This window comes from Dama dama, chromosome 22, assembly GCF_033118175.1.
Source record: "Dama dama isolate Ldn47 chromosome 22, ASM3311817v1, whole genome shotgun sequence".
Lineage (NCBI taxonomy): Eukaryota > Metazoa > Chordata > Mammalia > Artiodactyla > Cervidae > Dama > Dama dama.
The window spans coordinates 4966263-5018285 of record NC_083702.1 but is presented as its reverse complement, the minus strand read 5'-3'; the positions used below and the strand labels follow the sequence as shown (position 1 = coordinate 5018285).

Sequence of the window (52023 nt, the reverse complement as noted above, 5' to 3'; positions counted from 1 at the left end):
AATGGGACCTGCTCAGTTGTAAATCCAAAGGGTTTCGAGAATTAGGTGCAGACAATGGCAGCAGACACAAGGGGCGTGTACTCAGCGTGCAGTCAATGCCAACAACCAAACGCATTTGCTTAAAGTTTGGACCAGGGCACGTGATAGGAGGGTAGGCGGTCGGGAAAGCTTGCTCGGGTTCCTGGCTGGACTGCACAGCAGCAAATAAAGCCCCTCACCTCGCCCGGTCTGTGCCCACAAAGGGGAGGGTTGGGACACTAACCCCTGGATGCCTTTTGGCTCAACTTGGATATCATGCCCAAGCTCACACTTAGTGGGGAAACTTTGGTTTCATGGTTTTAGTAGGATTCAAAGCAGACCACATCTTGGCTCAAGCAGCTGGCAGGGAGAGTTAAATTTGAGAAAAAAACAAACGAGAAGCGCAAGACCACAGACGAGGGGTCTTTCTTTCCTCCTTCCTTTCAAGCTCCCATCCCCCCGCACTTATTAATGTGGAATTTGCAGCTCAGGGGAAAAGCAACTCTCCGACTTCATAAACATTTGTACAGAGCAAATTTAATAAAGCTGGGAATAATACCGTTCAGATGTAATTCCTTCATTTTGCATTATTATTCATTCTTTTCTATCGCAAAGCATTTGAAATGCAAGGAGACATTGTTACGGCTACAAAAGGGAATGACTAACTGGTGGGTGACTGATTAGACGTGCTGGGGGGAAAAAAAAACGAAGAAAGAACCAAAAAGGGAGGCACTGTGGGTCTCACAGTTTCTTTCTATTTCTTTTGCCTTTTATTATGAATGGCGGGATACACCTGCATTCTTTCCCCAGAATCATTCTGTATGATTGCTTTGTTGTATATGTTTTAATGTCACTAAGCTGTGGTTGTGGAATTTGTATGAGATTTTCACAAAACACAGAAGCGAGGAGGGCAGCATTCCCCCCGACACATCTTAATACCATGAAATTACATTGCTAGTCATAGACCAGCTGGGGAGGGGAGGGGGGTGTTTTCTCTTACTTCTGTCCAAAGGCGCTTTTTGAACCAGAAAATTGTCCCCGTTTCTTGAGACTGATCTTACCTTGATAATAAAATATGCTTATATTCCATAAAAGGAAAAGAGAAGGCAGCATAAACACTAGCTGAAACCCATCAAGCATGTAAGTCATGGGGCATCTCCTCCATTTCCTTTCATGTGTTGAGAGGGAGGAAGAGTTTTGATCTAGAAATAGACCCCCTTCCCAATCCATCCAGGGGCTCAGATGTGCACGTGACTTAGAGGTCAGGCAGCACCATGGACCCCTCCATCTTCTCACCACCAAAGTCCTTCTGGAGCAAGGAAGTTACAAATAATAACATGCAAGTGTTTCCCTGGTGGCTCAAACGGGAAAGATTCCACCAGCAATGCAGGAGACCCAGTTTCAATCCCCAGGTCGGGAAGATCCCCTGGAGAAGGGAGAGGCTATCCACTTCAGTATTCTCGCCTGGAGGATCCCCACAGACAGAGGAGCCTGGCTGGCTACAGTCCGTGGGGTCGCAAAAAGCCAGATACGCCCTAGCCACTAACATTTTCACTTTCACTTTTTGGTCTGTATGAGGTGAGCAAGCCCACATGCCAGGATGGCCACAGGTTCTTTGCACAGAAAAAGGAAGCTGCTTGGGGGACAATAGAGAGAAACTGTTGTCATTCGTTCATTCATATTGACTGAGAACAGTGACTACCATGTGTTGGACGCCGGACTGGACACTTGGACTGTCAGCAAACAGCCTCCTAGTGCTGGCCTGCCTCAGAAAGGTAACAGCTAATGTTTAGAGCCAAGTACTGGTTCCCATTAAAGTTAACCCGTATTCACTTATTTCATGCTTACCATTAGCACAACTGGCACGAAGTTGTGTTTTGCTTTATATTAATTTCTATTTATTTGTCTGTGCTGGTTCTTAATTGCAGCACATGGGGTCTTCGTTGCCCCACGCAGGGTCTTTTAGCTGTGGCATGCAAACTCTTAGTTGTGGCATGTGGGATCTAGTTCCCTGATCAGGGATGGAACCTGGGCCCCCTGCATTGGGAGCTTCTTAGCCACTGGACCCCCAGGGAATTCCCTAAGCTGTCTTGACCTTGGGGAGGATAAAGTTTTGGTCTGTTTAACCCCCTTCCTATCTCTGGAATGGTCATGTATCTCAGGCTCAGCCACCCAGGTCTTCCCTGGGTTTTGTTCTGCTATCGCTGTAAGGAGAGAAACTCTTTGCAATTTGGCTAAAAAGCATAACGATGTTTTATCAGAGGATACTTTTGGTCATAAGAAATAGAAAGTCCAAGCTGGTTTGAACAGTAAGAAAATCTCTTGGTGCCCAAGGAAGTGTGGGCCTCAGCCAGGTTTGATCCAGGGGCTCTACAGGGTCGCCAAGAACCCAGTTCCCCGCCATCTCTGCTTTATCCCAAGCCTAGATCTCTTTGTGGCCCCAGGATGGCTGCTTGCTATCCCAGGAGCACCATGCTTCTTCATCTAGGGTGGGGGAGAGGAAAGGACAGAGCAGGATTCTTTTCTTCCCCAAACTTCCAGGCAAAGTCCAGCTCATCCCAACTGGAGTGTCCTAAACTGCTCGCTGAGCCCTGGGGAAGGCCCGCGTGATTGGACCCCGCGCCAGCCTGTGGCAGAAGGTGATACCACAGTGGGGCCTCTGCAGCCAGACCCCCCCGCCCCCTAGAATGGGGAGGATCAATACACCCGATCGTCTTGGCAGCTGTACCCTGGCCACTGGGGACCACAGAGCCCCTACCTGCAACCCCAGAGCTGCCAGCAGCCACGCCACCTTCCATGCATGGCAGTCTGGGACTGTGCCCGCCCCCTCCCCTGAGAGGAGGAGGGGAGGAGGAGGCAGGACAGCATCTCAGGAAGGACCACCCCCCACTCCCCCACCCCCCGCCCCGAGCTGCTGTGTTGATACAGAGGGAAGGGGGCAAGGACAGAACCAGGACATGGGTCAGGAGCCTGCTGCCCTGGGCCACGTGAGAGATGCTGGCGGCCTGGGCCACTTGGACCAGTGTGGGTGGAGAGAAGTGGTGGCATTGTGACACGTCCTCGAGGGAGAGCTATGGGGGCTCACCCTAGGACCGCTTGTGGAGGGTGAGGGAGCAAGGGGAGCCAAGGATGCGCCCTCGGTTTGGAAGGTGCTGGTGGAGAAGGAGGTGGGACTCCTGGGAGAGGAGTCCAGATGGACATGTGGAGCTTGAGCTGCCTTCGAAGGCCTGCACGTGCAGACGTCAAGTGGGCGTCCGGAAACAGGAGTCTGGATTCAGGAGATCTAGCTGATCATCCGGTATTGGCTGTTTTGAAAACAGGAGGCTGGGGAGTGGGTAGGGATGAAAAGAAATGCAGACTCAACCCTGAGGCGGTGCTGACCTTCGGAAACCAGGGAGACTGTGGGGGAGGCGATGGAGACAGAGCTGCAGCCAGAAAGGTGGGCGACAGGCACCGGCCTGATAGAAAGATCCACCTTCAGAATGCCGCTCCTGAACTGCTCTCTGGATGAGAGTTGAAAGCGTTAGTCGCTCAGTCGTGTCCGACTCTTTGCAACCCCATGGACTGGAACCCACCAGGCTCCTCTGTCCACAGAATTCTCCAGACAAGAATACTGGAGTGAGTTGCCATGCCCTTCTACAGGAATCTTTCCCACCCGGGATCGGAACTCGGGTCTCCAGCATTCCAGGCAGATTCTTGACTGCCTGAGCCACCTCTGGATTCAAATGCAATCCTATCGGAAGACCAGTCCTCCCCTTGCCTGGGGCCCCTGACTCTTCAATGGCACCTCCAGGGATTTGGGGGTTTTCCTTGAGTATGTGACACCTGCCTAAGGGGGTCAGTAGGGCTTCCCTGGTGGCTCAGACGGTAAAGCGTCTGCCTGCGATGCGGCAGACCTAGGTTCCATCCCTGGGTCAAGAAGATCCCCTGAAGAAAGAAATGGCAACCCACTCCAGTACTCTTGCCTGGAAAATCCCATGGACGGAGGAACCTGGTAGGGTACAGTCTATGGGGTCGCAAAGAGTCAGACACGACTGAGCGACTTCACTTTCACTTTAAGGGGGTCATGGCATCATCGACACGATGGACATGGGTTTGAGCAGACTCCGGGAGTTGGTGATGGACAGGGAAGCCTGGCGAGTTTGCAGTGCACGGGGTCGCAGAGTCGGACGCGACTGAGCGACCCAACACCGGCAAAGGGCTGGGGCAGAGGCTCTGCCCATGCGCAGAAATGCAGCCCTGGCTCGCGGTGACCCTGGGTCACTCCAGTCCGGAGCTCCAGGGAGACGGCGCCGGAGGGGCGGCGCGAGGGGCGCGGCCTCGCGGGAGCCACGTCCGGGGCGGGGCCAGGTGAGTCGCCGGGCCTCGCGGAGCCCAGGTGAGGCGCCCGTGGGGCTGCGTCAGGTAAGGCGGCGGGCTGCCCGCGGGAGGGAGCCCGCTTGGGCCCGGGCGGGCAGGCGGCGAGGCTGAGGCCCGGCCCATTGCTCCGACGGGCACGCCGAGGTGGGGCGCGGTACCCGGGGGGCCGCGATCGCCCCAACCCGGCCCGGCTCCCGGCCCCTCGCCCACACCCGCACACCCCACCTCCAGTTTTCCACGCGCGCGCGCTTCCCCCGCGCCCGCCCTTCTCCCCTCCCGACCCCGCCTCTCCTCCCAGCCCCCTCCTTCACCCCCCTCCCTCCCTGCTCCGTCGCTTCTCCCGCCCTTTCTTGTTTGGGTTTGTTCTGGTTGCTTGTTTGGGTTTGATCTGGTTGGGCCGTCTCAGCCCAAACTTTCGCCGACCTCCCCGGGGTCCCCGATCGCCCACACAGCAGCTCCCTCATCCCGAACTTGGGAGGCATCGACCTGCTTCACAGATGAGAAGACTGAGGCAGAACATGTGGAGTCTCTTCAAACTCAGGGGCTCCAGCTGGGGGTTACAGCCGCTGGTCACAGGGGAGGGACCCTCCCCAAGACTTAATACGACCCGAAGTTAAATCAGCCTCCCAGTTTCGGAGAGAGCCCCGGGCTACCTTTCCTTTTCGCAAACCCTGGTCCAGGGCCACTGTCCACGGCGCTGGCCTGGGGGTTCCCCAGGGCCTGGCCAGTTGTGTGGAGAGCTCCCAGGGAGAAGGCAGCAGGGTGGGCGGGGAGGAATTCCTGAGTCTCGGGCTGGGTGGGGACCTGGCTTTGACTGCCTGGAGCTCCCAGACTGGAGGTTTTGTGGCAGAGGGCTGTGTGGATTCCAAGGAGTAAGGTGCCGCTTGTCCATGAAATGCAGTGTTGACGTTTGTCCTGGTGAGAACTCGAAATCTAAGACTCACCACCAGGTATCTTTTGGTCGGTCTCTGTCGGCGGTTTTAGCCTCTTGTTTGTGAGTTTCTGCTTTAACTCAGTGACTTTAAGCCATTTCTCAAGCCAGCGGCAGAGCAGGGGCTGAGGGCCTGAACCCATCTAGTCTTTGTGGACGGCCGCCTCCCCAGCCCCCGCCCAAGGGGAACTCAGAGTCAAGCCTCTGTGTGACATAGGGAAGCCAGAGGCTTGTGGGAGGTCTGGGAGGTCTTCCTGGAGGAGGTGACCATCGAGCTGGGAAATGGGTGAGAGGTAGGCAGGAAAGAATGCAGCACACGAAGGTCACACAGAAGCTGGGGGGCTGCGGCTGCCTGGGGATAAGTCACGTGCGAGGTGGGCTAGACATACCTGGGCAGCGTCTGACGGGTGCTCAGGTGCAGGCGGTAGGAATGCATTTATTTGGATGATATCACTGAGTCACTGAACTGCAGCCTCCGTGAGATGCTTGTTCATTTGGTGTACTCCTTTGCTATTGAGGTTCCACAAGTAAGTGAAAACAAAGTATTTGTCTTTTGTTCTGAGGTACTTCGCAAAGCAGAATGCCCTCCTGGTCCATCCGTATTGTGGCAAATGGCATTATTTCATTCTTTATGGCTGAGTGGTATTACATTGTGTATCTACGCCACATCTTTAGCCAATGAGCACTCTAGTGAGATGTTTTGAGGTCTGGAAACTTGACTAAACATCCCTTGGATCTTGGCATCTCTCTGACAAGCCAGTGCCATGTGAGGCTGTCCTGGGCACACCATGGATGGTGGCTTTCAGAAAGGCTTTCATGGTTGGTTACAGAGAGGACAGCAAGAGCTCCGCCACCCTGGAGGTGCCTGACGGGCACAGCCGCCTCCTGATCTGACCCTCTTTCACCAATGGGGACGCCGAGGCACGGAAGCGGCTGGATGGGGACAGGGAGCCCCAGGAGGAATCAGGGACCTGGTTTTTGACCTGTAAAGTGACGCCCTTGACCATCCTTCCCGCAGAAGGTCACACTCACCTTTGCTGAGGCTCTCAGGCCTCCCTGCATGCTTTTCCTTTTTTTGGCTGCCTTGGGTCACGCGGGACCTCACTGCGGAGCACGGACTCTGCAGTTGTGGTGTGTGGACTTGGTTGCTTCACGACTTGCAGGATCTTAGGCTGTCAACCAGGGATCGAATCCACATCCCCTGAACTACAAGGCGGATTCTTAACCCCTGGACCACCAGGGAAGTGCCCTAACTGCGCACTTAATTGCCTTATTCTTCACTCACACATGCCTCACAGGGGCTGTTACAGATGAGGAAACTGAGGCAGGGAGGTTCAGGTGACATTCTGAGGTCACATGGCCAGCCAGAAAGTGGAGAGCCAGGCCTACCATGCTGTGACAGAAGCATCCACGCCCTCCCCAGCGGCAAGGGGGTGGGAAGGGAGAGGAGGGGCACGTCCCAGGGCCCTGAGGTCTGCCTCCTGGGGGAAGACATTCCAAGCCTTCCAGTGACTTCTCTTCTAGTCCGCGTGAGAGTAGCTTGGAAAAGAAATGCTTTCAGTTTCCTTTCAGGTACATTAACTTTTCCTTCAATTCTTTTGGTTGAAACTGATGCTCAAGGAAGTTGTGACGGGTGTATCCAGGGGCTTCCCCGGCCGCCCGGGGCACATCGGCGGGTCCCCTTCTGGGCCCGGCACTGTGGGCGGGGGTGCCCTCAGACACACCCTGGGAGCCTCAGGCTGCTGGCAGCTGGATCGGGCCTCTGTCCACTTTCCCAGGTCCCCGCCAGGCAGGAGACCTGGCTGAGTCAGGTTCCCATTTTCTCCCCTCCCAGGAGGGCGGGGTGTCCTAAGGCTTGGAGCAGGCGGGCTGCGCTCTGGCCAACAGCTGCCGCTGGCGCCTGCCTCCCTGAGTCCTCATCCCAGCCGAGTGACCGAGAGTTGCCTGCCAGGAGCTGGTCACCCTGCGCCCTGGTTTCCCCATAAAACACGGGCAGTGCTGTCACCTACTCCTGGGGTTCCTGGGAGGAAGAAACAAATGTAAAACAGAGCGTGGCAGCTTTATCCGTGTTTACCCCTCTTAGGACTAGTCGCCTCCCTCCCCCCACACCCAGGGAAGACTGTAAGGACCGAGCTTGGTTGGAACCTGTTCCCCAGCCGTTCTTTCTGCAGTGACCCTGGTCAGAGCAGGGCGCAAGAAGTTGGACGGTTGGAGCCAGTGGCTGTTCCATAGAAGGAACTGGTTTGGCAGGTCAGGAGTCCAGAGCCTTCTGGGAACCTGCCCACTCCCTCCCCCTACCTGGTTATAAAATGAAAACAAAGGAAGCCTCCTGGGGACTGGGTCAGGCTTTTACCATCCACAGAAAGGCTGCGGGTGGTTGAAGCCAGACGGCAGAGGATTTGAACCTGCGGGGCATGTGTGGGGCTTCCGGAAAGCACCTCCTCAGGGGCCATGACCCCTTGGGTTCAAGTTCTAGGGGCCTCTGCGGGCCTTGGCTGCTGTGAGAGGCTCTGCATCCACCTTTGTCCCTAGAGCTCCCAGGTCTGTGTTATTGTAACAGCTTGCATTGTAGGTGGGAGGGCTGATGGATTTACTGAAGAATTTGAGATGGTCCAAGGGCTTCCCTGATAGCTCAGTTGTAAAGAATCCGCCTGCAATACAGGAGACCCTGGTCTGATTCCTAGATCGGGAAGATCTGCTGGAGAAGGGAAAGACTACCCACTCCTTTATTCTTGGGCTTCCCTTGTGGCTCAGCTGGTAAAGAATCCACCCGCAATGCAGGAGACCTGTGTTCTGTCCCTGGGTTGGGAAGATCCCCTGGAGAAGGGGAAGACTACCCACTCCAGTATTCTGGCCTGGAGGATTCCATGGACTGAATAGCCCGTGGGGTAACAAAGAGTCGGACATGACTGAGTGACTCTCACTTTCACTTTCCTGAAATAGCAAGGAGAGATAAGAAAGCCTTCCTCAGTGATCAGTGCAAAGAAATAGAGGAAAACAGGAGAATGGGAAAGATTCGAGATCTTTTCAAAAATTACCAAGGGAACATTTCATGCAAAGATGGGCACAATAAAGCACAGAAATGATAAGGACCTAACAGAAGCAGAAGATATTAAGAAGAGGTGGCAAGAATACACAGAAGAACTGTACAAAAAAGATCTTCACGACCCAGATAATCACGATGGTGTGATCACTCACCTAGAGCCAGACATCCTGGAATGTGAAGTCAAGTGGGCCTTAGGAAGCATCACTATGAACAAAGCTAGTGGAAGTGATGGAATTCCAGTTGAGCTATTTCAAGTCCTGAAAGATGATGCTGTGAAAGTGCTGCACTCAATATGCCAGCAAATTTGGAAAACTCAGCAGTGGCCACAGGACTGGAAAAGGTCAGTTTTCATTTCAATCCCAAAGAAAGGCAATGCCAAAGAATGTTCAAGCTACCACACAATTGCACTCATCTCAGACGCTAGCAAAGTAACGCTCAAAATTCTCCAAGCCAGGCTTCAATAGTACGTGAACTGAGAACTTCCAGATGTTCAAGCTGGATTTAGGAAAGGCAGAGGAATCAGAGATCAAATTGCCAACATCTGCTGGATCATTGAAAAAGGATGAGAGTTCCAGAAAAATATCTACTTCTGCTTTATTGACTATGCCAAAGCCTTTGACTGTGTGGATAACAACAAACTGTGAAAAATTCTTCAAGAGATGGGAATACCAGACCACCTGACCTGCCTCTTGAGAAATTTGTATGCAGGTCAAGAAGCAATAGTTAGAACCAGACGTGGAACAATGGACTGGTTCCAAATTGGGAAAGGAGTCCATTAAGGCTGTATATTGTCACCCTGCCTATTTAACTTATATGCAGAATACATCATGCAAAATGCCAGGCTAGATGAAGCACAGGCTAGAATCAAGACTGTCAAGAGAAATATCAATAACCTCAGATATGCAGATGACACCACTCTTACATCAGAAAGCAAAGAGAAACTGAAGAGCCTCTTAATGAAAGTGAAAGAGGAGAAGAGAAAAGCTGGCTTAAAACTCAACATTCAAAAAGCTAAAATCATTGCATCTGATCCCATCACTTCATGGCAAATAGATGGGGAAACAATGGAAACAGTGAGAGACTTTATTTTTGGGGGGCTCCAAAATCACTGAAGATGGTGACTGCAGCCATGAAATTAAAAGATGCTTGTTCCTTGGAAGAAAAGCTATGACCAACCTAGACAGCATATTAAAAAAGCAGACATTACTTTGCTGACAAAGGTCCCTAGTCGTGGACCATATTCATAGTCAAAGGTCCAGAGTCAAAGCTATGGTTTTTCCAGTAGTCATGTATGGATGGGAGAGTTGGACCGTAAATAAGTTCTTTTATTTTTTGTCAGGATCTCAATAAGGTTAATCTTGTCTTCTGATCACCACCTGGCTTGCACAGCCCTGGTGACCATTACCGAGGACCTGTCTCGAGTGCCCAGCCTCTCAGAGTGATGGCTCATGTGGACTTCATTTGCTCCTCACTGTGGCACTGGTGGGGGGCAGGGTTTGTGCCCATTTCACAGGTGGGGAAGTAGGCTCTGCGGGGGCCCCCTGATTGGGGTGAACCCATTCCCCTGACTCTTCCTCTGTGCTGCTTGCTCATAGTGCCAGCACAGGGGCTGGGGGTCAACACTGCAGGGCACACAGGGGTCTCTGGATGGGACAAAGAGAGGGCAGAACCAGGTCCCTGGCTCCAGAAAGCACGGGTGGCCTGATCGTCCACCAGGACGTGGGGAGCTTTTCTCTCTGGCTTCACTGTTCTTGTCATTCAGTTGCTCAGTCGTGTCCAATTCTTTGCGACCCCTTGGACTGCAGCACTCCAGGCTTCCCTGTAATTTACCAGCTCCCAGAGTTTGTTCACACTCATGTCCATTGAGCCGGTGATGCCATCCAACCATCTCATCCTCTGTCAGCCCCTTCTTCTCCTGCCTTCAAACTTTTCCAGCATCAGGATCTTTTCCAGTGAGGCGGCTCTTTGCAAGAGATGGCCAAAGTATTGGAGCTTCAGCTTCAGCATCAGCCCTTGCAGTGAATATTCAGAGTTGATTTCCTTTAGGATTGACTGGTTTGATCTCCTTGCTGTCCAAGGGACTCTCAACAGTCTTCTCCAGCACCATAATTTGAAAGCATCAGTTCTTCAACACTCATCCTTTTTGGTCCAACTGTCACATCCGTACATAACTACTGGAAAAACCATAGACTTGACTATATGGACCTTTGTCAGCAAAGTGATGTCTCTGCTTTTTAATACACTGTCTACATTTGTCATAGCTTCTCTTCCAAAAGGAAAGTCTTTATTTGACCTGGCTAAACTATAACCCAATTTTTCTATACGGAAGGATCTGAAGGTGGAGGGGAGGTTTATCCCTGTGGCTCCCACCTCCAAGGGGACCAGTGAGGAGGCAGATTTGAATTCAGCCTGAATTATTGACTTGGACTTGAACCAGTGGTCATAACAGGAATCATATGGATCGCTGACTCCCTGCAGTTGCCGTGTGTTTCAGGGAGAGGGGACAGCACGTGCAAAGGTCCTGAGGCAGGAACAGCCTGGCCTGTTTGAGGCTCAAGCCTGAGGCCTGCGTGGCTGGAGCAGAGACGGCGGGGGTGGAGTGCAGAGGTATGAGCTGCGCTCCTGAGGGTCGTGCAGGTGAGAGGCGCACAGCTGAGCGAGCCCCTGGGTACCAAGGGCAGGGCCGCAGGGGTGCTGGGGAGGGGAGCGGCCCCCAGTCTTGAGGTTGGTGTCTGCAAGAACCACAGGAGGGGGTGGGCGGCCCCAGCAGCGCTCAGCAGAACTCCACCGCCACCCCCACCTTGTCTTTTCAGCCCAGCACCCCTGGGACTTGTGGGCAGGCCTCTGACCACGTCGTGCAACAGGTCACAGCTCATGTGGACTTTGCTGTTGCCACCTGTGGATGTCTCACCCAGCTGTCGGGCCGGGTCCCAGTGGCTTCAGGCCCCGCCGCCTGCGAGAATCGTCTACACCTGCCTTCTCCCCAACCTCTGGGACCCAGTGGTGTTTGTGATGAGCAGTGGGTCGTGGGGATCTGTATCCGTAAATCTGTGACATTGCTGAGACAAAAGGGTGAAAACTGCTCTTGATGGGGTGTACCCCGAGACCCTGGGGTCCCAGCTTAGTGGTCGCCCCCTTCTCAGCCCCTCCCCTCACGCCTGGACTTGCACCCCTGCCTCGATGGGACCCTGCGCTAGCCCGTTTCTCTCTGGGTGCCCTCCCTGCAGATACGGGGTTAGAGCTGGATGGCCTCGAGCCCACCCCCGCCCTCCCCCACAGAGCCTTTCATCAGCCCCCCACCATCCTGAGCAGAGAGCAGGGTTGTGCAAACATGGGGTGTCGGCTGTCACTCCGTGCACCCCACACATTTCCTGCGCCACTCAAATTAAATCTGGTGCTAATTTGCCCGAGGTGAGTAGGTGATAATTTGTAACTACGGCATTAGGATAATTGCTGCGAGGGTCTATTTGTGTGATGTGCAAATACATTTTTATAGCAACGAGCCATTTTGCGTGAATTATGGTCAGAGCCGTCAGGTGCTCAGAAGCCTCTTTGGCATGCTGGTGCCCCTGGTCTGCAGCTCCGGCTGGCACAGCCTCGCGATGCTGGCGGGACCTTGGCACCCATGTCCCCCAACCTCGGGCTGCGATGCCCGGCTCGGAGGGAAAGGGCTTGGCAGCGAGAGGCCCAGGGAGGAGATGAGGCATGTGTGGACTCAGGTGCAGGGTGAGGGGGCCGGGGGTGATGGAGCTGGTGCTCTGGAGCCTGCTACCGAGCAGAAAGGGTCCGTTTGTGAGGTTTGCTGTTCGGTCACCAAATCACGTCCGACTCTTTGTGACCCTTTGAACTGCAGCACGCTCGGCTCCCCTGTCCTTCACCATCTCCCAGAGTTTGCTTAAACTCATGTCTGTTGAGTCACTGTTGCCATCCAACCATGTCATCCTCTGTCACCCCCGTCTCCTCCTGCCCTCAATCTTTCCCAGCATCAGGGGCTTTTCCAGTGAGTCCACTCTTCGCATCAGGTGGCCGAAGTATTGGAGCTTCAGCTTCAGCATCAGTCCTTCCAATGAACACCCAGGACTGATCTCCTTTAGGATGGACTGGTTGGATCTCCTTGCAGTCCAAGGGACTCTCAAGAGTCTTCTCCAGCACCGCAGTTCAAAAACGTCAATTCTTTGGTGCTCAGCCTTCCTTATGGTCCAACTCTCACATCTGTACTTGACTACTGGAAAAACTATTGCTTTGACTAGATGGACCTTTGTCAGCAAAGTGATGTCTCTGCTTTTTATTAAGCTGTCTAGGTTTGTCACAGCTTTTCTTCCAAGGAGCAAGGGTCTTTTAATTTCGTGGCTGCATTCACCATCTGTAGTGATTTTGGAGCCCAAGAAAATAAAATCTGTCACTGTTTCTACTTTTTCCCCATCTATTTGCCATGGAGTGATGGGACTGGATGCTGTGATCCTAGTTTTTTGAGTGCTGAGTTTTAAGCCAGCTTTTTCACTCTCCTGTGTCCCCTTCATCAAGAGACTCTTTAGCTCCTCCTCACTTTCTGCCATTACCGGTATCATCTGCATATCTGAGGCTGTCAATATTTCTCCCGGCAGTCTTGATTCAAGCTTGTGATTCATCCAGCCTGGCATTTCGCATGACATACTCTACATAGAAGTTAAATAAGCAGGGTGATAGAAGTTAAATAAGCAGGGTGACAGTATACAGGCTCCTTTCCCGATTCTGGTTGTAAATGTTAATCATATCCACAAACACCTTCACAGCAACATCTAGGCTGGAGTTTGACCAAACAGCTGGGCACCGTAGCCCGGCCAAGTTGACGTATAAAGCCAACCATCACAAGGCTGGCGCAGAACCCTCAGCTCCAGGGGCCTTCCCGACCCATCAGAGCCAGCTGGGGCTCCTGGGCCTGGAGAGAAGCTGTGCGGGGCCTGGTGGGAGGAGGACGCTGGCCTCCCTGAGGATCGCCTGGGCAGCCTGGGGCGGGGTTGGGGGGGGTCTTCCTCCCCTGCCCTGGCCGTGTGTCTGACCCACACAGGGTGGGGTCCCCCTGAGCACATGCAGCAGGCGGCCGAGGCAGGCCCCCGGGCCCTGATCCAAGCCCAGGGAGCAGCCCACAGCAGTAGGTGAGCCTTCTATTTCCCTCAACTACGGGCCTGCGGGGCCAGCTCACCCCGACTGTTACCCTCCCCCAGCCCTCCGTCACCACAACAAAGCACGGATTGTGTGTGACACGCTCAGGCCCCGGTGCACAGACTTCAAAACGGATAACGCTGCCTGTGCTGTTTGAGATAGGCGGCCGGGTGAAGGTTTTGAGCTTGCAAAGGGAAAAACAGGAGTGACGAGCACTCTGGGTGTTGCAACAGAGTCTGGAGGAAAAACAAAGCCTTCTTGGCCTCGGAGGGTCGGGGGCTTCAGGCTGCGCTCCCGGCTTGGCCGGAGCTCCCCCCACCCCACCGCGCGGGGGGCCGAGGGGGCGGCCTGGGACCCCTTGGTGGCTCACCCTGGTGTCAGCGCCTCCCGCGAGGCTTTGAAGCTAGAATGTTCTGGATGTGTTTCCTCCCCTGGTGGGCGGGCCCCCAGGAAGTGGCCTGTGTGTTTCCAGTCAGGCGCCCCCATCCCCGGCTCCCGCCCAGTGCCCTCAGCTGGTTGGTCTCAAGCTGTTGGTGACAGGCTGGCCTGCCGAGGCGGACACGCAGGGCTGGGAGCTCGGGCGCTCAGGGTGGGGTGCGGACAGGGTGCCCCCCTCCCATCTTCAAACCTCGGGAGGTGTCAGTGGAGTGAGAGGGTGGCCCCGAGACCCCGCAGGGCCGGCTGCAGCCCCCCATGCCCCTGTGCTGGGGATCAGGTTTGTAGTTCTCCAGGCTCCCGCCAGGGCTCCCGGCACACTGCCCGCCTGGGGGGGGTCCAGGGCTGTGGGTCTAGACGATTGAATTTCTTTTCTCACTTTCACTGCAGCTGGTGTGTGTGTGGGGGGTGCCTGCCCGGCCTGAGTGCAGGGGCTCAGGCCTAGGGTCACGCCCACTGCCCTCGCAGGGCCCCCAGCCTGGGGAAGGCAGGATTTGGAAGGTGGCCCCGTGCTCCCGACGTGGAGAAGGAGGGCGGGGGGCCCAGGTGGGGGCCTCCTCTGCCTGGTGCTCCATGCCCTGCATGATGCCAGGAGAAAACCCAATCCTGCGGGCACACTGCACCCGCAGCCCACCCCGCCTCCGGAGCCGTGGCCTCTGAAGAAGGCATGCAAGGCAGGCCCCGGGCAGGGGTGCAGTGGGGGGCTACAGGCAGAGGTGGTGGCAGGCCCCATCGCTGGTGTAAGTGTGGGCTCTTGGTGGGGCTGGTCTAGCATCTGGACTGCTGGTGTTAAAAGAGGCATCACAGTGAGGGCCCCCCTCCCCAGAACTGCAGGCACAGAGGCGCCAGGAGGTGTCGGGGGACAGGGCTTGTAGAAGGGTGTGCCAGTGACCCGTGAGCCCTCACCCCTGTTCCTGGGGTCTCTGCCCCTCTTTCCCTCCCCTCCCCCTCTCACGGGCTCTCCGCCTGTGCCCTGCCCAGGGTCTTCCATCCGCAGGCAGCCGGGCTCTTGCAACACCTCGGCCCAGAGAGGGCGCCACCCTTGGCAAAGCCACACAGCCATCTGTGCCGGCAGAGCGCCCCCCGGGGAGCAGCGGCAGGGGGATGGCAGGGAGGAGGCTGGTTGAAACTGGACACCAGGAAACAGGCCCTGGTGACGTGGCCCCCAGACGGTGGAGAGCTCTCAGAAGGGAAACGCCAAAACCCCAGGCTCACCTGTGTCAGGAGAGAGAAACTCTGAGACAGGAGTCCTAGGAGGCGCCCTGTGTGACCTGGAGCCACTCTCTGCACCTCACGGGCCTCAGTCTTGCTCTCTGACAAATGGGGTGATGGAGCCAGGCAAGGGCTTTCTCCCTCCTGCCCTCCTCCCGTCTCCAGCTGTTTTTAAGAAAGTTGTTCCGAGTGCAGAAACATAAGAAAGCGCATGCTTTTCCCCTTGATCTGGAAATCGGTGCCATCCGCTGTGGGCTTTCTCTGTCTGCCTTTCTCTCTCTCTTAGCTGAACTCCTGGAAGGTGGTACAGCCCTCCTGCCTCCTCTGCTCAGATGCTGAGCGTAAAGACGTTCTCCTACCTAACCCCACACCATCCTCACCCCTGAGACGCACCGTTCGCACCGACAGCTCCCTTCACCGTCTGTGGACATGGGTCGTTTCCAGTTTGGGGCTGTTTTAGCCTGCAGCTCAGAACCCTCCAGCCCGCGTCCTTTATCACACAGATATACACATTCTGCTGGGTGTGTGGAGCTGTGGAGTTTGGGGCATACAGATTTTTTTTTCATGTTAGATTAGATTGCAGTGTTTGGACATTGGCACCTGTCGCAGACCAGCATGGACTCTGACGTCTCCCCCAGAGTGGGCAGGTGCGGCCTCGCTGAGCTGGCTCTGAGGGATCCCCCTTGAAAGGGGGCTGGCCTCCCCCTCCTTGCCCCCCACCCTGACCCTCTGCTCTTTGTATCTGTGGCCAGGGTCCTGAGTCCCTCGGCACTGCCCTTCAGGGGCTGGCTCCCTCATCTCTGCCTCACTTCTCCCATCTGTAAGATAAGGCACTTAGCTACCAAGTGGGGATTTTTTTTTAAAGAAGTCAAGGTTTAAAGCGTTTTTGTATTCATAAAACTTTATTATTTTAGTTCATATGACTTAACCTTATATTAAGGGTAATATAGGCTTTTGCAAAAATGAAAAAGGGACAAATGTGGGAAAATAAATGGATTTATAAATCCTAATTCTAGAACTCATTGAAACCAGCTATTTACAAACAATGTTTTAGAGACTTCCCTGGCAGTCCAGTGGTTAGGACTTGCCAGTTTTCACCGCCGGGATCCTGGTTCAATCCCTGGTCAGGGAACCTAAGATCCCATAAGCCGTGAGGCACGGCAAAATATAAATAAATATAGCAATGTTCTGTTTCTTTTCACTACTCAAATACTAAACCAAACTGTATGTGCCATTTTCACCCAGCATTGGTTCATTTTTAACAACACCTTTACTAAGATGTAATTCACAAAATATATAATTTACCAGTTTATAGTTCCATGACTTTTAGTGTAATTACAGATATGGGCAGCCATCACCATAGTCAATTTTAGGACATTTTCTTTACCTCAAAAAGAGTCCATTCTGCTCTGCTATCGCCTCCCTAATCTCTGCCCCCCACCCCCCGCCCCACTTCCTAGTACCCAGTAATCTACTCTCTGTCTCTATGGATCTGCCTGCTCTAGACTTTTCTAGAATGAACTCATTCTGTGGACTCATGTCATCTTTTGTGGCCTGGCTTCTTTCATGCATGCTAAGTTGCTTTAGCCATGTCCAACTCCATGTGACCCCACGGACTGTAGCCCGCCAGGCTCCTCTGTCCATGGGGACTCTCCAGGCAAGAATACTGGAGTGAGTTGCTGGGCCCTCCTTTCACTTAGCATAATATTTTCAGGAATCATCCATGTCGTAGCAGGTGTCCATACTTCATTCCTTTTTATGTACCATTATATTTCGTCGTTTGGATAGAAATGTAAAGATTTGCACAGTTTTTGAATCAGCATCCGGGGCACAGAATAACCAGGTGAAACTCTTAGCTGGTGGTGATTACATGCTGTGCAGCCAGGCGCCGCTCTAAGTGATCTTTGCCGGCCTCAGTCACCCCCTCTGTAACGTGGGTACAGGAGTGAGTGTGTGAATCTGTGAGGCGGTGGTGAAGAAGGAAAGATGCTGTTCTCTCTCCACGTCCCTTCCCCCCTCCACTGCCCTCTGCCTGCTCTCCTGGGACGTGGGGCTGTTGGGCAGGGGGTGCCCCGTCCACGTGCACTCATCAGTGGGCAGGACTTGCAGAGGAGGAGGTCAGATACAGGAGCCCAAACATGGGGTGGATGCCACCATCCAAGGGTCCAGCTCCCAGGACCTCACGTGGTTCCTCGAGGGGCAAGTTTCCCACGGGCCGGGGGTGAGGGGTTGCGCTGGCAGGCTGATCGCCGAACACTAAAGAGACCTGAGGTCCAGGCGAATCGGAGGTGGCTGCTTTTTCTTCGTCAAGGAGGGAAATTGAAGAGCAAGCAGGCCACATGGAGGGCGCTCCTTTATTCCTCACGCTCGGCGCCCTTGCGTTAAATGTTCGCCGATTCCATGTGCTTCTCCCTCAGGGTGTCGGAAGGACTCCATGCCCGGATCCTCGGGAGGCGGCGTCGGGACAGCAGAGCATGTCCGGGCTGGACCTGGAGGAGCTGGCCGAAATAGGTAAAGTATGTTCTCTTCCAGCCCCGGCCCGGGAGGAGATTGTCGGTTTCCTCTCTGGGTCTCTGTGTCCTTTCCTCTTCTTCTTTTTTTTTAAGATTTATTTATTTTGAGTTTTGGCTGTGCTGGGTCTTCACTGCGGCTCGCAGGCTTTCTCTACTTGCGGCGAGCGGGGGCCACGCCTCGTTACAGTGTGTGGGCCTCCCCCTGGGGCGGCTGCTCTCGTGTGGAGCACAGACTCTAGGCCCGTGGGCCTCAGTAGTTGTGGTGCAGGGGCTCAGTAGCTGTGGGCATGGGCTTAATTGCCTGGAGGCACGTGGGATCCTCCTGGAGCAGGGACTGAACCTGTGTCCTCTGCATTGGCAGGAGGATTCTTAACCCCTGCACCACCAGGGAAGCCCTTTTCCTGTTCTTGTAAGGACATGGCATTGGATTTAAGGTCCACCCTAATCCAGTGTGACCTCACCTTAACTCATTTCATCTCTAAAGACACTGTTTCCAAACAAGGTCATATCATGGGTTTCTGGGTAGACTTAAATTCTGTGGTCACACTATTCATACAGTGTATCTGGAGACTGAAGTCTACCCTCACCCGAAATTTGAAGTTCCTGCTCTTTTTCCAACTGAAAACATTTCTGAAGGAACCTGGATTTTTTTGTATGAAGGAACCTTCTGTACTAAAACTAAACTTTGGAAGGCAGCCCTTTCTTCCTGCCTCATAGCACAGGGACCCCAGCTGCTGCCCTTCACCCCAGCCACGGCTTCCTGCCGGCCACCAGTGTCCACATCTCTCAGGAAGGGCCTCAGTCAGAATTCAGAGCTGGGAAATCAGGCTCAGGTCCACACCTTGCTGCCAACTGGCAGTGTGACCCCAGGGTCGTTCTCTCCTCTGAGCCTCAGTCACCCCTGCTGCCAGTGCAGAGGACAGTGTCCAGCCCCCGGGGTCATTTTACTCTTTCCATGGTGCTGTGTACTGAGCACGGCAGAGGTGGGCACATAGTGGGGGCACAGCGAGTGGACTCATAGTGGGTGGGTACATAGTGGGTGCACGGCAGAGACAGGCACATAATGCGGGCACAGTGAGTGGGCACGTAGTGGGTGCACAGCAGGGATGGGCGCATAGTGGGTGCACAGCAGAGATGGGCGCATAGTGGGTGCACAGCAGGGATGGGCGCATAGTGGGTGCACAGCAGAGATGGGCGCATAGTGGGTGCACAGCAGAGATGGGCGTGTAGTGGGTCCACACTGAGTGGGCGCATAGTGCGTGCACAACGAATGGGCGTGCAGTGGGTGGGTACATAGTAGGTACACAGCAGAGACAGGCACATAATGTGTGCACAGTGAGTGGGTGCATAGTGGGTGCATGGCAGAGATGGGCATGTAGTGGGTCCACACTGAGTGGGCGCATAGTGGGTGCACAGCAGAGATGGGCGTGTAGTGGGTCCACACTGAGTGGGCGCATAGTGGGTGCACAGCGAATGGGCGTGCAGTGGGTGGGTACATAGTGGGTACACAGCAGAGACAGGCACATAATGCATGCACAGTGAGTGGGCGCATAGTGGGTGCACAGCAGGGATGGGCGTGTAGTGGGTGCACAGCAAGGCGAGGTGCGTGTCCTGTTAAAAGGCTTCAGGCGGCTCCCTCGCTGTCCTCCTTCCTGGGGAACGCAAGTGACCTCCCCTAACCCTGCCGTCTCCCGCAGAGCTGCAGAGAGATGAGGAGGAGGCCGCCGCCCTTCGTGCTGCGAGAAGGCCCTCGGCGGCACCCTCTGTGGCACCCCCGGCTGGCCCGGACCCCGAGCTGAGCCTGAGCCACCCCTTCTATGATGTGGCCCGACACGGCATTCTGCAGGTGGCAGGTGAGGCCCCGCGGGGCGGCCAGAATCCTCTTTCACTCCCGCAGTAAAAGGTCAGCCACCTTAAAACTCAGACACTCCCCTGCACTGGTCCCGGGAGGTCGCTGAGCCTTTACTATGCATTTTAACCGTCCTTCTGTCTCAGAGCTGGCGATGGATGGTGGCGGGCATGTCACGGTTCGCGGCACGGGACTCATTTCTTTCTGCAGAAACGGGGCTTTTCCGTCTCAGAGACCGTGAGCGATGTTGTGTTGTGGACCAGAGAGGGGAGAAGACAGGGCCGTGAATTGAACTGGTCCCTTGTAGAGTTTGTGTTTTATTGATAGTTTTCATTTCCTCCCATATGACATCATTTTGAAGCCTGTTTTCCATACGCCGGCCTGTGTCGCTGGTGAGCGGGAGGGCCTTGACTCATCCTGATGCGGGTGGTTAACGCAGACGCCCGGCGGCTGCTCAGTGGGTCGGAGCCCGGGGGTCCTGGGGATTCTTCAGGGCTGCGGGGGCTTCAGGGCTGTGACGGCTTCCTTCATAGGAGGGAACATTAGGGGCAGAGGAGGCCGGCCTGGGGGTGCTGCCCCAGAAGCCAGCCAGCTGTGAGCAGGAGCTCAACTCTGACACTCACCTGGTGTCTCTGGACCCCGGTTTTTCTCACCTGCCGATGAAACAGCACACCTGCATGCACCCACCATCCTTCCAGGCATGTGGTAATTAACGGGTCACCTTTATCGAGCACCTGCTTGCTGTGTGCCAGCTCAGCAAGGCTTTATTTCAACTATGGGTGCAGGTCTTCCTGTTCCCCCCAAAGTCAGGTCTCTTATCCCGATGTTGCCAAGGAGCAGAGAGGCTGGCCCAGGGCTGCCTGACTCCCCGGTGGGTCTCCCCTCTTGCCTGGTTCTGACTTGTATCCTTTATAATAAAGCTGATTGAAGTCTAGCACTTTCCAGAGTTCTGTGAGCCAGTGAACAATCAGTTGTGAGGGGGGAAGTGGGAACCTCGCAATCTATAGGCAGCTGGACAGAAGTAGGGAGGCCTGGGGACCCCTGATGCATAGCTGGTGTCTGAAGTGAGGGCCAGTCTGTGGAGGAAGCACCCTCCTCACCTGGGAAGTCCCTGCAGAGATGGATGTGGCTGCTGGAGCCATTGAAGGTTTTCAGAGAGGGGATCGCAGAGCTGAGCTAAGACCCCCAGCACCCTATCACTGACTGTCCTTTCCCCTCGACCGTGGACCATGGACTGTGGACAAGTGGGGACCATGTCTGGCCTTTTCTCTCTAGAGCTGGGCGTACAGTGAGCCCGCAGTGTGTGTTGGCCTGGCCTCCCGTTGACCAATCACTCAGCACGTCCCCAAGACTCTCCACTTGGTCTGGTTCCTATACTGACATCTCCGCGTGGAGGTCGATCTTCTCTTTCAGCGCCAGGGGCATTAATTCCCTATTCCTCCAGTCGCCACACAAAACAGTTCACATCTTCAGGAGCAAAGTGGTCCCTTTCCTCCCTCTCGCAGGCGAGCACAGGCTCAGGTGAGCCGTGGAGCCTGGCCACCATGATGCTAGAAACATTGTCTGGAAAACACTCTGTACCTCCAGGCATAGCCATCGAAGGGTTTGTGCCCAGACGGAAATGCCCAGCTGGCAAGGGAAGCAGATAAATGCCTGGGCCCCCGGCAGCCCTTTCAACAAGCGCCTTCTAAACAAACAGAAGCCATGATCAGAATTCTCAAGGAACCTGTGAAAAGGCTGCTGTCTTTGGCAACCAAAATGACTCTCGCATTCTGAAGGTCGGAGTGGCTCTCGGGCTCCTGGGAGAAGCGGATGTGCCCTAAATAACAAACAGCCATCCTGGCCGGGCGTGAGAGCTTGACGCATTGCCTTTGAGAGCTGGGGCGGGGTGGGTGGAGGAAAGAAGATGCTCTGCTGTCATTTCTTCTTACTTTAAGTAAACATCTGACAGCAGCTGTAAATACTTGTTTACGGTGAGTTACAGTGAGTTCAGAGTCACGGACAGTTCTGGAAGGGCACCTTTCTGTTTTCCGACAACCTTCCTGCAGGGCTTCCCAGGTGGCTCAGCAGTAAAGAATCCACCTGCCCATGCAGGAGACGCGGGTTCAATCCCCGAGTCGGGAAGATCCCCTGGAGGAGGAAATGGCACTCTACCCCCCATACTCTTGCCTGGAGGATCCCGGGGACAGAGGAGCCGGGCGGGCTACAATCCATGGGGTCGCAAAGAGGCGGACACGACTTGAGCACACACGCGCAGTCTTCCTGTAACCAGTCCTTCTGGCAGTCAGGAAATGACTGTGGGACCTTGTCTGAGCCCCGGGTTCAGCAAGCGTGTGCTCTGGGGCGCAGGGGCTGGTGACAGCGACTTTGGCCAAGGCACCCAGAGCCTCAAGTAGCAGCACCCACCTGACAGGTGATGCTGCCCCCTCACCCCAGCTGCCCGTGCCTCTGATGGGTGGGCTGGACGGAGGCCGTCTTTGGTGATGGCTGGAGGGCGTGGCGGGAGACGGCCGTCTCCGGTGTCAGGCCAGGACCGGGGCTCACATCCGTCTGCCCCGCAGGGGAGGACCACTTCGGAAGACGAGTCGTCACGTTCTGCTGCTGCCGGATGCCCCCCTCCCACGAGCTCAACCACAGGCGGCTGCTGGAGTAAGTCTGTCCTGTGCCCTGCATGGCCCCCGCCCCCGTCCCTCCTCCGTAGGCGCCACCCTCCCCTCCCCCATGTGCGTCCCTCTCCCTGGGCAGATGCCTCTCCGTCACTCTCAGCACAGAGTGGATGCTCAGGGTCAAAGGCTAACAGACACCGACGGACTCTCTGGTCCCTGAGGGGGTGTTGTCAGTGCCAGGGGTCAGTCCCCCCCGCAGGACCGATGCCTGACCCCCGTCCAAGCCACGCAGGCGGCCCTCTCTGTCCACTCGGGAGGCAGCCCCTCCCCACTGCCCCTGACCCGCGGTGGCCTCGTCCTGCATCCTGTCCCTGTTCTCTGTGCGGCCGCGCTGGCCCCGGGGTCCCCTCCCCGGCCGGACCCCGAGAGCGTCGGGAGAGCTGGCGTGGTCCCCTTTGCAAAGCTCCTGCCCGGAGTCGCCCCAGTGAGCAGGCGACCTCGGGTCTGGTGAGAGGCTCCGCCCGGGGAGGAGAAAGCTGCATGCCGAGGCCACCGAGGCTGCTTGAAATTGAGCGAAGTGCCCTCCTGCCCAGCAGGTCCTGCTGGGGGCCAAGTCCCCGCCCAGGTTACCTGCCGGGCCTATGTGACTTTCTTGGACACCATGTCCCGGGCATTTCCTGCTCAGCCGTCGGATTCTCCTCTCTGGCCACGTGCCAATGGCTCTTCACTCACTTAGTCAAGCCCCGGCCCGGCGCTGGGCATCCCTGGGAATGTTTATGTCCCCTTGTGAGGGACAGAGGAGCGAAGTCTGGCCCAGGGCGGGCTCGCCCACTGCTGGGACGGCTCGGCGGCCTGAACTCCGCCATCACTGCTTCCAGATCCACTTTTCTCTCGACCGAGAAAGCCCAGCCACAGCTCAAATCCGCCACTGTGGCCTGGAGCCCCAAACTCCCAAGTGAACGAAGGCACAGTTGAATCGTAGACGCGTCCGGAAGCCTTTGGGCTGCTTGTTTCGTGAGAATTCCTGGGACCCCAGGCATCCGACTAGTTTGTTAAAGGATCCTCCACCAGCTGCTGCAGATAGAACGGCCCCTGGGCTCCTTCAGGCTGTGTTTGCCAGGCTCCCAGGGAAGGCAGCTGTGGTCCCATCACCGACTCAGAGAAGCTGTGCCTGAATTCCCGGAGCGCCGGGCCGGATTAATCATGGGCTGTGCTTCTAGATGATGAATGTCTCAGACCACTCGAGGTGCGAGAACCTGGCCAAACCAGCTGGATGTCGCGAGGCAGATTGCTGACGGGGTCAGGAGCGCTCCATCCACAGCTCCAGTGCAGGTGGCTGGACAAGGGCTTCTCAGGCAGGTCACCTGCGCAGGCCGGGAAGAGGCACGCCCTGCAGCCTGGAGAGTGGTGGCGGGATTTGTAGAGCTTATCCTGTGGAGCGCGGTCAAAGGACAGAAGCGGGTCTGCTTTCCAGTGAAAAGAAAACGTCTGTGTGCATGTTCAGCGGTGTCCAACTCTCTGTGGCCCCGTGGACTGTAGCCCGCCAGTCCATGGGATTCCCCCGGCAAGAATACTGGAGTGGGTGGCCACTTCCTCCTCCAGGGGATCTTCCCGACCCAGGGGATCTAACCCACGTCCCTTGCATTGGCAGATGGATTCTTTACCACTAGCACCACCTGGGAAGCCCAAGAGAAAGCGTGCTAGGAGCGAATCTGAAAAGGAGGAATCACTTGCTACTAGACAGACAGCCGGACAGCAAGGAGTCTGAAGCGGAGGAGCTGAGTTAGTCCTGGGTTTGAATCCCAGTTCATCCACTGTGTCAGTTTCCTGTGGCCCTTGCAACAAATCACCAAACACTGAGTGGTGTAAAGCAGCACACTGATTCTCCCCCAGTCGCAGGGGCCGGGAGTCTGAAGGCACGGTGTCCTGTCAGCGGGGCCGCAGGCCCCCCAGGGGAAGCTTCGCCTCTTGCCTCTTGCAGCTTCTGCTGGGGTGGCTGTCGGCGATTTCACACCCTCCCGGCCACCAGGCCGCATTGCTCTCTGCTTTGCGTCTGTCTTCACGTGGCTCACTCCGCTATGTGACTTTCCCTCTTTTGAGCCATCTTACCAGGATATGAGAGGTTGCATTTAGTGCCCCCCCAACCCCCCCCCGCACCCCCCCCCGGATAATCCACACAGTCAGTCTTTGGCAGTCAATAAAGCAGAAATAGATGTTTTTCTGGAACTCTCTTGCTTTTTCAATGATCCAGCAGATGTTGACAATTTGATTTTTGGTTCCTCTGGTTCCTTTTCTAAGTCCAGCTTGAACATCTGGAAGTTCACGATTCACATGTTGTTGAAGCCTGGCTTGCAGAATTTTGAGCATTACTTTGCTAGCGTGTGAGATGAGTGCAATTGTGCAGTAGTTTGAACATTCTTTGGAATTGCCTTTCGTAGGGATTGAAATGAAAACTGACCTTTTCCAGTCCTGTGACCACTGCTGAGTTTTCCAAATTTGCTGACATATTGAGTGCAGCACTTTCACAGCATCATCCATTAGGATTTGAAATAGCTCAACTGGAATTCCATCACCTCCACTAGCTTTGTTTATAGTGATGCTTCCTAAGGCCCACTTGACTTCGCATTCCAGGATGTCTGGCTCTAGGTGAGTGATCATACCATCGTGATTATCTGGGTCATGAAGATCTTTTTTGTATAGTTCTTCTGTGTATTCTTGCCACCTCTTCTTTATATCTTCTGCTTCTGTTAGGTCCATACCATTTCTGTCCTTTATTGAGCCCATCCTTACATGAAATGTTCCCTTGGTATCTCTAATTTTCTTGAAGAGATCTCTAGTCTTTCCCATTCTATTGTTTTCCTCTATTTCTTTGTATTGATCGCTGAGGAAGGCTTTCTTATCTCTTCTTGCTATTCTTTGGAACTCTGCATTCAGATGGGACTATCTTTCCTTTTCTCCTTTGCTTTTCGCTTCTCTTTTTTTCACAGCTATTTGTAGGGCCTCCTCAGACAGCCATTTTGCCTTTTTGCATTTCTTTTTCTTGGGGATGATCTTGATCCCTGTCTCCTGTACAGTGTCACGAACCTCCGGCCATAGTTCATCAGGCTCTCTGTCTGTCAGATCTAGTTCCTTAAATCTATTTCTCACTTCCACTGTATAATCCTTAGGGATTTGATTTAGGTCATACCTGAATGGTCTAGTGGTTTTCCCCACTTTCTTCAATTTAAGTCTGAATTTGGCAATAAGGAGTTCATGATCTGAGCCACAGTCAGCTCCTGGTCTTGTTTTTGCTGACTGTACAGAGCTTCTCCATCTTTGGCTGCAAAGAATATAATCAATCTGATTTCGGTGTTGACCATCTGGCGATGTCCATATGTAGAGTCCTCTCTTGTGTTGTTGGAAGACGGTGATTGCTATGACCAATGCATTCCCTTGGCAGAACTTTATTAGCCTTTGCCCTGCTTCATTCTGTACTCCAAGGCCAAATTTGCCTGTTACTCCAGGTGTTTCTTGACTTCCTACTTTTGCATTCCAGTCCCCTATAATGAAAAGGACATCTTTTCTGAGTGTTAATTCTAGAATGTCTTATAGGACTTCATAGAATCATCCAACTTCAGCTTCTTCAGCATTACTGGTTGGGGCATAGACTTGGATTACCATGATATTGAATGGTTTGCCTTGGAGTCGAACAGAGATCATCCTGTCATTTTTGAGACTGTATTCAAGTACTGCATTTCAGACTCTTTTGTTGGCTATGACAGCTACTCCATTTCTTCTAAGGGATTCTTGCTTTGACTGTGTAGAACACAATAAACTGGAAAATTTTGAAAGAGATGGGAATACCAGACCACCTGACCTGCCTCTTGAGAAATCTGTATGCAGGTCAGGAAGCAACAGTTAGAACTGGACATGGAACAACAGACTGGTTCCAAATTGGAAAAGGAGTAGGTCAAGGCTATATATTGTCACCCTGCTTATTTAAGTTATGTGCAGAGTACATCATTAGAAACACTGGGCTGGATGAAGCACAAGCTGGAATCAAGATTGCTGGGAGAAATATCAATAACCTCAGATATGCAGATGACACCACCCTTATGGCAGAAAGTAAAGAAGGACTAAAGAGCCTCCTGATGAAAGTGAAAGAGGAGAGTGAAAAAGTTGGCTTAAAGCTCAACATTCAGAAAACTAAGATCATGGCATCCGGTCCCATCACTTCATGGCAAAAGGATGGAGAAACAGTGAAAACAGTGGCAGACTTTATTTTTGGGGGACTCCAAAATCAGTGCAGATGGTGACTGCAGCCATGAAATAAAGACACTCCTTGGAAGAAAAGTTAAGACCAACCTAGACAGCATATTAAAAAGCAGAGACATTACTTTGCAGACAAAGTTCTGTCTAGTCAAGGCTATGGTTCTTTCAGTTGTTGTGTATGGATGTTGAGAGTTGGACTATAAAGAAATCTGAGCGCTGAAGAATTGATGCCTTTGAACTGTGGTGTTGGAGAAGGCTCTTGAGAGTCCCTTGGACTGCAAGGAGATCCATCCAGTCCATCCTAAAGGAAATCAGTCCTGAATGTACATTGGAAGGACTGATGTTGAAGCTGAAACTCCAATACTTTGACCACTTGATGTGAAGAGCTCACTGATTTGAAAAGACCCTGGGAAAGATGCTGGGAAAGATTGAGGGCAGGAGGAGAAGGGGACGACAGAGGATGAGATGGTTGGATGGCCTCACCAACTCAATGGACATGAGTTTGAGTGAACTCCAGGAGTTGGTGATGGACAGGGAGGCCTGGCATGGTGAAGTCCATGGGGTCGCAAAGAGTCGGACACACCTAAGCAACTGAACTGATCTGGATAATCCAGGATTAACAGCTCTGATGAGCCTTGTCTTAATCACGTCTACTAAGAGCCTTTTCCAAGTAAGGCCACATTCGTGGGTTCTGGGGATTTGACATTGGAAGTCTTTTGGGGGCCACTTTCAAGCCTTCACATCCACTCCCTGGCTGTGGAGGGAGGGAAAGGTTAGGTAACGTACTTAACATCTCTGAGCTTTAGTTATCACCTAAGAAATGAGAAGAGGGGACTTCCCAGGCAGTCCAGTGGTTAAAACTCCGTGCTCCCAATGCAGGGGGCTTGTTTTTGACCCCTGGTCAGGGAACTAAGCTCCCAGATGCCACACAAGAGCCTGCAAGCAGCAGAGCAGAGCCAAACAAGAACGAGGAAGGAATGAGGACCAGGCCTGCTGCAGGCGGATTCTCAGCGTTGGCCTGGAAGCGCGCCGCATGCCCCAGTGTTGGCACCTGCTGGGTGCCCACAGCTCCGTTACGGGGAAGGCATATTTGGTTTCCATCAATATGAGATGTTCACAACCATTTCCTGTGCTCCGTGCCCAGGTATTTGAAGTACACGCTGGACCAGTACGTGGAGAGCGATTACACCATCGTCTACTTCCACTACGGGCTGAGCAGCCGGAACAAGCCGTCCCTACGCTGGCTCCAGAGCGCCTACAAGGAGTTTGACAGGAGGTGGGTGCCCTCCAGCCTTGGGTGGGGTGAAGGGGAACCTCAGGTGTCCGGCTGAGTGAGGGGGCGGCTCAGGTGACAGGAGGGCTTCTGGCTGTGCAGTGGGCGAGGGCGGGACCCCGAGGGCCAGGCGGGCATTGGGGTGCCCACCCCTCAGGGCCAGGGGCCTCTGTCCAGCACTGTCATCTAGGGCGGGGTGGGCAGCCACGCAAGACTGCTCAGTGGTGTCCGACTCTTTGTGACCCCATGGACTGTAGCCCGCCAGACTCTTCAGTCCAAGGAATTTCCCAGGCAGGAATACTGGAGTGGGTAGCCATTTTCCTTCTCCAGGGGATCTTCCTGACCCAGGGGTCAAACCCACGTCTCTTGCATCTCCTGCATTGGCAGGTAGGTTCTTTACAACTAGCGCCACCTGGGAAGCCCCGTGATTCTTGAGAAGAAGCAAATGACATGTTCAAAGAGATCTTTTCCATAAGCTCAGGCTGACAGTGGAAGGATATGTGTGTATGCCTGTCTTGAGCTAAAACAGATAAATTTTCAAATGAAAGGTAGTGAACTTCTTTTGTTTCTCTCACTTCTCTCAAAGGTGGGCTGGGGGCAAGAGTAGAATTATAGATCTTGGCTATATGCCAAGATAGAATTATAGATCTTGGCTATATGCCCCCTAAGGAGGGGCATCCTAGGCTTCAAAGCCACCTAATAGTGGAGTGCCTGCTAGAGGTAGTGAGTTCCCCATCAGTGGAGGTATGTAAGCAGACCTCCAAATCGAATTGGATGCGAATATACAGCAGAGATTTTCTGTCCACCATCACCAGCATCACTACAAGGATACAGTGGGTTTCCTGCATCTTTTTCTATTCTCTCTGCTTTTGACTTCTCATCTTCCAAACTGTTCTGCCAGGTTGCTCCTTTAAGGAAGAACCATCCACCCAGGAATGTACGTGACCCCCTTCTAGGAGTGCCGGTGCTCCTGCCGTGGGTGACACCTAAGAGAGCCCACCTTCCTGTAGGGACGGACTTTGTAACAGCTGTGCTCTGGGCCCTTGGACCACCTGAGAGTCTCTGCAACTTCCTCCTTCTGAATCGCAAGACTGTTTTTTTTCTTTTTTTCTGGTAATTAATTAATATTCCTTCGGGAGATACTCTGAGACTGTATAAATATCAGTGTCATGTGCTATCTTTTGCCTCCCTTGCCATTTCTTGGCTTAATTATTATTAAGATAGGTGGCTAATGGTGACTGGGGCTCGTAGTTGGCATTTTACTGTATCAAAGAGCTTTCTCTTTTGGTTTATTTATATCCGTATGGACTTGGGATCTCCCATTTTACTCAATAGTTTATAATCCATGACTATATTTATCCTAACACTCAAATTGTTGAAACTTGGCCAGGTGAGCATCAGCCTGGCTCCTGTGTCCCACAGACACGTCCCTGTCCCTCCGAGCGCCTCCTTTACTTTCTAGGACAATGAGATGCTCCGGGCACATTCCAGGTGGCTTCCCAGGTGGCGCTAGTGGTAAGGAACCCGCTTGCCACTGCAGGGGATGTAAGAGATGCAGGCTTGATCTCCGGGTCGGGAAGATTTCCTGGAGGAGGACATGGCAACCCACTCCAGTATTCTTGCCCGGAGAATCCCATGGACAGAGGAGCCGGGCGGGCTACAGTCTGTGGGGACACAGAGTCGGACACGACTAAAAGCAGGTTAGCACACGCGCACGCACACCCAGCCCAGGAATCCGCCCTTTCTCTGGGCCTTGGTTCCATTAAGGGCGGGCGGTCCTAGGAGCCCGGCCCTGGAAGTGGTGTGTTAGTTGCCTTTGGGCTGTCACGGCTCGCAGGCGAGTCAGTGGATAGTTGCAGTGTGTGTGTGTACATATACACAGATGTACGTACACGCACACATCAACGTCGTTCATGTTTGCATTTACCTGTTTCTCCTGGTACCTGCATGTTCACACCGACATCTATACTAGTTCCCGTCCTTTCCCACCAGGGCTCATTCTAGTTTTCCCCTTTCTGCATTTGTAACATCTCTTCTCCACCAGTAAGAGTCTGGCTCCACTGCCTTTGTGCATGCTCAGGCGCTCAGTGGGGTCTGACTCTCTGCGACCCCACGGACTGTAGCCCGCCGGGCTCCTCTGTCCATGGGATTTCCCAGCAAGAATACTGGAGTGGGTTGCCACTTCCTCCTGCAGGGGATCTTCCAGACCTGGGGATTGAACCCATGTCTCTTTGTGTCTTCTGCACTGGCAGGAGGATTCTTTACCACTGTGCCACCTGGGAATCCACCGCTCTTACTTGGCCTGCCTGTGGCTGATCGCAGGGCCACCTCTCACTCGCTGAAGCTTTGTTACCACTGGGGCTGCCCCGCCCCCACACAGCTCCTGCCCGTGTCCCCTGGACTGATGCCCACACCAGGCCACCGTGGCTGCCCCCTGCTTGCTCCCACAGTTGGTTGGAAATGTCGGGTCCCTTCTCAGTCCCCACCATCTTCCTCCTGCCTGGACACAGACACCTCATGCTGGACTTTCTGTCCACCCCCCTCGCTTGTGTCTGCCTTACTGATCAGCTCCCGGGGACTTGGGGAGACTGATGGGTAATGTTTGCAGATTCCCGTGGTGTCAGTCCTGCAACTGTGACCAGTTCCAAGTGGCCCACGTGGCCCCGCTGGACACGGAACTGGGAGGAGATGGGTGGCCATCCCTTCTTGTGGGTCCTCCCACCCCTGGGATGTAACAGGCGAAGGAGCCCAGGGGCACAGCAGATAGTAAATGTCATGGAGTGATCAGGAATCAGTGAGGTTGGACCATTTGTGTTGTGACCTTTGTGTTTCATGTGATTTACTTAATTGTAAGTTGATGTTATTGAATAACGGCTGTTTTTCACAGCTGGCTCCCCAAATGGCTGAAATTCTGGCAGTCGGCTCTTTGAAGGGCGAAGAGCTGGCTTGAGGGTGTCCCTGGCTGACCCAAGTGTGGACGCCCTTCTCCCTCTGGGACACCCCCTCCCCACCAGGCTGCCAGCCCCTTGCTGGCGTCACAGACCCCAGTGGGCCCGCCCCCTCCCTCCAGCCCTGGGTGGACACCAGCCTTCTTGGCTCTGCCTGATGGCTCTGGACTGAATTAATCACGAAAGAGGAAGGGAAGTCGGCTAAGAAGCGCCTCATTGAAGGGGATGCCTAGTGCTGTTGCATGATGGAGGTTGGGGGTCGCGGCTCCACCCTCGCCCGGGTCCGTTCCCTGCAGAGCGGGGGTTGTTGCCAAGTTGCCAGTGTGTCCCCGCCCCCAGCCCCGCTGTGAGCATCTATAAGTGGGGGGCTCTGATCTTGCAAACTGTCAAGTGCCGTGTGCACACTGCCAGTGATGGGCGTGGGGTCGTCATTTTCTCCTTCTATGTCCTTAAATCGACTGTCCAGAAACGCAAGGTTGGGACTGTCCTGGTGGCCCAGGGTTTAAGAATCCGCCTTCCAAGCTGAAGTTCTCAGGTTTGATTCCTGGTCGGGGAACTAAGATCCCACATGCCGTGGAGCAACTAAGCCTGCACGCTGCAACAAAGACCCAAGGCAGCCGAATAAGTAGATAAATAAAATATAAAAAAGAAAAAAAAAGGAATGGAAGGTTCTGAGACTCGCCATCGATGCTACTGCGCTGCAGTTCCTTTTCCAGCCCAGGGTGTCTCCATGTGCGTGCTCTGAGATCCCCTCCGTCTCCCTCCTCAGGTACAAGAAGAATCTGAAGGCCCTGTATGTCGTGCACCCTACCAACTTCATCAAAATCCTGTGGACCATCCTGAAGCCCCTTGTCAGGTACGAGCCGCTCTCCACGGGGGTCTCCCCGGGGTCAGACAGCCCAGCCCATCCGGGCACCCGGGCAGTCCTGCTCTGGGGTAACCACCCACCCCCCAGCTATGTCGGATCACAGGGCTGACGGTCATGAACCGGAGCCTCAGCTCGCGACCCCAGTGAGGTCAACTCCGACCTTTTATAGCCCCCTTTTCCTGAGCACCCACATCATGTATCTGTGTCGGGGTCCTGAGACCGCCTCAGGTCAGGGACTCCCCATGAGCACTCCCAGAACTCGGGAAAGCTGTCATACTTGTGGTTCTAGTCTTTACAGGGAAAAGATGCGGGTAGGATCTGGAAAAGGCATGTGGCGTGCCGGCAGCCCTAGCCCAGCTCCCTGCTGTCTTCTCCGGGGCAGGGAGGGTTTGTGCAGGTCAGCTCGGTCCCCTGGCCTCCCTGTGCCGCTCAAGATGAGTGTCACTCACCCCAGAAGCTGGGTGGGTACGGCTGGGGGCCTGGGCACCTGATGGGCCTCCTCCTTCTCCTCCACTAGGGGGCAGCCGGTGCCCGCGGCTCGGCCTCCCGCGGGCTCCGGGCTCCGGTGGGTCTGGGATAAGACAGCTGCTTGGGTTATGGGAGGTGATACCCTGGGCTGATGGCGCGGTGTCTCCTACTGGAGAAGTCCTAGAGAGGGCACACCTCAGGACGAGTGTTCTCACCACGCACGTGCACACACGCACACACAGCCAAGGGGCACACGGAAGCCTCTAGGGGCGATGGTCACGTTGTGACCTGCTTGTGGGATGGTCTCGCAGCGTACGACGTGTGCAAGCTCATTGACTCGTGCATGTGAAATCCGTCCAGCCGTGCGGGCGTCGGGGACACAGCGGTGAAGCTGTAAGCAGCGGAGCGGGCAGGTGGTGTCACAGGGGGTCGTCTGGGCCCAGCAGGGACCTTCTCACCCAGCCCAGCGTCCTCTGCTTCTCCTCACTTTGCGGTTGGGGAAACTGAAGCTCGGTTTTTCTTTTTTAATCAGTTACTAATTTTTGGCTGTGCTGGGCCTCCCTCGCTGCTCCAGCTCTCTCTGGCTGTGGCCGGTGGGGGTTGCTCTCTGTTGTGATGTGCAGGCTTCTCATTGCTGTGGCTTCTCTTGTTGCACAGGCTCTAGGGTGCTTGCGCTTTAGTAGTAGTTGCAGCTCCTGGGCTTTAGGGCACAGGCTCAATCGTCGTGGCGCCCGGGCCTAGTCGATCTGAGGCATGTGGGTTCCTCCCAGATTAGGGATTGAACCCGTGTCTCCTGCGTTAGAAGTCAGATTCCTTACCACTGAACCACCAGAGAAGTCCAATATATATTTTTTTTCATTTAAAAACTTTTTTTTGGCCAAGCCATGAGGCATGCAGGATCTTAGTTCCTAACCCAGGGATCGAACCTGCGCCCCCTGCAGTGGAAGCTCAGCATCCTAACCCCTCGACCGCCAGGGAAGTCCTGAGTCTTGTTGTTAGTAATGGTCCCAGGCTGCAATGTCCACCAGGCATCAGACAGTGGGCTGGTTCATGTAGAGAGTCGCACTCTTTGCATCAGGGAACCCCGCTTTCGACGGGAAGAAAGTGGCTTCAGCCAGGGCTTGTCTGCGTCGTCATCCTCACGCCATCATGGGCCCCAAGAGTGACTGTCCTAGATGGAAATTGGAGGGTGTCTTGCTTGGTCCCCACAGTTGCAGGGATGTGACTCTAGCTTCGTAGAGAGAAGCCTGGTGGGATGTTCGAAGCTGAAGCCGCCCCCGACCCCAGAAGCCCGGCCCCGGGACCCACTCTGCGTGTGGCCCGCAGGTTCCCAGCCGCTCACCCTGGAGGCAGATACTGATTTTTATGCCAATGAGGCTCTCCAGCAGGCTGGGTGCATCTGAGGTCTGATGAAAGCAGAGCATCTGCCAGATGTGCGCTGCTTCCTCTCTGCTCTGCGTTTAGGTGGTGTCAGCATTTATGCTTCTTTAATATGAAAAATGCCACGCTGTTTGCTCCAGGGCTCCCGCCCGGCAGCCCGCTCCCCCAGGCCTCCCGGCCTCTTTCCTGCCTCCTAATCTTTTTTTTTTTTTTTTCAACTTTCTTCTGTCTTTTTTCTTTTTTAGTCACAAGTTTGGGAAAAAAGTCACCTATTTCAACTATCTGAGCGAGCTCCGTGAACACCTCAAATACGACCAGCTGAGCATCCCCCAGGAGGTTCTGCGGTGAGTGAGACCTCTATGCCATCCACATCCGCCCGCCCCAGCCTCCCCTCACGTTGAAAGCTTCATTTCCATTCGTGTGCACGGCCAGATCCGGTTCCTGAATCCGCTGCCTCCACAAGGATGCGCCGTAAAAGATGCTGACTGCTGACTCAGAGAGGCGAGCGGGGATGGCTGTGTACATACGCGGATGAGATGTTTCTCTCACCCGCCGCTGCAAAACTGATTAAACAAATAAGCCGCGCTGGTAACTTCTGTTTGCTGCCGTGGTGTTGGCCGGTTTGGCTTCGGGGCGGAGAATGAGGGGGACTTTCTGGGGTGTGTGGATGACGCGCGTGAAACACTCCCAGGTCTGGGGCAGGTGTTCTCAGAACCGCCGGCCTGGTGCTTCTGGGTGGAAGTTTAGCTGATGGGTCCGCTGCTTTGTCTTCTAGGCAGCAGTCTCCTCCTCCGACAGGGGCTCAGGTTGCGGGAGGGAGCCCAGGAAGGCATGTGGTCAGCCCAGGGCCCCTCCATCAGCCCAAATGGAGCCCAGTCTCTGAGCCCTGCCCCACGCCCTTCTGCCCTTTGCATCCCGCTCTCTGGGGGGGCTCCTTTGAGGAAGCCCTGCAGGGAGAGTGGAGGTGGCTCCCTCCCTCTGGGCCCCAAGTCCCATGGCAGGCGCAGGGGATATAGAGCGCCGTAGGGAGTGCATCCGCCCTCAGGACACTCTCGGGTAATGGGGCCACAAGTCCCCGAAAGAGGTGCTGAACCCAGCTGGGGAGGGGACTTGTGAGGAAGGAATATCAGGGGAGGCTTCCAGGAGGAGGTGACCCCTGAAGTGAGTTTTGAAGGGACCATTGGCTATATCGAGAGCTCAAGGAACAGTCCCTTTCCAGCAGAGGGAAGCTGTCGTGTAGACACATGGGTAAAGTGTCAGCTAGGGGTTGGCAGGAGAGGATGGCTGTTTGACAGAGGTTGGATTGCTCTTGCTGGCTTTTGTGTGAATGCCCATGGCTACAGGGGCTTGTGAGGGCTCGTGTGTCTGTGCATGCGTGTGCAAGACTGAGATGTGGGCCTGGAAGGATGGGACGCCCCGGGTCCCATCCTGCAGATGCTTGAAGGGTGTGTGACCCGAAATGCTCCCTAGAGCATCAGGGAAGGCTTCCTGGAGGAGGTACCACTGTGATGAGTCTTAAAAGGGATGAAGATGCTTGTGGGGCGTGTGACCTGGCAGCACCTTGGGGCCCGAGGCTGCACCCCTGCTGGCTGACAGCTGAGCTTCTGTTGTGTCCACAGATACGACGAGGAGCTTCAGAACCTGCACGCCGGCAGGCTGCCCCCTCCCACCAAGACGCCCCCACCGCGGCCCCCTCTGCCCACCCAGCAATTCGGCGTCAGTTTGCAATAGTAAGTGAGTGGGACGGGGTCTGCCTTGTTTCCTGGGACCGTGGGATGCATCCGTGTGCCGGCAGTGAGGGGTTCTCCCCAGACCTCAGCCTCTGCAGCTGAGCTTAAGCCTTCAGGGAAACTGACCTGTGAGCTTTCCACGAGGCCAGAGTGCCCGCCACTGTGTATGTCTGTATGCTTGTGTGCACAGCACCCAGCCGTGGGCCAGGAGGGACTGGGGGTGGGGATGGTGGGGTCCTTGCCTCTGTTTTCAGCATCACTGCTCAGCGGGCAGTTCTGGTTCTGTATCCCCAGGCCACAGCCCGGATGCCTCCCATCACTTCCCATGTGAAGCTTGTCCACATGCTTTGCTCTGGCCAAGGGGTCAGGAGCGGCCGCGGGGCAGGTCACGTCCTGGAGGGAACTTTAGGGGCTGGTTTCCAGTTGGCCTCTCCTGGTGACGGAGGCAGGGTGGACACGATGTCTGGCTGGCCCGCTTCCTTGGGTGACCACAGAGCCCCTCCCACTGACGCCCATGGCATGGGGCTGCCCAAGTGGGGAGTGATCCCCTGTGGGGCTCAGCCACCGGGCTGTAAGGACTATTGTTCCCGCAGTGTATCCTTCCTTTCCTGCCTCATCTCACCCTTATTAGCCACGTGAACCTTGAGCTCACACCCCCTCTCAGCTTGTTTCCCTATTTCTAAACTCAATGAGTTTTTTCACGATGTGATCTTTAATCTTTACTCCTTGGAGAGGATTCTGGGCCTCCCGTCCAGGCCAACTTCGTCCCTTTTAAGACTCATCAGAGTGGTGCCTCCTCCAGGAAGCCTTCCCTGATGCTCTAGACTGCATATAAGGCCTCCCTCCATTGCAGCCCCGCTCTGAGCAGGCGCCAGGGGGGAGTCCTTCAGGCTCTTTGCCCTGCTCAGAGGTGAGATCCTTGTCCTCCTGCTAGTCTCTGCTTCCGGCACGTGGCCAGGTGTGAGGCAGCTGAAATGACGGAAGATGAAGGGGTTGTTTTAACTGTATGAGCCCCGTGGGGCAGTTGGGTCTGAGCTGCACGACATGTAGGAAGACTAGGGCCTGGAGGGTGGTGGATCCCGGGGAGCAGTCTGCCCGACTTCACTTGTTTCTTGTTAGGAACATGCCTTGTGATCTGTCTCTATATAAAAATCCCGTGATCTTTAAGACCCATGCTGGATGTTAAGACACTGAAAGGTCAGGAGCTGAGGAGGCTCTGGGCAGTGCCCAGGCCAGGTAAGGAGGCGGAAGTGGCACCTTGGGTGTGTCCCAGCAGCCAAAAGGGACCGTTGTTTTCCAGAACCTTCTACAATGGTGGCCATGGCCCGTACTGTCCACAGGTGACGGTTGAGCAGTGCAGGTGAGGCACCGAGTTTATCACTTCATTTACCTTGAACTGATTTCAGTTTAGGTGGCCGCTCGCCGCCTGGTGGGCAGGGTGGCCCTAGGCTGCGGGGTGTCAGTGCCCCCCCACAGTCAGACACACGCACACAGCGGTGCTCCCTCAAATCGGTTTTTTGTGAGCACTTAGTGACTGGGGAAGATTGAAGGCAAAAGGGGAAGAGGGCGGCAGAGGGAGACGGTTAGATGGCATCACCGACTCAATGCACGTCAGTTTGAGCAAATTCGGGAGATAGTGAAGGACAGGGAAGCCTGGCGCGCTGCAGTCCACGGGGTCGCAAGGAGTCGGACACGACTCAGCGACTGAACGACGAAAGGGAATATACCGTATGTTCATATACGATCTCCATAAATACATCTGGAGCAAAGTTTAGTGAACAGCACTTCCTTTTTCGCTTTTAAACATTGTAAAGATGTGCTGGTGTGACCCCTGCTACCCCCTAACTACCCCCAGGAAGGCAAGACCTGGAACACACCTGCTGTGACTCTGGCCCCCTCTCGGGGGAGTGCTGGTGAGAACTTGGCTCTCAGAGGAGGGCCCTAGTGACTGCTTTACCGAGGCTTCTGCCATGGGCTCTGTGCTTTCAGCCCAGCCCTGAGTTTGCTGCCCTGGTCCTGAGCTGGGTGTGAGCTGATATCTGGGGTCCAGGGTGGGCGTGCAAGGCCGCCGGCATTGGCCTCGTCAGCGCCTTGCCTGAGGACCAGCAGCACTCTCTGGGTTGCCCATTTTGTTGTTCAGAATCACTCCTTGAAAAATGCAAGTGTCAAAGTCTCAATCACTCAGTCTTGTCCGACTCTTTGCAACCCCACAGACTGTAGCCTGCTAGGCTCCTCCATCTGTGGTATTTTCCAGGCAAGAATACCTGGAATGGGTTGCCATTCCCTTCAGGAGATCTTCCCGACCCAGGGATTGAACCCAGTTCTCCTGCATTGCAGATGGATTCTTTATACCGTCTGAGCCACCAGGGAAGTCTCCTTATCACCTGGGCTTCCCTTGTGGCTCAGAGGATAAAGCATCTGCCTGCAATGCAGAAGACGGGGTTCGATCCTTGGATCAGGAAGATCCCTGGAGATGCAAATGGCAACCCACTCCAGTATTCTTGCCTGGAAAATTCCATGGATGGAGGAGCCTGGTAGGCTACAGTCCATCAGATCGCAGAGTCACACACGACTGAGTGGTACTATGCCCTCCTTCAGGAGATCTTCCCGACCCAGGGATTGAACCCAGTTCTCCTGCATTGCAGGCAGATTATACCGTCTGAGCTACCAGGGAAGTCTCCTTATCATCTAACAAAGCTTTAAAAATGAAAAGCAAAAACTCACCCAACTCGTGGACTTCTGAAGCCATCTGCTTGAGTACAGTGTGTGTGTGTGTGTGAGGTGTTTGTGATTTGAGCACCGCTCGGCCTGTGAAGTTCACCAGGGCACCTTGGCCTTACGTTTCAAGCAGGTGCCTTTTGGAAGGTGCCGATGCAGCGTTTCAGCCCCAGAGCTGCCGGCAGACGCGGGGGATATCCAGTATAAAGGCTGTGGTCCAGCCCTGCTCCAGAACCAGTTGTCTGTTCACGTCAGTTCCTTACGTCTTTAGGGAATGAATGGTGACTATCGTTGGGCAACCTCTGAAAACCATTCTGCACGTGCCACTTTGAGAGCTAATCCATGCGATTGCCTCTTTAAATTAATATTTTATGCTGTTTCATTGCGAATGACTGTAATAAAATGGCAATAAACATATTAAATAAAGCACCAAATATGTAATTTGTTTGGACTGTGAATGAATGAAAGGCATTAAAATTCATAAGCAGATCCTATTCACAAGTGTTAATTCGCTGAGTTAAGTTCAAAAACACACAACAGAACGTAATCACCTTAGCACAAGCTAATTAAGTTAATATATTAAGGGGAAGTCAGAGATTCAAGAAGTCTTTGCCTGCCTTCCATGCCATCCCTGAGGAGGGACAATGGAAACAGCCCTGAACTGGGCAGTTAAGATGGAAAAAGGGAGGGGTTCTGGGAGCAGGGGAGGGGAGGCAGGTCACATCCCAGCTCTGGCATTTTCCAGCTTTGGGAAGGCAAGCTCGTGATGTAACTTCTCACCCTAGCCTCTTCCCCTCTGACTGCAGGTGAAACCCTGCTCTCTGTACCCTCCAGGGTCATGGGGTCTTAATAGAATGTGCAGGCAACATCAGCAGTTCCTGAGGCCCAGTTCATTGCCTACTCTTTTTCCTTCTTCTGATCCCCTCCTCCAGGAAGCCTTCCCTGATACTCCACACAGGCAAGAATCATTTGTTGAGAAGACTATACTTGCCCCCATGGAATTGCCTTGACACACCTTGTAAAGAACTAATTGACCAGGCATATGAGGGTATATTTCTGGGCTCCTGATTCTATTCCATTGATTTGTAAGCTGGTGCTACGTGATCTTTATTGTTGTAGATTTATAGTAAGTTTTGCAATTGGGAAGTGTGAGTCTTCCAGTTTTGTTTTTCTTTTTGAAGATTATTTCAGCTCTCCTGAGTCCCTTGAATTTCTTTTTTAATTTTAGAATCAGCTTGTCAATTTCTGCAAAAAAGAAAAAAAAAAGCAATTGGAATTTCAATAGGGACTGTGCCATGTCAGTAAGCTAATTTGGGGGTTATTGCCATTTTAACAGTGTGCTACAAGCTAAGTTGCTTCAGTTGTGTCCGACTCTATGTGACCCCATGGACTGTAGCCCGCCAGGCTCCTCTGTCCATGGGATTCTCCAGGTAAGAATATGGAGTGGGTTGCCATGCCCTCCTTCAGGGGATCTTCCCAACCCAAGGATCAAACTTGAGTCTCTTTTGTCTCCTGCATTGACAAGGTAGGTTCTTTCCAATTCAAAAGCAAGGATATCTTACCATTTATTTGAATCTTTAAATTTCTTTGAAAAATGTTTTATAGTTTTCAGTGTAACAGTTCTGTACTTTTTTATTAAATTTATTTAGTTCTTATTCTTTGTGATGCAGTTGTAAATCAAATTGCTCTCTTAATTTCATTTTTAATTGTTCATTGCTAGTGTATAGAAATACAATTGATTTTTGTATGCTGATTCTATATCCTGCAATCTAGTTGAACTCACTTATTCTAATAGGTTTTTTCGTGAATTTTTTTTTTTTTTTAGTATTTTCCATATCCAAGATCATGCCATCTGCAAATAGAGATAGTTATACTTATCCTTTTCCAACTTGGATTCCTTTTATTTCCTTTTCTTGCCTGGTCGCACTGGCTATGCCCTCCAGTACAATGTTGAATAGAAGTGACGAGCATGGACATCCTTGTTTTGTTACCGATCTTAGGGGGGAGCTTTCAGTCTCTTTACCATTAAGTATAATGGTAGTTTTTCATAGATTCCCTCGATCAGGTTGAGGAAAATCCCTTCTGTGGCTACTCTGTTGAGTGTTGGGTTTTTTTTCTTTCATGAAAGCATGTTAGATTTTGTCAGATGCTTTTTTTGCTCTATTGAGAGGATCGCATGACTTCTGTCGTTTATTCCATTAATGTGACTTTACATTGATTGATTAACATGTGTTGAACAAACCTTGTATTCTTGGGATAGATCACATGTGCTCATGGTATGTCATCTTTTCACATGTTGCTGAATTTGCATGGCTAACATTTTGTTGAGGATTCTGTGTCTATTCACAAGCACACTGGGCCCAGTTCTCCGTCCATGAAATGGGCCCTCTGTGTCTGGCCTGGGACGTCACCCAGCCCTCAGCATTGCAGTGATTTTAATTATCAGCATCTTTGACTTACAGCTCAAAGCTTTTCCTGTCTTTCACTGTTTATGACTTGCAGCTCTCCCTGGAGGGAGGTTGCCAACATCTCTGTTTCCCATGTGGGGAAACTGAGGCCGGGGAGGCTCAGAGACAGGCTGTGGGTCACTCAGTTCCTAGGACTTGTGTAGATCTGTGTGGTTCCCGAAGTAAATGGAGGAGGAAGAGAGCCTGCAGCTTTGGAGTGTCCTGGGAGAAAAGGACCCATCCACCACGCTCCTCCCCAGGGTGCAGCGGGGACACCTTCTGGACGCTACTTGGGCCCCAGGCCGCGTCCTCCCACTCAGAGGGGACATACAGGGAATCAAGTTAGGGAAGCGGTTTGGAGTGTCCCGCTTGCATCCCTATGGTAGCATGACCTCATGAAAGCAGAGGCCATCCTTCGGGCCCATTTGCCAACTGGATTATTGTTTGGAGTCCTGGTGGGACAAGCTTCAGTAGAAGTGAAATCAGGAGTAAACCCAGCTTTCCGAGGAGATCAGGGCCTGCGAAGGCCTGTCGCGGCTGGTGATGCGGTTTTCCTGGTGCCCATGTTTGTGCTCGCTCAGCTGTGTCCAGCTCTTCGTGGCCACATGGACTGTAGCCCACCAGGCTCCTCTGCCCACGGAATTTTCCAGGCAAGAACACTGGAGTAGGGTGCCACTTCCTCCTCCGGGGGATCTTCCTGACCAGGGATTGAACCCACATCTGTTGTATCTCCTGCACTGGCAGGTGGATTCTTTACCACCAGCGCCACCTGGGAAGCCCACGTGTTCATGCTTGGGTCCTCTGTAAATCTCAGAGTGAAATGGAAAGCAGGAAGGATATCACGTCCACCCGATGAATCGCTACAGAAGGAGCATGCATCTGGGTCGTGGCCACCTTGCCTCCAGCTCTGCCATCTCTTGGCTGTGGGACCTCAAGCTGGTCACTTGGACTTTCCCAGTGTCCATCTCCCATCTCTGACTGGGGCTAACAAAAGTACAATAGAAATTAAGTAGATAATATTTAAGAGCGAGGGTTCTAGGCTCAGACTTGTGGGTCTGAGTTCCGGCTCTATCCACCTGTGACCATGTTTTCCCCTAATCTGTGGCTGCATCATAAGTTCCCCCAGCACCTAGCTTCAAACAACAACTGTTTTGTGGTGTATCCTGATTTCTGTGGTGTAGCGAGGAACATTTTGTAATAATAAAGAAGTTAATCTTAAGAGTTTATTCACTAGTAACAGCTTTAAAATACATGCAACAAAATCTGGGGGAACCAAAGGAGAAGCAGATACACAGTCCTGGTAGGAGACCCCAGTACCCTGCTCGGTATAGTTGATGGAACAAGCAGACAGCAACAACAGTCTAGAAAGCTTGAGCAACACAATCAGTCAAATTAACCCAACTGACATTGAAAGAGCAGGCATCCTAGGAACAGCAAAACATTCTGCTCAGTTAAAAAGTGGCAGGGCAGGATCCCAGCCAGGAATGTGTGACTTCAGAGCCCTGGCCCCTCAATCTAGCCGGGGGCTTCCCTGGTGGCTCAGACGGTAAAGAAACCACCTGCAATGCAGGAGACTGGGTTTGATCCCTGGGTTGGGAAGATCCCCTGAAGGAGGAAATGGCAACCCACTCCAGCATTCTCGCCTGGAGAATTCCACGGACAGAGGAGCCTGGACCAACTTAGCCCAGTCTCTCAAATATGCTGCCTTTGGGGCAAGAAAATCCAGCAAATGAGGAAAGAGAAGCAAACATGTTTAGAGGGAGCCCAGGGGTCCGTAGAATGGGTCAGTGTAGGAGGCTGTGGCTTCAGATTTTTGACTCTGCCAGTTGAGCTGGGGTGTGAGGAGGTGAGGCTGGAAGAGCCATTCATATAATTGTACCTGTGTTTTGTTTTGTTTTTTTTTTCAATTTTTTTTGCCCAATTATTTTTATTAGTTGGAGGCTAATTACAATATTGTAGTGGGTTTTGCCATACATTGACATGAATCAGCCATGGATTTGCATGTGTTCCCCATCCCTATCCCCCCTCCCACCTCCCTCCCCATCCAATCCCTCTGGGTCCTCCCAGTGCACCAGCCCGGAGCACTTGTCTCATGCATCCAACCTGGACTGGCGATCTGTTTCACCCTAGATAATATACATGTTTCAATGCTATTCTCTCAGATTATCCCACCCTCACCTTCTCCCCTAGAGTCCAAAAGTCTGTTCTGTACATCTGTGTCTCTTTCCGTCTTGCATATAGGGTTATCGTTACCATCTTTCTAAATTCCGTATATATGCATTAGTATACTGTATTGGTGTTTTTCTTTCTGGCTTACTTCACTCTGTATAATGGGCTCCACTTTCATCCATCTCATTAGAACTGATTCAAATGTATTATTTTTAATGGCCACATAATATTCCATGGTGTATATGTACCACAGCTTCCTTATCCATTTGTTGCTGATGGACATCTAGGTTGCTTCCATGTCCTGGCTATTATAAGCAGTGCTGCGATGAACACTGGGGTGCACATGTCTCTTTCAGATCTGGTTTCCTCAGTGTGTATGCCCAGGAGTGGGATTGCTGGGTCATATGGCAGTTCTATTTCCAGTTTTTTAAGGAATCTCCACACTGTTCTTCATAGTGGCTGTACTAGTTTGCATTCCCACCAACAGTGTAAGAGGGTTCCCTTTTCTCCACACCCTCTCCAGCATTTATTGCTTGTGGACTTTTGGATAGCAGCCATTCTGACTGGCGTGTAATGATAATTGTATCTGTGTTTTAAAGTTTCCTTATCTTTAAAGCATTTAAAGTTTCCTGAATCTCTGTATCAGATTACTACATAAGAGACTGAGTGTTGACAGCCTGTCTGAGGCAACGTGCTTGGTCTTCACAAAGCATCTCTTTTGATTGATTAGGTCTCCTGGTTCTGCTTCCACAGCCAGACCTTCTCACACCTCTGGGCCGCCTTCTGTGTGTTTCCTTCTGCCTGGAATGCCCTTTCCTCTTTTGTTCCCTGCAAGCTCCTGCTCATCCCTCAAAACCCAGCTCAGAAGTTGCCCCGTGTGGAGCACTCCCCATCCGCAGAGCTCCTCAGTAGCACGTGCACGCTCCTGGTGGAGCGCTCAGATAACGCACCATCGTTTTTATTATTTCTGCCTCTCTTGGCCACCAGGCCACTTACCCCCTTGGGGCCCAGGCTGCCTCTCTCTCCCTGCACGGCATCTCGGGCCCATGTTTTCTCAGAGGTGTGGTGAGGACCTCGTTCTTGTCACGGTAACCTATCACACCCAGGTGAAAACTGCTGCCTTCTCTCTGCCCTCAGCCTCAAAGACAAAAATCAAGGTGAACTCATCCCCCCCGTGCTGAGGTACACAGTGACGTACCTGAGAGAGAAAGGTGAGTGCGAGCTGGCTCCAGCCAGGGGAGCTGAGGGTGCCAGGGACACCTCTCCTGGAGGCCTCTCTGGGGTCCTGAGCACCCCGCGGGCCAGAGGATGGGAGGAGCTAGAACCTGGGCACGGGGGGATGACCAGGATGGGCAGGCCTGGGGCACAGTGGCTCCAGCCACGGGCTCTGACCTGGACTCTCTGGATTTGAATCCTGGCTCTGCTGTGTGCTAGCTTTGTGGCCTCAGGTGAGTTACTGATCTTCTCTGGGCCTCTGCTTCCTCATGTGTCCCATGGGGTTAATGACAGTACCAGGTGCATGGGGTTGTTGTGGAGCCTAAGTGAGGTGATGTGTGTGTGGTGCTTCACACAGCTCTGGTCCATGGGAACACCCCCATAAAAGGGACTCCTTTATCACGAGAGATGCACTGGGTTTGTAGACACCATTGCCAGTGGGGTGGGTGTGCTCAGTGATGTGGGGATGAGCCTTGTGGCTCCTCCGAGACTCCTGAGGCCAGAGCTCAGATCCACAGGAAAGGTGCATGGAGGTGTCTTTCACCTTAACGGGAGGAAGACCATTCTCGAGAGAAAGAGCTGCCAGCGAGGGGTGGTTGCCTGCAGGTTCAGATGCAGGAGCTGTGGGGGTCAGAGAGTCAGAGGGGAAGTGGGGTCCCTGGGGGTGGTTCTCAGCATGTCCCAGGAACTGCACGCTCAAGGCGTGAAAACTTCTCTGAGACCTCGGCTCTCAGGCTGGAGGGTCTGTGGTTGACATTTGGAGCGGTCTCTCCTTCGACATTTGTTTCTACTCTGTCATGAGTAGTACTGCCCTTTCCGTTATGTATCTCAGGAATGGACAAAAAAAACTTCTGGATATAAAAATTTCATAGAAGCTGTGGAAGGGAGTCTTCCTTTTTAAAAAAAATGTATTAATTCCCTTATTTAAAAAAAAAAATTGACAAACAGCCCACAGTAGGAACTCACTCTATGTCTGTTGAATGAATATGTGGATTAAACGTGTATTCATTGGACACTCAGCTGCATTCAGCCCTGGTCTAGGCACTAGGGTTGTCATGGTGACTGCAACACACAGCCTGTGTCCCTTCCAGGGGCTGTAACTATGACAACTACAGACTCACGACAGGGATGAGCCGGTCACAGAGGTCAGGGGAAGCTGAGCTCTGACCCATGGGCAGCTGTGTAACAAATAGCCACAAATTTAGGAGCTTGAAACAGCATGAATTTATTGTTACAATGTCTGAGGTCAGAAGTCTGGCCACGGGTGTTGGGTTTTCTGCTCAGGGTCTCAGAGGGCTCAACTCAACGTGCTGGCCAGGCTGTGCTCTCTTCTTGAGGCTCTGGGCAAGACTCCACTTCCATGATCATCCAGTGCGCCAGTCAAGTTCAGTCCTTGCGTTTGTAGTTCCAAGTCGCCTGCATCTTTGCTGGCTGTCAGCCAGGAGTCTTTTTCTGTTCCTAGAGGTGGCCTGCTTTCCTTGCCGTGTGACCTCTCCCTGGAGAAACACCCACACCTTGAATCCTTGCCCCCCACGCTTTGAGTCTGCATTGCCAGGAGGAACCTGGGTCCCTCTTAAGAGACTCACCTGATTAGGCCAGACCCACCCTAGATAATCTCCATATCTTCAGGTCAACTACGTTGGACCTGAATTCTCTCTGCAGAGTCCCTTCACTGCAGCATCTAGATTAGTGTTTAAATGAATACCTGGGACTCCAGGGCCCAGGAGTCTGGAGGCCATGTCAGATTTCTGCCTATTACAATCACTCAGCAAGAAAGAGGAGAAGGGGCCCCTAGGCAAGGGGAACGGCAGGTGCAGAGGGTGAAGGTAGGAAGGAGCGTGGAGTCAGTGGAGGCTGGACAGAGGGGTTAGAGGGGCGGGCGGGGGGCGCTGGGCAGGAGAGCAGGGCGGCAGTAGGCAGACCTGTAGGTCTGTGGTATGGGTTCACAGCAGCTTTCCCATGACTGATGGAGACAGGAAGAGCTCCGTGCCAGAGCCGATGAGCTTTGGATGTAGGTGTCAAATAGCTCACTCAGCTTCAGCGTGGAAAGAGCCTGGGGAGGGCGTTAGCGGCAAGCATGGGCATCTGGGGCCCGGTGTTGTCCTGGCGAACGTGGACATGCTCTCGGCACTGTCCAGGACGGTAGCCACTGGCCACGTGTGGCCGTCGTCCAACGGAGCACAGTGTGTGTGGCTCGTGTGCTGAGCTTGTGTACTTTATTTAAATTTAATTGCACAAATGTAAACCACCATGGGCAGCTAGTGGCCGCCATATAGGCCAGGTCAGCTCCAGACACTGGGAAGAAAGGGGAGCAGCCTGTTCGGGGCCGTCCTGGGGGCTGGGCTCGGGCCATGAGTCACCCCATTCATCCTTCCCGCAGCCCCTGGAGGCAGGCGCTCCTGGCTTTCTTTGCAGACGAGGCAGCTGAGGCTCAGAGAGGCTGAGTGCTTTCTCTGAGGTCACACAGCCGGCCCGAGGCAGCGTTGTCGGGCAGACCCCAGCTGTCTGCCTGAAGCGTCTGCCTCTTCCACGCTCCCTTTCTAGGGTCTGCAGAGGTGGGGAATCAGGTGGGACTGGGGAATATGGAAAAGGCTTGATTTAAGAGGAATAAACACGGGTGGGTACGGGGCTAGCGGGGAGAAGACGAGCCAGGCTGGAGAGTGTCCCCTGCCAGCTGCGGTGGGGGGATGCGTGGGCAGGGGGTCACGGAATGTTGTAGAAACCTCAGGTGCTGGGCCCTGTGAGATGCCTGGGGACCCTCCCTACAGGACTCCACACCGAGGGCCTGTTCCGGAGATCGGCCAGTGTCCAGACGGTCCGCGAGATCCAGCGGCTCTACAACCAAGGTGAGTGGCTCCCTGAGACCCTCCCTGTCAGTCTCCGGCTCTGCCACCCTCACAGGGGCCTCCGGGGCCACAGAGCCCATCACTCAAGCCAGCGGAGTTCCCCCCACCCCCAACCCTGGAATAGCCCAGATTGGGGGACAGCTGCCCCGGTGCATCTATGCCCGGACCCCAACCTCCCCTCCCAATCCTGGGGACAGTGGAAGCCAGGCCTGACCTCAGGGCGCTCTCGTCCAGGCAGGACCGGGTCATATGGCCGAGAATCAATAGTGTCCCCCTGAAATTTCCCTGGTGGTCCAGCGGCGAAGACTCCACTCCTCATACAGGGGGCCTGGGTTCAATCCCTGATCAGGGAGCTAGATCCCACATGCCGCAGCAAAGATCAAAGACCCTGCATGCTGCCATGAAGATCCAGTGCCACCAAATTAATTCATTAAAATGTCCCAGTGTCCCCCAGCCTCAGCCGGGTGCCGTGGAGAGGCAGAGGAGGGCAGGTGACACCCCGGCAGGACGGGACGGTGCCGTGTCCTGGCGTCGGGCTCCTCCCCTCAGGAGGTTTCAAGCCATTTCGAGTCCGAGCCTGCTCGACAGCTGGAGTCCCCAGCCCAGCGTCAGAACTCAGACAGTCGCCCTTCTGTGTCCAGGGAAGCCCGTGAACTTCGATGACTATGGGGACATCCACCTTCCGGCCGTGATCCTGAAGACCTTCCTGCGGGAGCTGCCCCAGCCACTGCTGACCTTCGAGGCCTACGAGCAGATCCTCGAGATCACCAGTACGTACCCGCCGGGGTGCCGGCCAGAGGTGCCCGGGGTGCCAATCGAAGGCCGGGGAGGGTGGGGGGGCCGGGCTGCCCGGCCTCCTCCTGTTTCCCTCCAGAGCTGTGGGCCAGGAGAGGGGCTGTCCCCGCCTGGACCCCCACCGGCCTCAGCCAGGCCAGCCCTGCCCAGGGTCAGGGAACACGGGGTCAAGGGTTATCAGGTGCCCGTGGGCCCAGAGGCGGGATCTCAGAGGGCATCGCTAGATCTGGGGTACATCTCCCCGGTCAGAGTGCACCCCCCTGCACTGCTCTGGAGGATCTCTACTTCTAGCACCTCAACTTCCTCCTCTAGAAAGGGGGGTACCACCCCGGCCTGCTGTTAGACAAAGCTATGCGTGGCCCTTGTGAAAGCACAATGAGGCACCCCTTTATGGGGCAGGGGGGCATCGTGAGAGGTGTAGGGACCACTGCAGTGGGGAGACAGACTGGGCTCAACTCCAAACACCGCAAGCAGGAGGAGGGGCTTTACAGCCAGGGAGTGGGTGGTCAGTGGATGGACGATCACTCAGGGGAAACAGGGTCGGCGGGGGCAGATTCTGACTACACTGATCCAAGGACTCTTGCTACTGGCAGACCAGGTGGTCCAACATCCCCTAGGGGGTGGGGGACGGGGGGATGAGGACCCATCAGATGGCAAGGGTGATCAGGGTTCCCATTACACTCACTTACAGCTCTTGATAAAGCTGGACAGTGCAGAGGCAAAAAGAAGCCTGAAAGCAGAGGTTTTGTTAATAAAAGAACTCTACAAAGGCTGACTGGAATTTGAGGAGAGAGTCTCCCCAGATTGGTGGAGAACACCAGGGAGGCGTGACGTGAGCTGCAGCTCTCGGGCATGGTGATGCCGGCGTTCTGGAATGGACCAGGGGCACCGAGGGCCGGCCGTGGCACTGGTCACTCCTAACAGCCAGTGAGGGCACGTCAGGGCTTCCTAGGTGGCTCGGTGCTGAAGAATCCGCCTGCAAATGCGGGAGACATGGGCTCTCTCCCTAGTCTAGGCGGGTCTTCCCCCTGGAGAAGGACATGGCAACCCACTCCAGTATTCTTGCGCGGAGAATCTCAGGGACAGAGGAGCCTGGCGGGCCACAGTCCATAGGGTCGTAAAGAGCCAGACACAACTGAGCAACTAAAGAACAACAAGGGCGAGTCAGGGATGCTGGAGGATGCTGAGAAAGCACATGACCAAACACTGCTGCCATCAAATGGGACGGCCTCTGCCCCCACTGCTCCCCCCAGACTGGATGTGACTCCTGGTGGGTCTCAAGCCGTGAGACACAACCAAGCCCCCACTTCCTCCCCGCGCCGCCCCCCCCCCCACACACACGCACACGCTGAGATTTGAACAGGCACTCTGCTTGTCTCTAACAATGAGAGTTAGAAGGCTCGAGGCTGTACCCCTAGGATGGTGACTCCAACCCAAATAAAATCCTGCCCAAGAAAGCACTTTTCGTTCCAGCCAAAACCTGATGACGGACAGAGGTGCCTGACCCCATCTTAGAGCAGTTTCTGTAGAAAGATTGCAATTATGAGCTAGTTATTTCCTCTTCATTTGCCATCTCTACTCGTTCTTTTTAATAGCTGCCTATCATTCTATCAGCTTAGTTATTCTGAAGGCTATGGACCCTGTCGGCTGTCATTCAACAACTCAGCTTGACTGAATCCTGACTCCGGCATAGGGTTGCCAGATTCAGCATTTAAAAAACACAGGACGTCCAGTCAAATGTGAATTTCAGATAAATAATGAACTCTTAGTATAAGCAGGTATCTATGTGTAAGTAAGTATACTAAACTCTTTAGTATATTATGTGCCAAATATTGAACAGGGTGTACCTGCACTAAAAAAGAATTTGCTGTTTATCTTCAGTTCACATTTAACTGGATAGCCTCTATTGTATCTTGCAACCCTGCCCAGGTGGGGTGCATGTCTCCTTGAAGTGATGCAAGAGGTCCTTGCAGAGAATGCTCTGCAGGAAATGGGCTTCTCAGGTGGCCTGTGGTGTCCAGGAAAAAAAGGAAACTGCCATGGGGATAGTCGCCCAAGGTATAGCAAGGTTTCGAGCACCAACTCATAGCTGAACAGAATGGGACTCAAGTCTGGGCTTCAGCACAGCTTAGCTGTGTGACCTTGGGCAGGTCACTTAACCTCTCTGAGCTCACTTTCCTCGTCTATATAAAAGCGGGGTTGCATTGAGCATGAAAGGCACATACACCGCTTGGCATGATTCCTGGCACACAGTAAGTGCTTGGTTCGTGGCGGCTTTGTGACAGCAAGCTGCTCCTTCCTGCTCACTAGGGAGTATTCTTTCTCGAAGGAACCACAGTAAAAGCCAGGGGTGGACAATGTACCATATCTATTCTGGGACCACAGCTCTTAGAAAGAAAGATATCAAGGCTGGAAAGCAGAGATCCAGGGCAACAAGACTTGTTGGTTCCTCGTAAATATTAATTCCGAGGGGATTCCTAGTCTGCTCAAATTACCCGGCAACAGCTTGAGTTCAGGGAAGAATGACTTTTGTTGAAAAACCAACAAGAATGTTCACAGCAGGGAATTCTGTGTCTTTCAGCAGAGGCTGTGTTAGTTCACAGTCACCGTGCCCAAGGTTTAGTGGGAGGAGGTTTAGGGTGCTGGAAGCTCGAGGTGTGTCCATGTGTGCACACGTGTGTCCGCAGCAGGAGCTTGGCGGATGCGTGTGGAGTAGCACCTCTGCACTCGCAGTTTATGGAGCTCAGCTGGGTATGTGGGGGGGTGGCCACTGGAGGAGCACAGTCTGCTTGGCTGCTTCCGGGCCCCGCGGGGTGTGGGGCCCTGAGCTGTGGATTGTAAACAGGTTGAGTTAGTCCAGAGCGGGATCCATGTGCTTTTTCTATAGAGTCAGACCGTAAATGTTTTAGGCTGTGTGTACCAGACTCAGCCATCATGCAAAAGCAGCCATGGACAAATGAATGGATGTGGGTCTGTGGCAATAAAGCTTTATTGACAGAAGTAGGCCACCGACCATCGGCCTGTCATTTGTATCGACCATCCCATCCATAAGGTGATCTGGCTCCCGGGGGTCGTCTGGTGGGGAGCAGTCATGGTGCCCGAGGTAAAGAAGCAGGCAGAGCTTGGAGAAGAGGGGGTTTGCTGAGAACAGCCACATGACCGGGAAGGAAATGGGCCCGAGGCCCAGGCATGGGGCAGTCTGTCCCCCACTCCCCACGCCCCTGCCCGTCCTGAGAGGGACACAGGAAGGGGACGCTCAGGAAGGACCCTTGGGCCGTGGCAGGTGTGGAGAGCAGCCTGCGGGTGACCTGCTGCCGCCAGATCCTGCAGAACCTTCCAGAACACAACTACGCCGTCCTCAGCTACCTCATGGGCTTCCTGCACGAGGTGAGGGGGCCGAGCTGGTGCCCGGGCAGACCAGGCCTGGGTTCTCACCTCCCTCAGCCCTGGAGCCCACTCTGGGCCCGAAAGGCCTCCTGCAAGGCCTGACCAGGCCACACCTCTGCCCGACAGGTCACGGGGCAGGTCAGGGGCGGGGTGGGGTGCGGACAGGGGTGCTGTGTGCGCAGACCTGGGGTGCTCAGAGTCTGCCACCCGCGTGGGGCCTCAGCAGGATGTGTCATGAGTGTCCGGGGCCTGTTGCACCATGAGCCACACACCGGGGGCCCTAAGACAATAGAAATGTCTCCTCTCGCGGCACTGGGGTTGCTCTGAGTGTTGGCCGAGATGAGCGGGCAGCCCCTTTCGGAGCCGGGCACTCTGTCCCCAGGGCCCCACCCCCTGAGTCCTGGGGTGGGGTGGGGAGGCTGCTAGGGACATTCCCATTCCGGAGGGAGATCAAGAGGTCAGAGCCAGTGGGCCCCCCGGGCTGTCAAGGCCCAGCCCTTCCGTTTTACAGACGGGAAACTGAGGCCAGGACGGGCCATAGCGCGGGCAGGCGGCTCCAGCCCTCCTCCGGGCGCAGGGAACACCCGGTCACACCCCTGTCTACCGCATGTTCTGGCCCCAGGTGTCCCAGGAGAGCATCTCGAACAAGATGAACAGCTCCAACCTGGCCTGCGTCTTCGGGCTGAATCTGATCTGGCCGTCCCAGGGGGCCTCCTCCCTGGGTGCCCTCGTGCCCCTGAACCTGTTCACCGAGCTGCTGATTGAGTACTACGAGAAGGTCTTCAGCCGCCGCCCGGAAGAGCGCGGGGCCCAGGCCGGCGAGCGGGGCGGTCCCCGCGCCAGAGGCCCCGCCCCCGACGGAGGCGCAGCTGAAGACAGACCCGCCTCTGGCCTCGCCCGGCCCCCGCTCCCTCCGCGCCCCCTGACCACGGCCTGGAGACTCCTCTAGGGCTGGAAATGTCTGTGGTGGTCTCCGCATCTGTGTTTTGTAAACTTGCCATTAAACGATCTTCTAGCGAAGCAACCCTCCGGTGAAAATTCCGTGCTTCTGATTCTTCATCCCCTCTTGTTGGGTAAGGGCAGGCTGAGCCAAGATGATGGATCTGTTAGGATCAGAACTCAGCCTGGCCTCACCACGGGAATGTACTGGCTGGGCCTGGTACCAGGCGTCTCCTGCTGCCCTGATGCCACGTGACAAACCATGCGGTCCCAGTGACTTAGAGCAGCGGCCTCTGGTCACTGGCTGCAAGACGGTGGGTCAGCGGGCAGTTCTGGTCTCCTCAGGACTTGCTTGGCGGTGTCAGGCTGCAGGGTGGCTGGGGAGACTCCACCCTCCCGCAGGCATTGCGTTTCCGTTTGATGAACCGGCACGCATTCCCTGGATGTGAACCGACTCCAAGCAGGAACGCTAGCACCG

The 52023-nt window shown here is 54.1% G+C and overlaps 1 protein-coding gene across 4 annotated transcripts; it reads left to right on the top strand.

Annotated features, from left to right (window-relative positions):
- Positions 1 to 4364: 4364 nt before the first annotated feature.
- Positions 4365 to 51570, top strand: ARHGAP8 (Rho GTPase activating protein 8). Of its 4 annotated transcripts, none has more exons than XM_061124352.1 (13): positions 4365 to 4422; positions 17561 to 17654; positions 19354 to 19509; positions 22067 to 22154; positions 27507 to 27638; positions 31353 to 31439; positions 33545 to 33643; positions 34919 to 35029; positions 43501 to 43574; positions 46347 to 46424; positions 47066 to 47194; positions 50503 to 50606; positions 51229 to 51570. In XM_061124352.1, the coding sequence occupies exons 2-13, from the start codon at positions 17618 to 17620 to the stop codon at positions 51553 to 51555; spliced, it is 1422 nt and encodes a 473-aa protein (XP_060980335.1). In that variant the 5' UTR covers positions 4365 to 4422; positions 17561 to 17617; the 3' UTR covers positions 51556 to 51570. The 4 variants fall into 4 exon arrangements, with proteins under 4 accessions (XP_060980335.1, XP_060980336.1, XP_060980334.1 ...); XM_061124353.1 differs by having other exon boundaries at positions 4374 to 4396; XM_061124351.1 differs by lacking the exon at positions 4365 to 4422 and adding an exon at positions 6845 to 6880.
- Positions 51571 to 52023: the final 453 nt, after the last annotated feature.

What these genes read in the sequence shown, in the direction of transcription:
- ARHGAP8 (XM_061124351.1), top strand. Translation starts at nt 6,860, where the DNA reads ATGCTTTCAGTTTCCTTTCAG. An exon ending in GGAGGAGCTGGCCGAAATAG is followed by an intron (nt 17,655 to 19,353) that starts GTAAAGTATGTT and finishes CGTCTCCCGCAG; the next exon opens with AGCTGCAGAGAGATGAGGAG. An exon ending in GACGTACCTGAGAGAGAAAG is followed by an intron (nt 43,575 to 46,346) that starts GTGAGTGCGAGC and finishes CCCTCCCTACAG; the next exon opens with GACTCCACACCGAGGGCCTG.